The sequence below is a fragment of the Coturnix japonica genome, chromosome 33, assembly GCF_054131305.1.
Source record: "Coturnix japonica strain WE chromosome 33, WE-NBRP24, whole genome shotgun sequence".
NCBI lineage: Eukaryota > Metazoa > Chordata > Aves > Galliformes > Phasianidae > Coturnix > Coturnix japonica.
In genome coordinates this window covers 2,726,967-2,787,914 of record NC_140695.1, presented here as the reverse complement: position 1 = coordinate 2,787,914, position 60,948 = coordinate 2,726,967, and the positions used below count along the sequence as shown (strand labels likewise).

Genomic DNA, 60,948 nt, shown 5'->3' with positions numbered 1-60,948 from the left:
TGAAAAAATGAATGAAATTTGACTGTATGATAGGATGGAGTTAAATGCATTGACAGGATCTCAGGCATCCCAGTGTCCATCAGCTGGCTCTCGAGCTCCTAAAAGACAGGCGTTATGTAGAACGTTGTTGAATTTGTATTATACATGTGTGTTCTTGGAACTGCAGAACAAATGCATGCATAATCCAGACTTTGATTTTAGCAGCTCTGACTGCGCTGTCTCAACAGACCCAACTCAGTTGTGTGCGCTGTTTTGAAATGATATGTTAACAAGAAGTTGGAAAACAAACTCCATTACCCTGAGTAAAATAGGACCGTGGCCATAGGCTTAAACTTTTGGCTAAGAAAGTGGTGAGATTTTGAATCTTTGAAGTCAATTGTTCCACTGTGTGTTAATAGGGGCCAGTTTCATCATCTAACTTTTGCGCTCCAATTAATTTCCATAAAGGAATTCTGATTTTCTTTTCAGTCCTAAGTGATATCTCCATCTTTTAGGCTCATTTTGTTTGCCAGGGGGTTACAATGCAGTAATAGAACCCCCTCCATTGATTTCCTTCTAGTTTGCTTGTTCCAATTCTTTCCTCAGTTTTCCTATTTTAAACATTTTCTTGAAGCCTTGGGCTTCTTCCTTTGGCTCTGTCCCCTGTACAGTGTATGTCCTTCAACTTGTGGAGATAAGGTAATCTGGTACGTGGTTTATAAAAGCTGCCAATTTGCCAGCTTCTGAATTAGAATCCAGCAATTAGAACTGGGATTAAACGTGTACGTTTGGTTTTATGATAAATGAATGCCTCATGGTCAGCAATGTCCCTGCAGTTCTTTACCATCATACATATTTTGTGTTTCCATATTTTGTTTCAGCACTGGCAGACTTCATAAACAAAGAGACAACTGGAGGAGTTATCAGGGCCGTTGCTGGAAAACAAGCTGAATTTGTTTCTGAGACCTCTGAAGCCAGTGTCATGGTGAAGTTGTACAAAAATGGCAAAGAAATCACAACCAGTAAGAAATTCACAATGGAAGATAAAGGGAAAGTGCGTAAGCTTGTGGCTTCAGCTGTAACGAATGAAGACAAGGGAACATGCTTCTGCAAAATTGGAGATGACACTCTGATTTTTGATTGGAAAGTCTCAGTTAAGTTTGTGAGGCAAACATGGGATCGCAATCCATGCAAAGCACTTCAGACTTAATTCATTTTATATGTCCAACCCTGTGGTTTTCCAGTATTTAGGACAAAGATTGCATATCTCTATTGAAGCAATTCTGACCTTACTGTTGTCCCTGTGCAAATCCACAGTATGAGCAAATAATGTAACTGTGTTGTGATGAATTCAAGACAGCCTTATCTCCAGCTGGGGCTGGAGACATGACTTGAGCCCTGACATCTGGGCTTCATTCTTCTAGTTCATGAATTGCCTCAGCACTTACATCATCTTTAAACCTCTGACTGAAATGGTCCTAAGTTCTTAGCATGGGAATCCTGTCTCCTCTTTTGACAAATTAAACTCCAAATTTGGAGAGTTGAGTGTCTCCTGCTGTACCCGAAGGACGTTGTGATCTCTGAGGTGTCTCCCTGAGGTGCTGTAAGCACAGCCATTAGCTCATAGTGCAAGTAAAGCACTGTCAGGTCAAGCCTGGAGGAGTAATGCTTGTCACTGACCTGTTCCAGTTCAGGGTGGAGCTGGAGGGTAAAATAACACAAGAAATTGTCATTGAAATTCAATATCTGTGAAATTCAGCTGGCTGCATTCACAGAACCTGGCGTTAAGATCTGTTTTCTGGTTTCTATCTTGATCCTGTTATCCATAACCCAGTCCTCATTTATGAACTGAAGCTCTACTGAAACCTTTCACTGTGTATGTTCATGCTGCAGTGCAGTGCTTGTGACCTTTAACAGCACGTTCATGTTCCTCTAATCACAGGATCCTTAAGGTTGATTGAGAGCCTCAAGTCCGACTGCTCACCCATCACCACCATGATGCTCACCATCAGCTAGCTAAAAACTCAGCAGAGATGATAGATCAAGCCCAACACTGGATTTGGGATGGCTAGAGATTCCTAAGATATTGAAGGATTGCTTGCAGGTGGTGTTGGCTCAGGTATTCACCCTGCATTCCACCTCCCGTTCTGTTTGGTTGAGAATCATGCATTCTGCAATTTCACTTTGTAATTCAAAGACCCTGGCTTTATCTGTTGAAAAACTGATCTAAAACAAGCCAAGAAGACTCCGTTGGAACTGGTGGATGCAGAACAAAGGCATCCCCAAAGGACAAGTTGCACTGTTTGATGAACATTATTGGATGAGAGCTAAGCTAAGATTTAAAAAGTTCTGGGGCTGTCTCTGAGCATCAAATCCAGAGGAAGCCTGCATGATTCCCTGAGAATGGATACCTCCTACTTTGGTGTAGGGTTAAGGGAACACTAGCAGTAACTCCTATCACAAAATGTCACGTGGCTCAGACAAAAATGCCATCAAGAGGGCTTAATTAGGAGCACCAAATGTTCACAAGTTGGTCTTAAAGCAGGGAAGTAATCTACCTATGTGATACTGATTGATGCTATTAGTTCTAAACAGCTTGACTCTAGAGGGACCATTCTTCTTTGGTCACCTAGTTTTAAAAGAATAGATGGCTCCTGTCTATTACAATTTTTAACGAATTATTTGTTCACTGATGCCATAAATGTGCCTGGCATAGCAATTGCCGTTGGTATATTCAGTGACTGAAAGCAACAGTTGTTGCTCTAAGAAATGCAATACTAAGCTCTGTCTGCCTGTAGCTGACAGCCATCAGCTTGCTCCTCAGGCAGGTTGTGTCTGGATGGAATGAAGGGCATGAAATACTGATGTGCTCATCAAACGCTTCTTGTTAGCTTAGAGACAAGGTGTTGAATAGGTTTGTTCATGTATTGCAAACACGTTACTTAGCTGCCTTCATTTTAGCTTCAGAAGAACACGTGCAGAATACAGAATTGATTAAAAGAAATAAGAACTGTCTGCATAGAACTTACTCTTTCCTTACACAGGAGAATCAAGCAGACATTTGTATGTGAGTACCTCCAGAGGTGAAACTCCATCACCCAAATTTAATGAGCAGAGACATTACAATCAGTTCTAACTGTATCTTAATGCTGTACTGAAGAAGCCTGAGTCAGGATGTAAACCACTTTCTCTTTTTTTCTTCAGATGAAGCCATTGATTTTGTCAACAAGCCCAAAACGACTCCAGAAATATTAGTCAGTCCTTCTGAAGACCTGGAGCTGGTGTGTGAGGTGTCAGCTGCAAGCGGAGCTGTCGTAAGGAAGAAAGATCAAACAGAGGTGAAACAGGACCAGAGGACAAACATCATCTCCCAGGGGATGCACCGCAAGCTCATGGTCAAAAATGTGACCCTGAAAGACCAAGGGAGCTACAGCTGTGAAACAAAAGATGACAAAGCAACATTCCAAGTGAAAGTCAGAGGTGAGAAAATGCTTGGAATCCCAGAGAGAAAGGAACGCTTCATTTTGTGTGTCTTGCATTTGTAGGATCAACTTGCTGCCCCTCTGGTGCAAAACATTTTGGTCAACTAGTGTCATAGCAACACTTTTCTACATGTGCTTTTCCATCCAGGAATGAATTCCTGCAACAAACCATAGGCAAGGAGGGTAACTTGTGCAGCTCTTGTAGTCAGCTGGTGTCTGCAGGGTTACAGTGCAAGAGCACACCAGGCATGCAAGGAGTGAGAAAAGGGGAGGTGGTTGAAGAGATCTGGTTACAAAATTTGAATGACACAATGAGGTGGAAAATGCCAATAATCATACTCATAAATGGCCTGGGTTGCAAAGGCCCACGGTGCTCATCCAGTTCCAGCCCCCTTCTTCCTATGTGCAGGGTTGCCAAGCAGCAGCCCAGGCTGCCCAGAACCACATCCAGCCTGGCCTTGAATGCCTGCAGGGATGGAGCATCCACAGTCTCCTTGGGCAACCTGTTCTAGAGGGCCGTTCCCTTCTGATTTACTGGAAATGTAGAGAGACACGAGAAGAAAAAAAGAGAAGGGAGGAGGTTCAGCAGTGCATGCAGGTGTTCTAAATCTCATGTCCAAATCTGCTGTCAGACTGTAAAATCTTTAGCTTTGTGATATGATGTGAAATGATATGAAATTATATGATATGAGATGAAATGATATGAAATGATATGCCTATCATTTCCCAAGGCAAAATAGAGGGAAAAGTGTTTTCCTGTCATAATGAGGCATCACGATGCTCCCTGTGAAGGGCAAGTACAGTGAAAATGGGGAACTGGAGTAAGCTCTGCAGCAGACTACAGCAAAACGGTGTGACTGTTGTGATGTCCCTGCAGAGAAAGAAGACGTGTTTACAAACAAGGACAAGGTACAAGAGGAGGTGAAGGCTGTACTGACTCAAAATGCCACGCTGAGCTGCGAGGTGGCCCAGAAGAAGACGGAGGTGAAGTGGTACAAGGAGGGGAAACTGATCACCTGGAGCAAGATGTTCAAGGTGGAGTCAGAGGGCAAACAGCGTCGGCTGGTGGTGAGCCAGGTGGAGAAGAAAGATGCAGGGGAGTACAGCTGCGAGGCTGCTGGCCAGAAACTCACCTTCAAGATTCATGTCACAGGTAAGACAGGTGTTGTCTGAAATACAGCAGAGAACAGTAAAGTAAAATCTAGTTTCTATTATACAGTGATCCAGTTGCAGTAGTCTGTGCTGAGGATTTTTCCCTATACTTGATTGCCTGGGTTTGTAGAAAGTATTTGGTTTTAGTCTCGCACAAAGACCTGTTTCAGTCTGTCTGTAGAATAATAATTACTGATATATGTACAATGGAAGCAATATTCAAGATATTATTCAAATCTCTCCTGTGCCTGAGGTCCCAAACTGTAATTCCTGTTCACCGAAACATTTGACTAAGCTAAGTATGTGCAGTGAGGCTGGAGTGCATGTTGTGCGTGCAGCCTTTCATGGCAGGAGAAGCAGGAACTTCTCCTAGTAGTACACTGCCTTTTTACTATGCCTTTATGTTGGAGGCTGCATCTGGATAGGTGAGTCTGCTACTCCCAGTAAGAGACTTGGTAGAGCTGACTATTCCCAGAGCTCAAAGTAAAATAGATATCTGGAAATCACACACAAAGAACAAAGGACTGCGTTGGTGAGCATATTTCCTTTGTGCCTTTGACAGTCACAGTTGTGGCAATGGTAGAGGCCATGAGGAGTCTGTTCAGGAAGCCAGGAGTACTGTTCTGGGTCATGAAAAGGCAGCCAGTGGTTTGACTATCACATGTTTATGTGTTTTGATGTTTCACAGTGGGTCTGAAGTAAAAGGAACTCAGGTTTTGGTTGCCTGCAGGACAGATGTTCTTTTGGGTTCAATATGTTTGCATAGTGACTTGCAACCATGGGACTGGTGTTCAAGGACCCTCTTGGTTCCTTCAGTTCCTGGGTTCTTTCTTGCCTAGATTTGACACTTAGTTTCAACAGAAGAGCTGATATTCTCTAGTGAAGGCTATTAGTTTGGGCACAAGTGGTAACCTAAACCTGTTCCAACCTGTACATACAAACCTGCAAGATGGTCTCATTTCAGTCCCTCAGTCAATACTTTTTCTTTTCTTCCCTCAGAGCCAAAACCTGTGTTTATAAACCAGGAGAAGGTGCAGAAAGACGTGAGTGCTGCCCTGGCAGCAAGTGCTGCTGTGAAGTAGCACAGGATCCAAGCGAAGTAAAATGGTACAAGGATGGAAGACTGCTTGCCTCCTCCAGAAAGTTCAGAATGGAATCTGTGGGCAAAACACGGCATCTGGTTGTGGAGCAGCTGGAGAAGAAAGATGCTGGAGAATACATCTGCGAGGCTGCTGGCCAGAAGATGACCTTCAAGTTGGAATCAACTGGTGAGCATTCGCTTTGGGAGCACTAAGCAGCTTTGGTGGGATGTGGTTGGGGTGGAATGGGTGGTTTCATTGACATGAGAGAAGAGGCAGTGATGCTGTGAAACCAGATGGATGATGCTCAGCCTGGCCATGTGCCTCAGAGCTCTTTGCTCAAGGAAGCCAAGTGTAGTTGTGGGGTTGCTCTCAAGAGCACAGTTTGGTAGGGATGAGTTGGCGGTTGGACTAGATGACCTTAGTGGTCTTTTCCAGCCTTAGTGACTCTGTGGTTCTCTGCTTCAGGAAAGACCTGCTCTCTGACTTACACACGTGTCCAAGTCAAGGATGCAGCAGAAATCAAATCTGTATCAGAAAAGGCAGAATCTCGTGCCCATCTTACAGTTAAAGGTAATTATGCTTCTGATGACGATTTTGCTTAAATTATCTTATGTTATAAACCAGCTAACATCCTTTGCTTTAATGTCAAGGAAGTTAAACACCACCATGACCTTTCACAGAAATAAAAGCTCCAACCTACCTGCCTTTCTGCCCACAAAATATCCAGCTTGTCTTTTGGGATTTACTTTGCTAAGTAAAACAGGCGATTTTCTTAGGAAGTTGATTTTCTACCTTTAGACTTCAGATATGTGTTTGAACGTTGAGGGATAAAAACATAGCTTGACTTTTTCTTCATTTTTTCTGTCTGTTTGAAAAGAGCACAGGGTTCTTTTTTTAATATATACAATGTTAGGATATATATATGATGTTAAGTGCGATAAAGAAAAGGGAGACATTTGAGTTAGCACACTACTCAAGAGTTCAGTCCCCAGCTTTGCCACTGTTACAATTATAAGGGCAAAAACATTCTGGAAAATGAATTTCTCTTAAGTAGAGTCATTACGTTTGAGCTACAGAGACCTTTACTAGGAGAAAACTTGTTGTTCAGAGCTAAGTTGCTGTATTTAACCAAAGTAATTATCAATGTCCGTGTTTCATTGAACCTCTTTTCCATTTTGTAATGCGAGGAGTTTGATATCGGGATGGGAAGGTCATAGTTTGATTTGGATGTTGGAGTAAGAATCAAAAGATCTGAGCTCTCTTCAGGTTGTCAGTCTTATTGTCTGACTTCTTAACAACATTCCTTTCTTTCTATTATTTTTTAATGATGTTTTAAGGCATTTTGAGCTGATAGGTGTAGTGTTCATGTGCAGTAATGCTGACATGAGTAAGTAGGGTGATAATGTAAGGGTTTTTTACATTCCTTCTAAATCTCTGCTTTCTCTTATTCCATCTTTCTTAAAGAGCAATCCATTAATCTAGTAAAGGAGCTGTGTGATGAGGATGTGACTGAGCCTGAAGAAGCCAAATTTGAATGCGAGGTATCCATTCCTTCTGTGAAACCTCGCAGGTGGTATCTAAGTGGGAAGTCTTACAGGCTGGCGGAAACTTGATTATGCAGCAAGAAGGCACCATCCACCGGCTGACCATACTGAAAACCACCACTGATATGACAGGCACCATTCAGTTCTCAATTGGCAGATCCAAATCCACAGCCAATCTGCTTGTTAGAGGTAACATATCCTGGCTTGGTTTACATCATGAAGATGAAGAATTAATTAATGTCCAGTCTTCCTTCACTGGGGTCTTTGAAATATTGTGTGTGTGTCTGGAGGTTCTACTCCATTTCCAGTTCAAAGTCATTGGACACTAAATGAGACCGCTGCGTCTTAGTAAAAGATCTGTATGAATAGTTGTGATGTGCTTACTATTCAGATCTACAGAGCTGAGGTTTTGTCCTTGGCTATACCAAAGAAGTCAAATCAGGTGAAATTAATTGTATTTCTGAAGTAGACAAGTTTAAGTTTGGTAGCACCTAAATTTGATGCAGTTTGTCATTGATTTTATCTGAAAGAAATTTGGAGGCTTTTTATCTCCTGTTGTCCCCAGCGTAAGAGTCTCCATTCACATCCTAAAGTAATTATTATATTTTCAACTCACTCTTATTTGAATAAAAGCCTCAACTGGGAGCAATTTAATAAGCACAGAGCAAGAGCTGGAGCTTGCATTTGGTAGATACTATACAGTATTACTTTATAAAAATATAATCAATGGCCTTCCCTATAGACAATCATTTGTTTTATCTTTAGAGTTGTTCAAAGAACCATTGTGAACATGAAATTAATTGGAATGGAATAGTTGCAAGAGACTTTCCTCTTCTTCCAATTGTCCTCATCCTTTCTTCTCTTCCACCCCTGCTTTTCAGATTACCATATACAAATCACCAGGAAGTTGGAGGACAAGACAGCTTTGGAACATCATTCTGTCATCCTGTCCTGTGACTTCAGGCCTTCTCCAAAGGTTGTGAAATGGTTCAAGGGCCACACACCCATCGAGCCCTCCGAGAAGTACAAGATCAAGAGGGATAAGCATTCAGCAGAGCTCCAGATTCTGAAGCTGAAGCCCAATGATACTGGTGTGTACAAGTGCAAGGCGGGAATTGCAGAGACTGAGGCCACGCTGACAGCTGAAGGTATGAGCAGGGAGGGTGGCCTCTTCCATGTCCTATTTCACCTCAGATTTCTCTTCTTGAGGTTGATTTCTGCCGTTCTCTCCTGCTAACTTTGCAAATGTATAAACTTCACTGAGAAGATTACACAAAGATTATCTAGTCCAGCCATTCTACCACATCCCAGTATGCTTTATAGTAACAGTGGTAACAGTTCACCTTGTTTCCCTACAGCCCACGATGTAGAAGTGACGAAGCACCTGCAGGATGTGGAAATTGAAGAAGAGAGCTCTGCTGTCTTCTCCTGCGAGCTGTCCCATGATGATGAGGATGTGGAATGGTTTCTGAATGGCAACCTCCTTTACACCAACAATTACAATGACATCAAGAACGTTGGCAACTGCTGCACACTGACAGTGAAGCAGGTTAAGCCTGAGGATGCTGGCCCAGTGACAGTGAAGTCAGACAAGGTGTCAGAAAGCGCGCGCCTGAAGGTGAGAGGTGGGTCTGATCACAGCCCTCCTGGATGTAAGAGATGCTAAGGAGCTCCAGTTCATTCTATTGTGCAGCAATCCTGCTTCTAAAACTCACCTCTCTGGGTGACAAGTCATCAGGGGCTTTCTTCCAGTGGAAGGTTCCATTGCAGCAGATATCAACGAAAGAGGATGGTTTTGGTGTCCTGCCAAAGCATTCCATTGCTTTTTATCATCATTTTACTTAACACAAGGAGAGTTACAGGAGCAAATTTTTTTACTGCTTCAGTGCCATGCAGTGTCAATGCTGTTGTCCCAAGGATTTATGACTGCAGGAGAGATCATTCAGTGTGTGTTTTGCCTCTGGAATGACTAATGACCAGGCTGTGAGCAACCCGATCTAGCTGTGAATGTCCCTGTTTATTGCAGGGGAGCTGGGCTAGATGGCCTTTAAGGGTCTCTTCCAATTCTAAGGATACTGTGATTCTAATCTGCTCTCCCCAGTAATTAAGCTCTTTTACTCTACGCGCTCAGTGTTTGAAGGATTTCCTCTTTCTCCTTTCTTTTGCATTTGGTGGATCTTTTTTCCCCAGTGTAAACCTCTGATGTGTGAAATAGAAGATAGATAAAAGGAGTCAATAAAGAGGAAAATCAAAAGTGTTCAGCAGCTTATCCTCTTAATACTGTGGCCTGCTGTATGAGCTCTGCTCCACGTGAGGGCAATGCCAGCTCTCCAGCTTTAGAAGAGCTACATCCCAATTTTTTCATATGATATCAGTCCCACCCACAGCAATGCAGGCTGTCCCTCCTGTTCCCTGTATTCTCCTACTGATTAGTTCAGAATTCCTTAAAGTGTATTCAGTCAACAGACATGAAACCACTTTAGGTTCTATATTGGTGTCGTCAGTAATGGTAAAGATTTATTGATACCTCTTTAAAAATCTGAACACAACTGGAAATGTCTCAACTTCTGTATCACGTTGTTCTGTTTTGCCTGTTTAATTGCAGAGAAGCCTGCTGTCTTCATGAAGTGTTTGAATGATGCTTTTGTTGAGGAGTGGGGTGTGATTAAATTGGAATGCGAAGTCTCTAAAGAGAAGGTCAAACCAGTGTGGAAAAAGGACGGTGATGTGCTCACTTCTGGCAACAAGTTTGAGCTGCTACAGTCTGGGAAGACCCTATGTCTCCTTCTCCATGACCTCGAGAAGCCAGATGCAGGTTTATATACCTGTGATATTGGCACTGATGTTGCCAAGTCAAATGTCGTCGTTCAGGGTAAGTACTGTGGAAAGTGAAGGAGTGCTAAAAGCACATTCAGTGTGGTCACTATGTCTTACACCTATTCCCCCACGAGCCTTAATAGTTTCTACAATAGAACTGTATTTCTGCAATTTAGCGCAGTGATGTCTGGAAAATTCCCATTGCTTTTGATGTAAATGTATCTCCTTTTGCCATGAAAATCACAAAACACGTCAAGAATGTCCTGGAAATGTTTCCTTTCTAAACATCCCTAAAATGGAGAAATGGTTTGAACACCAGTAGGGGTAGGATGGTAACAAATTAGCTAATAGAAACATTTAATGTCTTGTCGTAGGCAAAACCCTTTTTCTCACGCAGCATCCTAGAGTTGTCCTCTCTGTTAGGTTTTTCCCTCTGTAGCTCATTGAATCTTCATTGTGCTCCATGGACTGAGCTGCTCTCCTTGTAGTTCTTCCAGAGCAAAGCCAAGAGATTCACGTCTCTTTTTTTTTTATAGCTTTCTGGTAATTCTGAGAGGAGAATGTCTTAGAGAATACATCAGTGAGGAACGCAGCCATGATCTGCAAATCCTGAGTTCAAACACCAGTACTGCTACTCACATTGGTCACGAATGCCTTTTCTCCATCTAAACCTCATACTAACCTATCTCTTATCTTCAAGAGCTGAATAGTGGCATTACCAAACGTCTGAAAAACAATGAAATCCAGGAGGTAGAAGATGGCACTTTTGAATGCATTCTGTCCCATGAAAGCATTGATGAGTTCAAGTGGACACTGAATGGAAGCAGAGTGGAAAGTGGTGGGCGATTTAAAGCTTCTAACGTGGGTTGGTAAGAGACTCTCCTTTTCAAAAGTGTGACTCCTACTGACTCTGGGGAAGTCGTTTTTATTGCCCGTGGTCTAACCTCCAAAGCCTCTCTGTCTGTGAAAGGTAATGAGATGGGAGAGATTCTGGGGTCTGATTCCTTCAACTGTCTTCTGATAAGATTGTCATGAGAGCTAACTCATAATATGGTTAAAGTGAATAGCAACCTTCTACTTGAACCTTGAAGCACTGAGAATTTCTCTTAAAAATAAGTAAAAGGAGGAACCATTTTACACAAATGTGAGAACTACCCAAAGCGCTGGGGTAGTGTTGGAAATGGGCATCTCACTACAGCTTGTTCCATTAACAGTAAATCAGGAATGATCTGTTGAGGGAACTGTGGGAGCAATATTCTCTAAGTATAAGCTGAAGGGATGGCCTTCACATCATCTAGCTGTACAACAAATTCCTATCTAGAACATGTGCATCTGAGAGCATCATCTGAGGCTCCCAGTGTGATCAGTGGAGAGAAGGAAGAGGCAGTTTTCAGACATGGTTCATCATCCTCAATGGGGTAGATTTAAGAGAGAATTAATGGTGCCTGGAATTCTATTGTCTTTACTTTACAGATTACTGCTGGCTGTAGGATGGCCTCTGTTGCAAGTGCCTCTCTAACTTATCTCCAGCATGTAGATGCGTGTATTTTGAGAGAGGCATCCTACCCTAAGTGTATGTTACTCAAAAGCATGTTTTCTTTCAGAAAAACCTACTGAGGTAACAAAACAGCTGGAGGATAAGACAGCAGCAGCAGGGCAGGACATCAGCCTGAGCCGTGAGCTGTCGAAACCAGATGTGAACATCAGGTGGTACAAGGATGGCAAAGCAATCAGAAAAAGCCAGAAGTACGACTTGCAGCAGGAGGGAACTGGGGCCATTCTGATCATCCATGACTCTACCGCCAAGGACAGCGGGGAGTACACCTGTGAGACAGAGGACTCTGAAACAAAAGCCAGGGTCACTGTGCAAGGTGAGTTGAAAAGCACACTGGGGATGGCATGTAGAGAAGTCGAGGTAAATATCTGCAGCCTGTGGGTAATGTTTTTCTCTTCTGTTTCCTTGAGCGGGATCAATTCTTAGTTTTCAGAAAATATGGTGGATTAAAATATTTTAGTTAAAATAATCTCTAAACTGAATGATAAATGGCATGAGAAAGCAAAGCTGAGAACTAAGCTCCAGAAGAGAAAACAAAGTCAAGTATGGCATATTTAGAGACAGGTGAAGAACCCTTGAGCGCACTGAGGAGTACTAACATACTCTGGAATGTCTCTTGGGCTCCCTACAGCACACATACTTGCTCTGGGGCATGTCTGGATGTCTATAGAGCTAATTGCAGGGCCCTGAGAAACCTCTGGGGCACATTAGGGGCACTGGTTTCCATGTGAGTGTTTCCAGGTTCCCAGAAGTCAACAGGGAAGCCTTTGGAGACCCCTTGGGAAGACTCAGTGGGGCCCTAGAGTGATGTAGCAGCTTGTGTTGGTTACATCTGCTTGGCAGGGAAGCGATTTCCCTGGTGGGAGCTGACTGACTGGGAGGTGATTCCCTTGGTTTAATTAATTTAATTACCTGGATTATAATTAAATAACACTGTTCAGCGTTCAATCAAGATTATATTTTTCCAAAGTACTGCAGTCGTGCATCTGTAGCAGCTTTCCTAAAATATATCGAGTTTATTCAAAATTCCAGTGATGCTCCTAAAGCACTTGAAGTGCATTTGAGGTGGCGAGTGACAAAACAGCTCTGAGAGAATCATCATCAAATCAGAACATTGGAACGTAACTAATAGCAGAGATTCTGATAAGAATATTTAAATTTTCAAATTACCTTTTTCTAAAGTTGTATTTCACCAAGTTTCATCAATATGCACACTGAAGAGCTGACTTGCTATGTTTCTTTTTATAAAAAATCGTGTGTTACAATTGAGAAAAGAAGGTATAGCATGTAACATCCTCCAAGTAAAGTGCAAAAAACATTTCTTCACAGTTCCAATTAATGTCTTATGTTTTGTTCAGACTCACTAAATGATGTATTTCAGGGTACATCACATGGGAATATAAGACTATTCAGAACAGGAGCTGCAGAGCAAGATGAACAGCATGTGAAGGTAAGGCCGGGAACCAAGGACACAGCTTTTGTGTCACTCAGCCACCTGTGGCAGAGGTCAGGATTTCAGCAGGGATTTCTGCAGACGTTCCTTGAACACCCCCAGGGTGGGTGACTCCACCACCTCCCTGGGCAGTCCATTCCAGTGCCTGGCCACCCTTTCTGAGAAGTAATATTTCCTAATGTCCAGCCTGAACCTCTCCTGCCGCAGCTTGAAAACATTCCCTCTAGTTCTATCAGTAATGACACGAGAGAAGAGGCCGACCCCCAGCTCACTGCAACCTCCCTTCAGGAAGTTATAGAGAGCAATGAGGTTTCCCCTGAGCCACCTCTTCTCCAGGCTGGACATTCCCATCTCCTGCAGCCTCTCCTCATATGGCCCCATTGTGCTCCAGACCCCTCACCAGCTTTGTTGCCCTTCTTTGAACACGTTCCAATGCCTCAGTGTCTTTTTTGCAGTGAGGGGCCAAAAACTGGACACAGAATTCGAGTTGTGGCCTCACCAGTGCTGAGTACAGGGGGACAGTCACCTCTCTGCTCCTGCTGGCGTCACTGTTTCTGATGCAAAATGTATGTAAGTGTCACATGTGTGACATCCTTTTTGATGGAGTTCTGTGACTGGAGTTCAATGGATTTGAGAGCTGACTTGAAGCCTGTGGGCATCACCCTGGAGTTGGGGTGAGAGGATGAGGTGTAGGAACAGGAACCTCTTTGGTCGTTATTAACTCCCAACTTTTTGGTCAGGAATCTCTGTGTGTTTCTTTATCATGTAAAGAACAGAGTCATTGTGCAGCTTGTGAATGAATTGATTCACGCCTGCTGATTGGTGCTGTTCTCTACAGGGAGCTGCAATGGAAATGGACACTTGTAGTCCACTGTCCAGCCCCCTCCCGTGTTGGATTTTCTGGGCTTTGAGACACGTCTTCCAGATGCACTTTGTGTTATTTCTGATGTGTTGACCTGTTGAGCTCCAGCCCCAAAGGAGGATTCAAGTACTACCATTGGGAATGTAGTATTTCTTGCTAAACAGAATTCGTGTGCACCCTTGTCTTTCGTCTGCACAAAGGATCTTGTAATCATCTCTGTCTGTGTTTCTTTTAGAGCCAGAGATGGAGCAGAGAGGAACACAGACTTGGGTGAATCTTCATTCAGGAGCAGGGACACGTCATGCTCATCTGAGGTGTCTGACTGACAACAAGAGCAGAGAGGTAAGTTTCATAGGGTCGCGTGCCCATTTTATTTTATTTTTCATTCATGATGCATAGAGGCGTTCCCCAGACAAAGTGAGCATTTCTCAACTGGACTTTCTAGAAATGAGCTAGGCAGTGAAAATGGGTTTGAAGCATTCCTAAGAGCCCCGCAAGAGAATGCTGAGAGTTAATCTGGCACCCTCCTTTGGAAACGTCCGTTGTCTGTCAGCTCTTCAGCTGTGCCCTAACACCTCCCATTGCGCTGCCACACCAGGATAGAATTCCAAGCCCACACTGAGTCCTGGAATGTTGTGGTGCCGTGTTGGAATCAGATGTGACCACGTGGTCTTGGCTCCCCGCCTTGTGGGGGGTCATGGTGGACCAGGCTGTTGGCCGTTGGTGATGTCATAAGCGGCTGGAATGAGGGGAGGAGCGGTGCGTTCTGTGTTCCTTTGTGGGTGAGCTAGTGGTCGGAGTGGTTGGTTGTCTTGTTGTTCTTGTGCCTTTTGTGCCGTTAGTTAGTTAGTTTTGTTAGTTAGTTAGTTTTGTTAGTTAGTTAGTGTTGTTAGTTAGCGTTGTTTGTTAGTTACTGTTGTTAGTTAGTGCCGTTAGTTAGTTAGTTCCGTTAGTTAGTTAGTGCCTTTAGTTAGTTAGTGCCGTTAGTTAGTTAGTGCCTTTAGTTAGTGGCTTTAGTTAGTATCTTTAGTGCTTTTTCTTCTCACCGTCGTGTGCAGCAGCTTGTAGGTAAGCTGAGCTGACGTGGGATGGATGGGTGGGCAGTGAGGTGTTGAGAACTGCTGGCTGTTTGAGCTCACAGCACCGTATTGCTTACTCTTGACCATCAGACGTAATTTTCCCCGGTACACACGTTCCAAAGGGGGTATCAGTAAAGTTGGCATCTGTCCCGTGCTTCTTCCATTGTCTTTGCTCAGTAGTGGAAGCATTGTAAAGTTGCTGGGCGGACAGGCATCACGTAGCCTGAGACTCAGCATGTCTTGCAGCAAGTGGGTGGGACAGTTGTGCTGTGTGTGTTATTCCATGACTGTCTTAGCCCTGCTCACTGACCTGCTCTTTCTCTCTCCTCTCCTCACCCTCCGCCCACTGCCTCGGTGCAGCTTTTGCTCTCATTTCATCCGAGCAAAGCGACAAGGAACTGCTGCAGATAGCTTGAGGTGATCTCACTGCCAGGTACGTGCCATGTTTTGTCCCCCCGCATGGTTTTGCCGCAGGGTATGCGCGGGTAGCTCTGAAGAAGTCTGTCCATACTGTGCTGTGTGAATAGAGAAAACAGAAGTGTGTTTCTGCTCTGTTCCAGCTGTTCACACTTGCTGTGATGGGTGCTGCGTGCAGTGGGATCAGCCGTGAGCCTGAGTTGGCGGCGACGGAGGTACAGTATGATGCTCTGGCCGGTCTTTTTTCCCTGTGTTGAGCCATTAGAAGGAGCTGCAGGTGTACTCTCCTGCAGGAAAGAATGGGCCAAAAAGGGCCTGGCCACCTGTCTGTGCCAGTGCCATTGCTGATTAGTCTGGGTAGAGAGAGATGCATCTTTGCATGGCCTGGCAATGCACGCCAGAAAGGGAAATAACTGTGATGAGACGTGCAGCTCCTTCTGAAGTGCTCCTGATAAGGACGGAGCGCATTTGCTGCAGCTTTCTTTGCAGATGTGCTCCTCACCTTGAAATCCTCCTGGTTTGTCCTCATCTCCTGACCACGGCCTGTGCTCTGTTTTGCAGGCTGATAACATGCGGGAGCCGCAGCTGGTGCGTGCTATGTCATCTTTAAACGTACCAGCAATTGCGGCAGCCCATGTTATTAGGAGCCACGTCGCCCAGGGGCCGGATGAGCTCTCTCTGGAGGTAAGCAGTTCCAGGCGTTCCTTGTTGTTGTGCACAGAATTAGTATAGAGTGTGAACGCCTTGGGAATACTCTCATATTTTGTGTCGTAGAAGAAGGCTTTTGTTTTAGCTGTGCTGAAGCTGGGATTGATGTTTCAATCTTTTGCAGGTTGGAGACACCGTGTGCATTGTTGATATGCCACCAAAGGAGATGAGGCCCTGGTGGAGAGGCAAGCGTGGCTTTGAGGTAGGCACACATTTTTGACTAGAGAGCACAGCTTCAGTAGTGTCTAGAATCTCCGGTTGGAGCTGCTCTGCCTGCACAGGATGGCTTCTGGATGCAAACAGTTGCCCTGTGTCGGTGTCAGAGGACCTTTCCTTTGGCTCTGGGCTTGGGCTAATGCCCACCTGTCTTTTTGTTCTTATTACAGGTTGGTTTTTTCCCTGGTGAGTGCGTGGAACTCATCAGGGGAAAACTGCCCGAGTCCATCCTACATTCATTGCCAAAGCCAGGTGCGTATTTTACATTTGACAATGCGGGTTAGTAAAATGGGGTCTGAACGTGGCTTTCAGGGGGTTCATTAATGCCCGAGTTGAGCAAGCTTAGAAAGAGAACTGCATTAAGCTCCTTGGGCACCTCCAGGGATGGGGAAAATCCGTTCTTGTGTGTCTTTGTTGGGAACATGCTTTCTGTTGTTACGTGTTCTGTTGAATGTGTTGCACTCGGCCTCGTCCAACCGAGCCAGGGCTGAAATGAACTTGTTTTTTTGTTTTGTTGCGCAGAGCCAAAGAAACGGGGCAAGTTCATCTCCTGCCTTCGTTCCCTGTTGAAGGCCTGCCCCAGGAGAGCGAAGCAGCCTGAGCCTCCAACATTCTCGGGATCCATGACCCTGCTTGACATCGTTGAGAGGTATTTAGCCAACAGGACTTGAGGGCTGAGCTGTAGGAATGGAAGCATCCTCTGCTGTTTGAAACAGAGGGCTTTTCTAAGCTGTGTTTCAGCAGAAACCAGGCATTGCCAGGAACAGGCAACTATTGGCAAGGGTTCGGTGCAGCTCTTCCCTCACCCTGCACCACGACTGACAGCATGCTCTGTTTTCTCTGCAGAATGAGTTCTCCCAGTAAGAGGGCAGAGTCAGCAGCTTGCAGTTGGCGTTCCTGCTTCTGCCTGGGCAAACCATCCCCTGTGGCCAAACGCCAACTGCAGAGCAGTGCCAGGGAGCCCTCTGAAGCTGAAGTCTTGGTCCTGGCAGGTAAGCATGCAAATCCAGCTTTCAAAACACTGCTTGTCAGCAACACAGGTAGAATTCATGCTTTCAGTGGGCTTGTACATCCTTCTGGCATTCAAGCCTGTGCCTGACATCTTCAGTTGACCCCTGTCTTTCCCAAATGAGTCTCTTGTCAACACAAGAGCTGGACCTGCACGAGGATCACTTTCAAGACAGTGACACTGTTGCTAGAAGCCTATTTGCTTCTGCCCACCATCACTGCATAGCCAAATGTCAAGAACCTGTTTCATGATTCATCTTGTGAAACTTTGACACTAACTGCTGTGCGTCTACTCCTTCCTAGGTGACCCGAGCCCTTGTATATCTCCAAGACGCCAGGCATGTTACGATGCAGCATCCTGTGATTCCATCAATGAAGAACTGTTACTAAGCACAGGATGCTGCAGTTCAGATGAAAGCCTTCCGTATAACATCAGTTATAAAGAGAAGAATGCCATCATCGTTGAAGCTCTCGTTCATCCCATACCTGTTGAAGCTGCTGACCTGAGCCTGCCAGACTCCTCAGGCACCAGCCTGAACCGAGTGCCTTTCGAGGACAGCCCAGCCCAAGCACAGCACGAGTGCCCCGACAGCAGCACAACCATGCAGGCTCAGGTCAGCATTACAGAGGAGAAGCCAAACATCTTGGAGGGGGAGGTAGAATCAGGCCAAGAGTCCAAGGCTCCGGGCAACAGCACGACTTCTGAGACACTCTCGTCAGACAACAGAGAATGAGTCCCATCTTTCCTCCAGACCTCACACCCCCTCCTTTTTCCTATTGAATAAAGGCACGCTCGTGCTCAATCAACGCCTTGACTGAATTCTGAGTTTTCATTCGCAGAGACTGGGATGAGTACAAGAAACAGCAAGACAGCTCAGCTTGCAACGCTCTGGCTGTGGGGTGCGTGCAGGGACACTGTAACCATACAGGGAAAGGCTTCCACTGCTTCCTCAAGCTGTAGTCCAGCCCTGCTACTGCTCTGTGGCACAAAGCCCTGAGGGATGTTCCATATTGTTAACCTAAGTGAAGCCAGCTTCATGCACTGTGTTTTGTTGTTGCTGGGTGAGAGGGGGATGCACGTTGGTGAGAAGATGAGCATTGCTGGATCTGCCACGAGTGTCCCTTCTGCCTCTAAGAATATGTCCTAAGTAGGATGTGAACACTGCTGGCACTTCCTCATTGCACGGGCTTGGAGGATCTTCAGTTCTTGCACATTCAGGATGTCTGTCAGTGACTACGAGGAAATTCTCAAGTACTAGGAATTCCATGAAACAGTTGGAACGGGTAAGTGTCATCTTTGTACAGAAACAGCACGCCTAACAGTCTGTCTCACCACTCTAGAATTAATGTGAGAATAGATTAACAGCTCTTGTCAGTTCTCTAAGTCAGGTTTCATTTGTATAAATTTGGAATTCGTTTTTTAAACCAGTTGGAAATTGTAATATTATATTAGAGAAGAATTCACACTCAACTTTAAGCATCTGTGTTTTGATTTGTAGGTGGTTTTGCCAAGGTAAAACTCGGGCGGCATCTTCTTACTGGTGAAAAAGTTGCACTAAAAATCATGGAGAAAGTTACTGTAGGGGTAAGCCAAAAGGCATTTAAATATGATAATATCTTCTGTTGGAGTTGTGGAGTTCTCAAGAACACGGGGGTAGGTGGGATGGTACATACGAATGCAGCCTACTGGTCCCATTGCCTTTTGAAAGATGCTGTAGAGCTGGAAAAAGTTTAACAGAGCACCACAAATCTTGTTGCTGGTTCTTCAGAGGGCAGTATTCTCTGGCTTTAAAATGGAGGAAGTTATTACATCATTACATTACATTACATTATTGTTACATTATTACAGCAACTTTACCAAAATGCCAATGAAAATGCTGAATGTTTTACTTTTCATTTTTCACAGCTCTGTTTCAGAATTTCTATGGGAGTGATGTCAGTCATTGCTGAGTTGATGTTGAATTGTGTACTGTCCCGTATGTGCTTGTTCTGTTCCACAGCAGTCAGATGTGGTACCTGGTATGTCACAGTAGTTAGCGATTTCATCGCTTGCTTTTATGGTCTCTTAAGGATGACTTGCCTCATGCTAAAACAGAAATTGATGCCATGAAGAACTGAAGTCATCAACATGTTTGCCCATTGGATCACGTAAGAGAGACATCAAAGAAATATTTATAGTCATAGAGGTACGAAATAGTTTCTGCTTTCTGTGCTGTCTTTCTTACTTATCTTTCTCTGATACTCTCTAAATGCATTTTCAGATAACCTTATCTTACAGGGAAGCTGTTTGATTGCATTGTTTCTAAGGACCGCCTTTTGGAAGAGGATGCTCCAGTCTTTTTTTGACAGACTGTTTCAGCAATTGCTTCTGTTCACAGTCAGGGTTATGCCCAGAGACCTCAAACCAGTGAGCCTGAACTGCAGTCAGTCTTCCATAAATAAAAATGAATGTGTTTTTATTTTTCTGTTGGCAGAGAGAGTTACAGTACTCCACTCCATTCCAGTGAATTGCAGGAGAGAACTGAAGGGGGGAGAAGTAACACAAAGTAGAACTCATGGGTTGAGATAGAATTATGTACTGAGATAGAGAAAAGGATAATAGTTATGATGAATGCAAAAGCAATTGCTCACCACCTACCAATCAGTGTCCAGTTAGCCTCCTAGTAGTGGAAGAGATTGACATGAAGTTCTACCCCCTTCAAAACTCCTTCCACAATATGTCATATAGTATGGAATATCCTTTGGCCAGTTTAAGTCAGCTGTCCTAGTTCTGTTCCTTCTCACTTCCTTGGGCTCTCAGCTGAGATTGACTGTGGCTCTGTACGACGCTGCCTGGCAGCAACTGTAAGCATCACTGCGCTATCTCCATTGTTTCTCTAGAATGAAAACGTAGTATTATATCAGACACTGAAGAAGATAATTCAGTCCCAGCTGAAACTCAGACAATAACTTGTGCTTAGGATTCTTTCCCTACAGGAAATGTTAGATATTTATTGCTATGTGGTACTGTGTTCTGTAGCTGAGCTGGATTTTGTTATCCTTGAAGAAGTATCTTCCTCTGAAAGGGGAGTAAAACATGATGCTCCTAATGAGCGGAGCAGAGACACAGATCTGATCTGAGTGTTGGTTTCACATTTTTGTGATGCTCTTTGCTGCAGTTTGTATCTAGAGAGAAGCCCTTGTGGTGTCAGTCTGTTGTGTAACCTGCTCTAGTTTTGTGCCTCAAGGAAGAGTGATCCTTTAAACAAATGGTGGCTGTACAGAGGGTATGGGGTGAGATGCATTCCTCTGGCCCCATCCAATGGATTTTCTGTCACAAAGATCATTCTCCCCAGCTTCTCTTCACTGAGTGGGAGCTTCAGCCCCCTGCACAGGCTGGAGATCATCCATAGAACTTGCTTCAGAGTTTGTTTCAGGTTGTTATCCTTCCTGGCCAAAAACCAGATACAGTATTGTAGATGTGGTGCAATGAGTGTTGAAGCAGGAATGACTTGTCCTGGTCTGGTTGTGCTGCTTTTTAATGCAGCTGATGATCTTGTTGTACTTCTTTTCTGTCAGAGCACACTGCTGGCTTGCATTCAGCCTGTGGTCTCTCACCACTTGTCCTCCTAGTCCCCAGGTCCTTTCCAACAGATACAAGCTAGTATTTCCCACCTGGGATATTGGAAGATGGGAACTTGCCAGCAGTCAGTGAAGATCTCTGAGACAGCGAGAGCGAGCGAGCTTTGAGTAGACTGGGAACCACTGTCCACAGCAGGAAAGAAGAGAAGAGAAAAGATGTTTCCTTGGGCATTTGGGTGGAAATCATTCCTGACTGCTTTCTCATCCACCGGGAAAATCTGCTGATTGACAATTTGAAGCTGATAGACTTTGGACTCTGTGCAAAGCCAGAGGTAAGAGGATGTGTTAAATCAAATACAATGTGCCCCCAAGTAATGCATGTTTGACCACCGTATGCAACAGGGGCTTGTCCAAACAAACTCCTTAAAATCAAGCTGTTTCTGTGGCTGACATGTCATTGCATCTTGTTTGGATTGGCCTGAACTGTATGAGAGTGGTTAACAGATTGCTCAGAAGCACAGGTAGATAATTTTCTCTAGCTAGACTCCCTGTTTTCATAGTCTAAGCTGTAGATAATCTTGTAGGTATATCACCTGTCTTATGCAAGGGTCTGTAATAGGAGCATGGGGTTGGTGTGCCTAAGGAACCCTCTAAGGAACTGCATGTAGGATGAGATTGTGGATAGAATAAAATGACTTTTGCAGGTGACGTACAAATCCTGTGATTGCATATGCTTGAACTGAATTGTTTCTTGATCTTCAAACTGATTTCCAGAATCCTTTATTAACATGTAAGATGGGTGCTGGTAAGAAAGAATGGGAAGACTGCCTTACTGATTCCAAGAGAATTACTTGTCCTCAAATGATTTTTCCTGGCCAAAGTTAGAGCCTCTCACAGGTAATCGAGACCAACAGGCTGTTGTTGCACAATCAACAGGCACAATCTAGATGATCAGCTGAGGAAAATAAAGCATCATGCCAAGGGTACTAGATAAGTGAGCAGCTTGAGATCTGCACATTTATGTGATACTCATGGTCTTAGACAATATTTGTTTAGTGAGGTCACATTGAATGAAAACAAAATCTAAGATTAATGAAAATATACAAAGGAGAAGAAGCCTCTGAGGCTTCTGAAGTGTTATGACCAGAAGACATAAACTCTGTTTTTGAAAGAGCAATTTGCTCTGTTAATTATCCATCATTTTTGTGCAGTCTGTTTTGTCAGACTTGTCTTTAGCTTCCAAGTTGTATGTGAAGACTTGTTTGCACTGTAATGCACAATGTACGAAAAATTGAGAGATGAAAATGTGAAGAGTTTTTCTATCTTTGATTTCATGTCTGGAATTTTGGAACCCACTACTTGCAGTTGTTAATCTGTCCAAACTGGTCTGGTTTGCAATGCCCTCATACTTCTTGAAAAGCTCTGCTGTTAAAGGCAGAACAATTCCTACAAGTGCCATGGCCCCACTGTTGTTCTAATTCTTGTTTCTTTGTTTTCCACACGCTGCTTTTCAAGCCTCCTTTTTCTTTACAGTCCAAGTGAGAATTGCACTGTGAGGTGTCTGAACCTTGTTGTGCCTCTACATAAAGAGAACAGCAGCAAAGCCTGACAGGTGACTGTGCTGACAGCTCTCGTAGCCAGTAACACGTAACTGTGCTAAATCCCTTGTGATGGCTTTGATTTAATTTTTGCCAGTGAAATCCTTGTAAAAGGAACTGCAGCAGTGTGATGAGCTAAGGTGAAGATGCTGGTTTTAGTAGTGCTCAAAGCTGAGTGGAAGGGCAATTGAATGAGGGTTATATGCTTTCTGTGGACAATAAGGTTGTGGTGCTGTTGGGGTTGGTCCAGAGGAGGGGCCACTGTGATGATCAGAGGGTTGGAGCAGCTCTCCTATGAGGAAATGCTGGATTGTGGCTCTGGGCAACCTGGTCTGGTGGTTGGCGACCCTGCACATAGCAGGGGGTTGGAACTGGATGATCTTTGAGATCCTTTTCAACCCAGGCCATTCTATGGCTGTACAGTTCCATACTGGAACAAATATAAAATGCTAACTATGTAAAACATGGAGTCAAACCTGTGTGATTTGTCCACACCAGGAGGTGATTAGAAAACAATTTTTTAAGCTACAAAGCTGCTTGCATGAAAGGAAAAGAAAATAAAACTACAAGAAAAAGGGAAAACGTTTCTTCCTGAAAATAGGAAGAATAATGGACCTGACATGAAATTTGGGTGAAGCTGCCTGATTTTATGAAGCTATTCCCATTATTTTCTTGGTGCTGTGTTTCCCAAATGAGTGGTTTCTGGCTGTGCTGCAGCACCAGTCTGCATGTGAACATCAACTCTATTCACCATCTGGGAAGATTAGGACTTCCCTTCTCCCACCAGCACCACTGAATTACAGTTACTCAGTGGTTAAACAAAGGAATCCTTAAAGAAGGGTTTACAGCTGTCGTGTTATCTGAAGTGCTTGGGGCATTCTGATGCTATTAAGCTCTATGTATTAACAAGTTAAAAAAGAAAAGGTAGGCATCTGATTGTTGTGCCAGTTTCTAAGTGATTTGGAAAGCTGTACCACCCAACCACTCCTTCTGTTTGATGGAGGTGACAAAGCTCAGTTTAATTTCTGACTGCTGTTTAAATCCTGAAGCTGGAGCTGGTTCCTGGAGCAGAAAAAGCTCGGAAGCTGTCCCTCCTACAAGCAGGCACCTCTGAGCAAAATATGACATCTCGATTTCTGATGGTAAGGTCAGGAGATCTGATTCCAGCGTCTAGCTTTCAGCTTCATGCTATGTTAGTGGGACCTTTGGCATCTAGCACTGACCAACAGCAACTGACAGGCTGGTAACAGTGCACCCCAAAACAGTTATGTGTCTATTTATGTTATGAGGGAAAATTGCATTGCATTGAGATTTCCTATTTTTACACTTTGCAGATCTAACTCGCTGCTGGAAGAATCCTGTACGCCATGTTCACACCATTTTCCATGAGCTGGATGAGTCTGTTGTTGGCATTTTAATACCATTGACCAGGCAGGCAATATGTATGGAGTATTTGGCTCTCTCTACAGTCATGAATGTTTGAGTATCTTCAACATGTGGCTCATTGCTTCCATTTCAGGCTGCCCAGAGAAGCTGTGGATGCCTGTCCTTGGTGTTGAAGGCGAGGCTGGATGGGTGATGGGCAGCCTGAGCTGGTTAGTGGGCAGCAAGCCCATGGCAGGGTGTTTAGAACTGGATGATCTTGAAGGTTTCTTCCAACCCAAGCCCTCCCGTGATCCTATGATTCTGTGATTTCATTCAGGTTTATTAAGATGAGATGAGTTCTCCTAAATGCGCTGTTCTCCATATGATTATAATTGGAGTCTAGATGGATGACTTAAACCAGACTCCAAACTTTTTGATGGCCAAAATGAAATGAAATCAATCCTTTACTGTGTCAGTAGTCTGTAACTAGAGCCCATCAGGTAATTCCCAGCCTCCTGCCTGTATCAGTGGCTGCACACAGTGAAAAAGTCTGATGGGATTTTAACCTCTAAAATGTTCCAAAGCAACCAGAGGGTGAATATATTCACTGTGCAAATACCTGCAGGAATAAGCTTGTCATGTATGTCCTCAGGTAGTACAGTAGTTAATGGTGGGACTCAGTAGGTCATGCTGAAAGTTGAGTCTGCTGATCTTGAAGGTCTTTTCCAGCCTACATGACCTTATGCTAATATTTCTGTATTTCTTTCTGTTCAGCTCCCAGAAAACCTCCCACCCAGCCCCCCGCTGACCCCGTGGTGAAAAATAAAACAGAAACCTCAGTGACGCTGGCATGGTCCCCTCCGAAGATGCAGCGCCCCATTCCAATAGATGGCTACATTGTGGAAGGCAATAAACTAACTGGCTTCACGTGGGTGAGGTGCCACGAGTCTCATGTCCCCGTCCCAGAGTTCACGGTGAGCAATCTGTCTGAAGAGGCTGATGATCAGTTCCGAGTGTCTGCAGTCAATGCGCATGGACAGAGCCCGTCTCTGGAATTCCCAGGGAGCGTGCACCTTGGTAAGCACAAAAACCCCAATGGAAATGGGTCAGTGTGAGCTGAGCAGCTGTGTTGGTTCCCTAAAGATGTTTCATTTGACTTTAAGGATAGTAGTGCAGTAACACACCAAAGGCTTTCCTTTATTACTAGTTCTCCTGTCAACCTCCAGCTACCACTAAAGTGATACAAGTTCTGTTTCTGTGAGAGAGACATGAATATTATTATCTTTTGATATCTCACATGTGCAAGAGGCAGAACTTTCTGTAACAGATCTTAAGCATAGAAGTGCTTCTTCCAGCACTCATGCAAAGGGAGAAGTAGAAATGTACCTATGATTTAATCTTCCATCTCTAAATGAGATACCAGACTTGCATCTAAAGAGCATTAAGACATCCATGTTGTTCTTCCTCAGAACCAGTCCTGGCTGTGAAATCCCCCCTAACAGCTGGTGAAGCTGTACCTGGAGGGGATGCCATGTTTACTACTGATCTTACAACAATGTGTTGCAGCACTTGGTACCTCAGTGGTAAAGTCTTACAGGAAAGCGAGACCTGCATCATCAAGAGAACCCAAACTACTCACAGCCTAATCATAAAGAACATCACCAAGAATGATGGTGGAGCAGAAGTGAAATTTGTTGCCGAAAATGTTGATGTCAGCACCAAGATGAGAGTGAGAGGTATTTGCTTTGATCCTTCTCCTTTCCTCTTCCAGTCAAGGCATAGTTGCTGTGATCTGATGATTAGAACTGGGGCTGCAGGCATTCACTGCCTGTACCAAATACCTGAAATTGCATCCCATGGACTGATGTGAGTCCTGGTAATGACCTAAACATGATAGCACTGAGTGTAGGGTAAGCCAGTCTACCCAGCTGCTTGGTATCTGAACCAGATTGCTTCATGCCAGCTGATGAATGTCTGCAGTTCACAGCTCTTGGCCAGTGCATTCAGTCAGCAGGTTTACCACTGCATCACCATAGAGCAGTACTTTCAGCTCCAGGTTCAGACAGCCTTTCTGATTGCACTGGAATAATTTAGAAGTAGGGGAGCAATCATTCCAATAATATCTGTATCAATCAGCTTTGCATGACAAAATAGAACAAATAAACATTCATGATGGGAGGACCTGTTTGTCATTGGGTGGAAACCTCTGCAGAAGCATGTTTAGAGCATTCTTAATCAGTAGAAGGAGATGTTTGGTTGATTTTTACTTAGTAAATCCGGCAAGAAGACCAAATGAAATATCTTGAATTGCTCAGCAGTGACACAATGATGAGTGCAGGAACAGAAGGTGATACTTTTTCAGAGATGTTGCAACAAACATTGACCACGTTAGCCTGATATCAATTGAACTAACGAGGCCTTTGCTCCTGACAGGTGCTGCAGTGAGATTTACCAATAAGAGCAAAGATGTAGAAAAGATCTCCGCTCGGCTGTGTGACGAAGCCAAACTGCAGGCTGAGCTTTCAGACACAGGTGCTACTGTGGAGTGGATGAAGGATGGGAAGGAGCTCAAGGCCAGTGAAAAATATGAACTGCACATTGTGGGGAAGAAACACACCCTGAAAATTCACAACGTCTCAATGGATGATGCTGTAAGTTGTCAGTGCATCTGTGAGGGGGATAAAATGCATGAGTTTGCATGATGAGACTCTTCATCATCTTCTGCTGTCTTGTCACCCTTGTTGATCCATGGAGAAACAAGAAAGGCCTAGAGTAGTGTATGCACTTTGGCATTGGAGAGCTTACTTAATTGCTTCTTCTCAAAGAACATACTCCAGAGAGTCATGGAGACATCTCCAAACAGAATTGAATAATGGGACTAAATTGATGGAGAGCAGAACTTCCTGCCACGGCTTGTCAGCTAGTCTTAATTTTGCTTTTCTTCTCTCTGTCATGTTAGCATAATATTTCATACTGGCAGGTCTCCCCAAAGAATTAAATGAATTAGCTGATGGACGTTTCCATGTGCTTTGCACTGTAATGTGACTATCAAATGAGCAATCAATGCTGTTATTTTAAAATCTGTGTTGGCAAGCTGTAAGACAAACAGCTGCTGTTGGTAGCTTGGTTACTGCAGAATCAGCTTTTGTGTATCTCATAGATAGGGAAGAGACCCTTAAGGGTCAGCTAGTTGGACTCCCTTGCAATGAACAGGGGCACCGCAGCTCCATCAGGTGCTCTGAGCCCTGTCCATCCTGACTTTGAACATCCTCAGGCTCACAAATCTTATACCTATGCCACACACTCGCAGTATTTCACCATTCAGCATCACCACTTGTATCTTCTCTTGCTGTAAATCAGAGCGAGCTGGTAAATCATCTGCTGTGCGGGTCAGCTGTGTCTCTCCCATGGGCATCACGTGGCTGCTGGGAGGCTCTGAAGAGCTGCAGCCAGAGGTGTGTCACCCGCTGGGCCTCGTGCCCAAAGGAGCCCACAGGAAAGTGTTGTTGCAGTTTGTCATGCACTGCACTGCCATGAGACTTGACGTGCCAGACATCCTCTGACATGTGAGCTCCTGCATCCAGGCAGGACATCTGAGACGTCTCCTTCAGCCTGACGTGGCTGCAGTTTCACACTGGTTTTACTAAGGAAGGAGAAGGCACGTGGATGAAACTCTTTTCCTGCTCTTCCTGGCATTAGCTCATAGTACAAGTAAAGCACTGTCAGGTCAAGCCTGGAGGAGTAATGCTTGTCACTGACATGTTCCTGTTCAGGGTGGAGCTGGAGGGTAAAATAACACAAGAAATTGTCATTGAAATTCAATATCTGTGAAATTCAGCTGGCTGCATTCACAGAACCTGGCGTTAAGATCTGTTTTCTGGTTTATTTCTTGAGCCTATTTTCCATAACCCAGTCCTCATTTATGAACCGAAGCTCTACTGAAAACCTTTCGCTGTGTATGCTCATGCTGCAGTGCAGCTCTTGTGACTTTTAACAACACATTCAAGTTCCTCTGATCACAGGATCCTTAAGGTTGATTAAGACCCTCTAGTCCGACTGCTCACCCATCTCCACCAAGATGCTCACCATCAGCTAGCTAAAAACTCAGCAGAGATGATAGATCAAGCCCAACACTGGATTTGGGATGGCTAGAGATTCCTAAGATATTGAAGGATTGCTTGCAGGTGGTGTTGGCTCAGGTATTCACCCTGCATCCCACCTCCCGTTCTGTTTGGTTGAGAATCATGCATTCTGCAATTTCACTTTGTAATTCAAAGACCCTTTCTTTATCTGTTAAAAAACTGATCTAAAACAAGCCGAGAAGACTCCGTTGGAACTGGTTGATGCAGAACAAAGGCATCCCCAAAGGACAAGTTGCACTGTTTGATGAACATTATTGGATGAGAGCTAAGCTAAGATTTAAAAGGTTCTGGGGCTGTCTCTGAGCATCAAATCCAGAGGAAGCCTGCATGATTCCCTGAGAATGGATACCTCCTACTTTGGTGTAGGGTGAAGGGAACACTAGCAGTAACTCCTATCACAAAATGTCACATGGCTCAGACAAAAAAGCCATCAAGAGGGCTTAATTAGGAGCACCAAATGGTCACAAGATGGTCTTAGGGCAGGGAAGTAATCTATCTACGTGACATTGATTGATGCTATTAGTTCTAAACAGCTTGACTCTAGAGGGACTGTTCTTCTTTGGTCACCTAGTTTTACAAGAATAGATGACTCCTGTCTATTACAATTTTTAACTCATTATTTGTTCACTGATGCCATAAATGTGCCTGGCATAGCAATTGGCCTTGGTATATTCAGTGACTGAAAGCAACAGTTGTTGCTCTAAGAAATGCAATGCTAAGCTAGGTCTGCCTGTAGCTGACAGCCATCAGCTTGCTCCTCAGGCAGGTTCTGTCTGGATGGAATGAAGCGCATGAAATACTGATGTGCTCTTCAAACGCTGCTTGTTAGCTTAGAGACAAAGTGTTGAATAGGTTTGTTCATGCATTGAAAACACGTTACTTAGCTGCCTTCATTTTAGCTACAGAAGAACACGTGCAGAATACAGAATTGATTAAAAGAAATAAGAACTGTCTGCATAGAACTTACTCTTTCCTTACACAGGAGAATCAAGCACACGTTTGTATGTGAGTACCTCCAGAGGTGAAACTCCATCACCCAAATTTAATGAGCAGAGACATTACAATCAGTTCTAACTGTATCTTAATGCTGTACTGAATAAGCCTGAGTCAGGATGTAAACCACTTTCTCTTTTTTTCTTCAGATGAAGCCATTGATTTTGTCAACAAGCCCAAAACGACTCCAGAAATATTAGTCAGTCCTTCTGAAGACCTGGAGCTGGTGTGTGAGGTGTCAGCTGCAAGCGGAGCTGTCGTATGGAAGAAAGATGAAACAGAGGTGAAGCAGGACCAGAGGACAACCATCATCTCCAAGGGGACGCACCGCAAGCTCATGGTCAAAAATGTGACCCTGAAAGACCAAGGGAGCTACAGCTGTGAAACAAAAGATGACAAAGCAACATTCCAAGTGAAAGTCAGAGGTGAGAAAATGCTTGGAATCCCAGAGATAAAGGAACGCTTCATTTTGTGTGTCTTGCATTTGGAGGATCAACTGACAGCCTCTCTGGTGCAAAACATTTTGGCTATAGGACTTTCTTGGTCATCTAGTATCATAGCAACACTTTTCTACATGTGATTTACATCCAGGAATGAATTACTGCAACAAAGGGGAGTACAGCTGCGAGGCTGCTGGCTAGAAACTCACCTTCAAGATTCATGTAACTGGTAGGAAACACGTTTTGGTTGATATTCTTTGATTATTCCCTAGTCTGGCTGTGGAAATGTCTGTGTGAACGTGTCCTCTTGATTCTGCCATGAAACTGTTTTGAGAAGGATGAAAAGAAATGCTTACAAACGTGCAGCTAAAATGATTATTTGTTTTTAACAATATTTCATCCAGCTCTTCCCCTACAATTACTTTTATCATCAGCTGTCCATGGATGTCCAACTGTGATTTGTACAATGTGCAACACTGCTCTACCAGTTGATATTTCAACAGTACTATTTACACAGACGTCCTTTTCTGCTCCAAATCCACACCAGCCATGGGAGAGGCTGTAGGTGAGCATCTTCCTCCATTAGCTTGATCTAAATCTGACAGCTTCATCCAATCCAGGGCTTCTCCAAGACCTTTGAAAATTCTGTTACTGTTGAGGAGACAGCAGGCTTCTGGGCTTAGGTTAGAATATGGTGCCCTGTTGATGGGTCCTGAGAGTGTCCAAGCCTTACTTGGAGAAAACCATCACTGCTCTTAAGATGTTTTGCAAGCAGGTGAAACTTGATTGAAGTGTGGCAGTGATGCTTTCTGAGATCTCTGGCCCCTAGTTTTTCTAGGCTTTTTATTTGCCTCTTAAGATACAGTGAGCTGCTCTTAATTGTGGCTGTGTCCTTTGCCACGAGCATACCTCTGAGCACACAGTTATTTTGAGCTCCTCTTCTTCCAGTGGCTCGGATGAGCAATTCTGAGAGATATGCAGAATGGGGATGGCTGTGCTGCTGCTTCCTTTTCTGTCTTAGCTGTGGTTTTCCCTTGCAGGGCACAGTTCTCTGCCTGGGCCCAAGTCTGTGTGGGTCTCTCCATCCACAAAGCTGCTCACCGTGCAGGCGGCACAGGCTGAGAGGAGAGGCCAGAGCAGCTCTCCTGTTGCAACACGGAGCAGCAAGATACAAGTGGAGGAAGGGCCTGCAGCTGTACTGAGGAACTTCAACACAATCATTGATTTTCCATCTGAAAGATAAAGAAAGAGGAATTCCCTTTCCAGCCCCTACCATCATTGTTCGGATGATTTTTATTGGTTTATTTTTTGTCCATTATATCTTTGAGGATTCAACTAACACACAGTTGCCCTATGGCCTCAGTGGAGCCACACAAGGTGCCTTTCCTTCCTGGTTGGGCAGGCAGTCACAAGATGCAGAAAGCCATGCTGGCGTCTATCCTGTTCTGTGCTGGCTGTACATGGAAATCTTGGGGTTTTCCAGATTTCAGGGCCATGTGCCTGAAACCAATTGTGCTTCTCCTGTAAGCAGAGCTGTTGGTCAGACTTGCTGGCACTAGAAATTAAAGGTGGCAGTGAGCTGAGGCCGAGGAGGTGTTAATGTAAGAGTCAGGGATGCTTTTGAACTTCCCTTATAACTGTACGGTTCCTCAGAAAGCAGTTACGCCTGCCAGCTCGTTTCCTGTCCGGCTGTGGAGCCTTTGCTCACATGCTCCGAATCTTGCTTGAAATCATTGAGAGGAATGTAGCCAGCAGGACTTGAGGGCTGAGCTGTAGGAATGGAAGCATCCTCTGCTGTTTGAAACAGAGGGTGTTTCTAGGCTGTGTTTCAGCAGAAAGCAGGCAGTGGCGGGAACAGGCAACTATTGGCAAGGGCTCGGTGCAGCTCTTCCCTCATCCTGCACCACGACTGACAGCATGCTCTGTTTTCTCTCCAGACTGAGTTCTCCCAGTAAGAGGGCAGAGTCACCAGCTGGCAGTTGGCGTTCCTGCTTCTGCCTGGGCAAACCATCCCCTGTGGCCAAACACCAACTGCAGAGCAGTGCCAGGGAGCCCTCTGAAGCAGAAGTCGTGGTCCTGGCAGGTAAGGGTGCAAATCCAGCTTTCAAAACACTGCTTGTCAGCAACACAGGTAGAATTCATGCTTTCAGTGGGCTTGTACCTCCTTCTGGCATTCAAGCCCGTGCCTGACATCTTTGGTTGACTCCTGTCTTTCCCAGATGAGTCTCACAAGCTGCTTGAAACCTGCTTGACAGGCAGCACCAAGCCTTTGCCTCCTTGGACAGTGAAAGTTTGACGCTAAACGCTGTGTATCTACTCTTTCCAGGTGAATCGATCCCTTGCCAATACAGGAACCCACCAGCAAGTTGCAATGATGCACGTTGTGCTTCCATCAATGGAGTGCAGTTAGGATGCATGAGTCACTGCAGTTCCAAGGACAGCCTTCCACGTGACAGCAGTGATGGAGAGAAGGATGTTTGACCTATTCAGTTTTGGGCCCCTCCCTGCAAGAAAACCTTGCGGTTCTGGAACGTCTTCAGCTACGAAGGTAGTGAGGGGTCTGGAGCACAAACCTTACGAGGAGCTGCTGAGGGAACTAGGATTGTTCAGCTTGGAAAAGAGCAGGCTCAGGGGAGACCTTATAACTCTCTATAACGTCCTGAAGGGAGGTTGTAGTGAGCTGGGGTTTGGCCTCTTCTCTCGTGTGATCAGTTATAGATCTAGAGGGAATGGTTTTAAGCTGTGCCAGGAAAGATTCAGGCTGGACATTAGGAAATATTACTTCCCCTAAAGGGTATTCAGGCATTGGATAGCACTGCCCAGGGAGGTGGTGGAGTCACCGACCATGGGAGTGCTCAAGAAACGTTTGGATGTTGTGTTGAGAGGTATGATTTATCCGGGAAGTATTGGTAATGGTTGGACCAGATGATTTTGTAGGTCTTCTCCAACCTTGATAATTCTGTGATTCTGAGCTGAGAAACTTTTCTTGCTCAAGTCCAGCTTCCAAACTTAACCACCTACAATGAAGTTGATGTCGTTTTTCTGGTAGCCCTCAAGACAGTGACCGCATTTACCCAAAATCAGGAGGTAACCAGCTGCAGTGAAGTGAGCAATTTCAGTGCCTATTTCTGATGGTGGCAATGAGTTCAGAGGTCACACTTAATTGACGGTGCCTGTTTCCATTCTGACAAAGGATGTAGTTGCAGCTGACTTCCCGAGGCTGCCATACGTGGTGGTGACGCAGCCTTGGGCTTCTGCGTTTGCATGATTCCCACCTTTCCTTTCTGTGTCTTGCAGGTCAGCTGGTGCTGGAAGCGGCCGGTATCTGAGTAGGAATGAAGGTGAGTGCAGGAGCAGCTGCTGAGGGGAGGAAGGAAGTCCATGCTAATGAGCTCTGAAGCATCTGCAGGTCCAGTACGAAAGGAGGCAGCAGTGATGCAGGGGATCTCCCCAGCAGGAAGCTGTCTGATCCAAATGCTTGCTGAGAGTTTGGAAGCCCAAGCCCTTATGGTCTCTGTAAGGGTGGCTAGTAAAAAGATGTTAACCAAGATGGTGGTAAATAGTCAAAGATTATTAGCAAAGGAAAACTCACCAATGTTGGTGCCTTGACCAGAAAGCTGAGGCAGTCTCAACTGGGGAGCAGTCTCCAAGAGATTCTGCCTTAGTGGTGGTCAGCCTTTAAATGAGGTGAGGTCTCAGAAGAGGTGCAGTCGAGGTCCACCCCTTCTGGGAGCACAGCTAGATTACTCTCACCTGTGCTCCCGCAGCTGGCCCAACACTTGCCTCAGCTGATTAATCAGAGGTTCAAGCTGTGATTTCCCATACAGTCTCTAAGCTGAAGGCAGCATCTCCTTGATCTGATGGTGGTGTGCCTGAGTGAGGGAGTGATCCAAGCTGGATGCAAAAGAGTCATCTTAATTTCTCTCCTATTTTACTTCAGATGACACCTATTGGGTGTTGGTTTCTTAAAATTTGGATCTAGGAGGTGGCCTCGCCCTTTGCTTCTGGTGAAAGCACAGATGTGCAGCAGGAGTAGAAGACAAAGAGGTTTTCTTGGTGACAGCAACACCAATTATTTGATTCAAATGTAGAACTGTGATGAAGATGGTGAAGAACAGATCCGCCTCAAAGACATGCTTGATCACATAAGGAATGAGCATGTGATCCAAGACAGTCAGCGTGGCTTTAGCAGGGGAAGGCCATGCCTAACCAATCTGGTGCTCTTCTATGATGGAGTGACGGCATTTGTGGACAAAAGGAAGGAAACTGATGTCATTGACCTGGACTTGAGCAAGATCTTTTACATGGCCCTCCACCACATCCTTATCTCTAAACTGGAGGGATGTGGATTTGACAGGTGGACCACCTGGTGGATAAGGGATTGGTTGAAAGGCCACAGACAGAGGGTGGTGATTCATGGTTCTGTGTCCAGGTGGAGGCCAATAACAAGTGGTGTCATCCAGGAGTCTGTCTTGGGACCAGTGCTTTTTTACATGGTTATCAGTGACACCAATGATGCAATGGAGTGCACCCTCTGCTGTTTGCTGAGTGGTGGGGCTGATGCAGTGGAAGGAAGGGATGCCATTCAGAGGGAGCTCAACCGAGAGGTTGGCCTAGGTGAATCTAATGAGGTTGAACACAGCAAAGTGCAAGGTTTTGCACTTGGGCTGGAGGAATCCCAGGCATCTGTACAGCCTGGGAGGAGCAGTCCTTAAGAGAAGCCCCGCAGAGAAGGACCTGGGGGTCCTGGTGGATGAAAAACAGAACGTGAGCCATCAGCGTGCTCTTGCAGCTCAGAGAGCAAATGGTCCCCTGGGCTCCATCAGAAGAGGGGATGGCCAGCAGGGACAGGGAGGCGATTGATCTTCATGATCCTTGAGGTCCCTTCCAGCCCGGGCCATTCTATGATTCTGTGATTACACTCGCTGTCAGAAATAACGGCAGCTGTACAGAAGCTTGTTTTTTCTTTCTTTTTCTGGCTTTGAAGGAGAAGGGGTGGAGCAAGGGGAGACCCACTGGTCATTTGTCACCTCATGAACAGGATGGATTCTGCATTGACTGTGAAAAACCTGGGCTAGTAGCATGGGCATGTTTCAGGCTGGAATCTTCTTTTGCTGCTTGGTTTCCTTTTGGCCACAGGGAGACAGCTGTCTAAAGGTGTGTTTTCAAACCCACTCTCCAAAACCGTGTTTCATTGTTGCAGGTGGTTCAGTGAGCTCTTGCAGTGCAGATGCTGTAGTTTGCTGTAGAATCTGAATGGTTTCTGTTCCTAGGGGAGGACTGGGAGGAGGTAGTGAGAAGAGAATTCAATGCCTAAGGGGAGGGGAGATCGGGGATTGGTGGGAGAGGAAGCCAATAGGAGGGAGAGAGGAGTTGGGCGCAGGCTGATGGTAACACCCCTTTGTGATGTCATAATGCCCCTTTGTGACGTCATAATGCTTCTTTGTGATGTCATAATGCCCTTTGTGATGTCATAATGCTCCTTTCTGACATCACGATGCCCCTTTCTGACGTCATGATGCCCCTTTGTGATGTCATAATGCCTCTTTGTGACGTCATAACAATCCTTTGTGACGTCATGCTGCCCCTTTGTGATGTCATAATGCTTATTTGTGATGTCATAATGCCCCTTTTTTACATTATAGTGCCCCCTTGTGACATCATAATGCTTATTTGTGACGTCATAATGCCCATTTGTGACATCATATCACCCCTTTGTGATGTCATACTGCCCCATATGAAGTCCAGGCAGAGTCAAAACTTATGGACCTGCACGAGGATCACTTTCAAGACAGTGGCTCTGTTGCTTCAAGCTTATTTGCTTCGTCCTGCCGCCACTCTATTACCAAGTATCAGCAACCTCTTGCATGATTCAACTTGCAAACGTTTGACACTAACCCTTGTGTTTCTGTGCCTTCCTAGATAATTCGAGCCCTTGTCAACCCCAAAGATCCAAACCAAGTAGTGATGTGCAGTGTGTTTCCATCAATGGAGAGTTCTTATTAAGCACAAATCGCTGCAATTCGGATGACAGCCTTCCACATGGTAACAGTGATGGACACAAGGGGCTCATCCACGTTCATGCTCTCATATCCCCTGGCTCTGCTGAAGCTCCTGACCTGAGCCTGCCAGACACCACAGTCACCTGCCTGGATTGTGACCCAGTGCCTTTGCAGTGCTGCCCATCCCAAGCACAGCCCGAGTGCCCCAACAGCAGCACCACCATGCAGGAGCAGGTCAGCATCAGTGAGGTGAAGCTGAGCATCGTAGATGGGGACTTAGAGTCAGGCTGCCAGTCCCAGGCACCAGGCAGCAGCACCAGCTCTGAGCCACTCTCATCTTGACAAGAGGAGTCCCATCTTCACCCTTGACCTCTCAAGCCCTCCTGTCTTTTATTGAATAAAGTCACTCTCATGCTCAATCATCGCCTTGGCTGCATTCCGAGTCTTCATTCACAGGGATTGGGATGAATGCAACAAACAGCAAGGCAGCTCAGCTTGCAATGCTATGGCTGTGGGGTTCGTGCAGGCAGAGCTCTGGGTTCCCATTTTGCATGGCTTTGGGATGTCAGCAGCAAGATCTCTACCATTTTGTATGGCAGCAAATAATCTCTAGCATCCAGGTTGCTGCTCATGATAATCCCAGTCTTCCTGGCTGTTGCTTTGTGATACCTTTTAAAGCCTTTTGATACTCTTTGATGCCTTGGCTGCTCCCTAACACCTCTGTCCTCCTGCCATGTTGACTCATGTCTCCCACTTTGAAGCTGGCTTTGCAGATCATCTCCAGCCCTGTCATCATCACGCTGCAGCAGGAGGTGCTCACCTGGCCCAGTGTCTGGCAGTGCTGCTTGTTCTGCAGATGAGCAGCTGCCTCCTCATCTCTTCAGCTACAGTAGTTTTTCTCAGGGCAGTTAGATGCAGTCGTGCTCCTCTGGATTTGGTGTGTTAAATCCATGCTGCATGGCAGCAGTCAGTGCAATACAAAGGTGTTCTGTGTGCCACAGCATTTCTCCAGGGGCTGCCAAAGGTAGAAGCACAACACAGCACCATCCTTCTGACAGTAATGTCTGTGAGTGTTAGACATGTGAGCACTGCATCATCCCCAGCATGTCAGTGCTTTTCCACACCAACCTGACTCTCACACTCTGCACTGAATGTAACTCTGCTCTTGTGGAGACAAATGCTTTCTGTCACATCCTCCATCCCTGCAACCATTTGCCGGTAGGCAGCTCTTGCAGAAGAATCAAGCAGCAGAACCTTGTGCTCACCCTACAGCATGCAAATGCTATGAAAGCAGAAATAACCTGGCGTGCTCTGGGTCTGCAAGGCTGCACAGATGGGAGAGGTAGATTGTGTTTTTGCAGTGGAGGTTTCCAGTATTTTCAGTACATAGTGTAGGCCCTACCTGAATGTATAACCCTTTTGTAAAACAGCTGTATAAGTAGTTTTTGCACCAAGAAAGTTTCTGAACATAGTTAAGTTCAGACTGGGGGCATTCTGACATGGGTAGAATTGAGGCAAGCACAAGATAAATACAGGGTGGGTAGAGCCCAGCACAGGACAGAATGAATGTACTGACTGTTGGAAACATCGCCCTTCTCTGTCCGCAGAAAAGTACAAGGCAGACCTAAAAACAAGAGGTTGGTAATTGACCTTCTATGGAAATGAATCCTAGCAACAGTCTCGAGGAGTCTGTGAGCCTGAGATGCTCAACCAATGAGAGCCATGAGAGCATCACCTGCATTGGGTTTAGGGCACAGAACAGAATTGATTTCACTGACTGGTGTGCAGTTTCTCCCTTGCCAACAGGGGATGTGCGCGCAGTATTGCAGTAATGAATAAGCACTGCTGCTATCGCTGCCATCTTTGCCTAACTAGAAATCTTTGACTTTGAGAGTTTCTCACACAAGGGGAGAGGGTAAGAAAGTAAAGAGGCACAGAAAACTAAGGGAAACTGCTCTTCTGTATCTTATCTATAAAAATTGATACAATTGATGCTGTCGTGCATTTATTTATTTATTTTTAATTTTTGGCCAATGTCAGTTAGATTGTTTTAAAATATCCACACACCAAAATCTGACTACCAAGGAAATGTAATGAAAATGAAATGAAGGTGAGTTAGTGGAAAGCACAAGGCCATATTATATTAGGCTCTAGCAAATTTACAGGCAGTCACTGCACGAAGAGGTAGATCTGAATTGCACATTATATGATTCCCACAAAGATTAAGGAAATCTGAAGCTTTCAATATATTTTTTTAATACTTTTTTCATTTCATTTTTTAAACACCTGACCCAGACCCCAACCCTCACAGGAGCTGTAAAGATAACAGCATTAACCCACAATGTAACTCTAATCCTAACCCTTACCCTGATTCTAAAATCATCTCTAACTCCAAATGTAACAACAAAAATGATGCTAGAAGTTTGTAGCAAAAGGAACCTTAACCCTGATCATAATCCAAAAAAAAAAATCATTATGGTAACAATAATCTTTACCTTAAGAGTAATATTAATCAGAGCCCAGATGATGCCTGCATCCAATCAGAAGCATGCTTTGTATTATTTAAGAGTTGTACTTTTTCCAATGAACTCTCTCTATTATCACGTTTATAAAGTAACAGAGTCTGTTCTTTAACTCCTGACACTGTGCCTTACTCCTGACATCCCCTGGAAATGACCCAGATAGGGCACCATCAAAGTAATGCTAATAGTAATGTCAATCCTAAGGGTATCTCTAGCCTCAGTGTTAATGGGACGCTAACAACAATCCCAACAGCCTTAAACATTCTGGTGGTGTGAAAGAGGTGCTGCCTTGCACATGCTGGGCAGTCCCATTGCCTGTTAAATGCAGGCGGCAGCGTAGAAACATGATGCCCGTGGTCAGAATGCCCTGTGGCAGATCCTGGCACCGGAGAACTGACCGGAGAACCATGAGAGAACTGACAACAAATCACTCGACATCAGAACCGACCCAGTGGTTATTTACAAGCCTTGGGTGACCCAGACAGGATCTCAGAGTGGTGAATGTAGGTACAGAAGTTGTTACTACTCTGTTTTCTTCTAAAAGCTGCTCAGCTGCTTTGCGTTTCAGACCATCCCTGGCTTCACTGTGTGCATCTGTCCAATTGATACCAGGTGGTTTTTTTTCATCTCAGAAGTTGGGGGGGGAGGGGGGGAGGGAAGGAACATCAATTCAATTACTCATTTATTTATTGACAGAGATTCACGTTTGCTACATTTGGAGAAGTTTTTATTTCTTTGCTGTGATTTGATTTTTTCTTTTTTTCTTTTTTTTTTCCCCCTTCCCACCTCTTCCATCTTTGTGTTCTTCCCCTATAATCAAAAGAGAACGGATCCCCAGGGTCTGTCCCGCAGACGTTCTTTCCGTGGTCTCTGCTGCCACCTGCTGGCCAATACTCGGAACTGCCACTGTTGGGCGTTTGGTGCCGCAGGAAGCACAACGCAGATCTGAGTTCTGACCGGTCTACACAGCAAATCCGCCAATCTTTATTGCGATAAGCCCTCCACATGGCATTGCGCATGCACTCGAACACGCAGCAGGCATAGATTTCTCCTAACTCCTTGAGGAGCAGGCAAGCAGAACAACTGAGCGCACCACTGCTTGTGATTGGGCCACCCCCATCATAGAGATGTGTGTTAGATCTTTTACCCACCCCTGGACTGGCCTTGTTGTTTAACGATAACCTCTGAAATCTGAGTTACTGGTTCTACCACCTGTAGTGTAGAATAGGCAGCCAATAAATGCTTTTCAACTGTGATGTATCTTTATTCTGCTCCATGCCAAACCTGTGACCAAAACCTCATAGGGGTTCACAAAGAACTCTGGCTCTGCCAGAGCCCCCATCCAGACCCTTCTTGAGTTACATTCACATCTAGTTTGGCTGAAAAGGTTGGACTGAAAATACTCAGTGCTTGGGCCTGTTTAACAGATATTTTTTCCTGATTATGCTGTCCATCGATCTTTTTAAACTGAACTCCTGCTCTAATCTGGTCTTTAAACATTTGTTGTCTCAAGACCCTAATGGATCCAGACTGGATTACCTTAGGGGCTGGACACCTAAGTCATGGCAGCAGATGGTTCTCTGACCTTTCCACCACCATTCAGAGCCTGCATCTGGCTGTAGGCACTCTTGTCTCCTCATCAATTGGGCAGCCTGTTGTATTACAGCACCTGAGGGCCACTGGGGGGTTCAGTATGGATAACATAGACCCATCCTGATGTAAAGGTGATGGCTGTAGGATGAGATCCCTCTTTCCTGATGAAACATTTATTGACTGGGCTCTCAAAATCATCTTCATAGATTGCCTCTTTCATGCCTAATTCTCTAATATAGTTTTGTTAGTCCTCCATAGAGGACCACAGGCTGATATTTAATGGTATGTCATTCTTATTTGGCCATGTTATATGACACACAGCCAAAAATCATTCACTGATCAAATGGCTATCCTCATTATGTTGGACAGAACATACAGTCTTTGCCTGAGGGCAGGGTGAGTAGTAATGGATGTCAGTTTTGAAATTTCCAGTCCATACACCACAGCGCTTTCTGCCTCCATGTCCCATAACAAGAGCAGCTATGCTGGCATGCTCTCTTGGTTTCTGTCTAAACCACTGTACTATATCCAACAGTTCAGCTGCTGTACTATGGGCAGCAGGGTTTGGGGAGTTGGACACTGGTCAGGGCACTCCCACCAACCTATCCTGCTTTTTTTTTTTTTCATTTTTGGGTTACAATCAGTCAGATCTCAAATAGATCTAGTCCAAATGGAACCTCAAAATCTGACCTTTTAGTGCCTTCATTTACAGAGTCCATTTTATACAGATTCCCTTGTACAGGGTCCCCATGGTCTTCCAGAGAGATGTTACTGATCTTCCATAGGAGAATGATTGAATTAGGTTTTTTCCCCATCAAAACTGCCACCTGTCTTTCCAGTTTTTCAACACTATCATTCAATAGCTGATTTGCATCAGCCTGAGCCTCTTCAGTTATGTTCAGACAGTTCAAGGCCATCAGCAGTGGTCATGCCACCACGAACACAGCTAACTGTCATTCTCAAGTTGTAAGTATGTCTTTGCTAAGACCATGGAAATACTCAGTCAAGTGGGCCAGGGACTCATGGACCCTCCCTCCGTCCCACACAGGGCCCCATTTTTCAGTGACAGAAGCAGTGCTGCATTTTGAGGATCCTAGGAATCCCAGGACATGCCCTGACAAAAGGTCATTCAAAGGGGTAGTCTTTCCCCATCCAAACCACCCCATGATATTCACAGAATCACAGAATTGTAGGGGTTGGAAGGGACCTCCAGAGACCTCTGAGTCCAGCCCCCCTGCCAAAGCAGGTTCCCTACACCACGTTGCACAGCTCGGCATCCAGGCAGGTCTTGAATATATCCAGAGAAGGAGATTCCACAACCACCCTGGGCAGCCTGTTCCAGTGCTCTGTCACTCTCACCATAAAGAAGTTATTGCACACATTAGTGCAGAACTTCCTATGGTCCAGTTTCTGTCTGTTTCCCCTTGTCCCGTCTCCACACCCTGCTGAAAAGAGTCTGGCCTCACCACTTTGCCCCCCACACCTCAAATATTTATAGACCCCTCAGGTCCCCTCTCAGCCTTCTTTTCTCAAGGCTAAACAGACCCAGTTTTCTCAGTCTCTCCTCATTGGGGAGATGCTCCAGGCCCTTCACCATCTTTGTGGCCCTCCGCTGGACTCTTTCTAAGAGATCCCTGTCTTTTTTGTACTGGGGAGCCCAGAACTGGACACAATATTCCAGATGAGGCCTCACCAGGGCAGAGTAGAGGGGGAGGATCACCTCCTTCGACCTGCTGGACATGCTGTTTTTAATGCACCCCAGTATGCCATTGGCTTTTTTGGCTACACGGGCACACTGCTGCCTCATGGCCAATGCGTCGTCCACCAGGACGCCCAGGTCCCTCTCAGTAGAGCTCCTCTCCAGCAGCTCTTCCCCCAGCCTGTACTGGTGCATGCAATTATTTCTACCCAGGTGCAAAACTCTACACTTGCTTTTCTTGAACCTCATCCGGTGTCTTACTGCCCAGCTCTCCAGCCTGTCCAGGTCTCGGTGAATGGCAGCACAGCCTTCAGGTGTGTCAGCCAATCCTCCCAACTTCGTGTCATCAGCAAACTTGCTGCGGGTGGTCATTGATGAAGATGTTGAACAAGACCGGACCCAGCACAGACCCCTGGGGGACGCCGCTAGTTACAGCCCTGCAGCCAGACACTGCACCGCCAACGACAACCCTCTGCACTCTGCCAGTCAGCCAACTCTCAACCCACTTCACTGTCCACTCACCTATCCCATACTTCCTCAACTTTGGTATAAGTATGTCATGGGAGACTGTATCAGTTATAGAGGTTATAGAGTTCAATTCCTGTAGTCAATTTGGCGGCCCAGGTGGGACCAGCTCTGTTCGCTGCAGGACCAGCTGAGAGGGAGACACTTTTGGCGCACCCTGAGATTTCTCTGAAGGACTCCCTTCCTCACCTGATCACTGCAGGGACAGACAAGGACCACCCATATTTGGACCAGGTATGTGTATGGTAAGAGGAGCCCATATGTCTTGAGGAGACATCCTACACAGTTTACAGCCATACGTGCTGCTCCCAGGGAGGTGAGCTCATGGCTTTGGTTGCCAGCTGGGGTAGGAAGACTCCTTGGGTGAGTTCCTATGAAAGGGAACTGTATGTCATATGAATGGAAACAAGAACAAATACTCTCTCCCAGGTGGTTGGCAATAGGAGGGACCTAGGTTGGTCTCTCCTATGGGTATGGGATATAGTGGATGGCCTGTCAAATGGTAGCCTGGGTTCTCCAAGTTGTAATCATGTGGCTTATAGGTTGTATGTTCAATATTATCATCTGCTTTAAGTGTTTGGTACCGTGTGTCAAGCCAACTCTGGGAAAAACATTGTTTGCAACTGGTTGACCAGAGTATGAGTGTTATTAAGATTCCATCTAGAAAACATTGTCAGCATTGTGTAGTATGAATAAACCATGGTTTTTGATCTAAATGTCAGAGTGAGTGTGGTGTGAGTGAGACCCAGAACAGCTGCAGGGTGAGTGCTGAGTCCCGATCCATGTTTCCTTCCTCCTGTGAGGGAAATGGCCAGACATGGACAAAGTGAAAGACTGTGTTGTCTGTCCACTCATAAGTACTTTCTGCTTGTATGTAAGAAGATGGGAGTTTGTACTCTGTAGATTAATAAGATGGTCCTGAGGAGAGGTGTACATTCCACCACCAATGAGTGCCAACCCATTTATGTAATACTATGTACTGCTTGTGAGGAAGTGTGTGAGGGAGGTGGTTCAAACAGTGCTGGTTCTGTGGCACAGTGTTTATAACTGAAGAATACAGACTGTATTAAGGAAGTTTATGTGAACTGAAGAACTGTACTGTTTGACAAAGTGTTTTGATGGTATAAGAAAGTGTAATTGTTAATGATATATGGAAGTGTACTTGAGGGAATGTGGAAGTGTATCTGAGCATAGAAATAGAGGAAGCATTTACAGAGGAAAAAGGATTAAAGTGAGTTTACCTGCACTGACATGAGAGCAACACCCTGCACCGCTGCCCTGTGAGCTGAGCAGAGCAGAGCAGAGACACAGTCCCCATGTATCAGGTAGTGTTATTCTGCTTACCAAATGAATGAGTTCACTACAGAAGAGGCAAATCTTCCCCTCTGCTCCATTTGTGGCATACTCTGGAGTTCAAGGCATTGCAAAGCTATGGCACATCTACTTTCTTTCAATGATGACACCTTAGTGTGATCTGGGCTCTCATTTCAATTGCATCTAAAGAAGTCTAGGGTCATGCCAGCTGACAGGAAGCTGGCAAATGTTGTCTCATTGTAAGGAAGAGCAAGAAAGATGACATGGGCAATTATGGACCAATTATGGACCAATTATGGATAATAGCAGGACTAGGGGAAATGGTTTTAAGTTGAAGGAGGGAAGATTTAGGTTGGATGTTAGGGGAAAGTTCTTTACTAGAAGAGTGGTTAGGTCGTGGAACAGGCTGCCCAGTGAGGTTGTGGATGCCCCGTCCTTGGAGGTGTTCAAGGCCAGGTTGGACGGGGCCCTGGGCAACCTGATCTAGTAAATGTGTATGTTTGGCGGCCCTGCTAAGCAGGGGGGTTGGAACTACATGATCCTTGAGGTCCCTTCCAACCTGGGTCATTCTGTGATTCTGTGATTCTGTGATTCTGTGATGGACCTGTCACTCCAGTGCCTGGTAAAATTATGGAGAAAATGATGGTGGGAGTTATGGAAAAACAGCTGAAGGACAATTCTGTCATTGGTCGCAGCCAACACAAGTTTGTGAGGCGAAGGTCCTGTTTAATTTAAGCTCATTTTGTGACACAGTTATCCGTTTAGTTGACCAAGGGAAGCCAGTTGATGTAATCCTTGAGGATTTCAGTGGAGATTTTGATACTGTTTCTCACAACAACCTTCTGGACAGAATGTTCTGCATATGGCTAGACAGAAACACAATGTGGTGGGTGAGCAGTTGGCCAGTAGGTCAGTCCCAAAGGATTATAGTCAGTGGGTTCCATCAGGCTGGTAGATGGTCACTGTCGGGGTCCCCAGGGTTCCATTTTGGGGCCACTTTCCTTTCATGTTTATGCAGATGACTTGAATGCAGGACTAGAAGATGTTCTGAGCAAGTTTGCTGATGAGACCAGATGAGGAGGTGCTGTTGCCTCCACTGAGGGTGGAGAGGACTTGCAGAGAGATGTGGACAAGTCAGAGAAGTGGGTACCAGTTGGTACTAAGCACCAAGTGCATAAAGTATAACAAGAACAAGTGCCTGATTGTGCACCTGGCTATGGGCAACCCTGGACATACACACTGACTGGATATGGGACACTGGAGAGAAGTCTGACTGGAAAGGGTTGGGGTGCTGGTCAGCATCACACTGAATGTGAGTCAGCAGTGTGCCAAGGCAGCCAGGAAAGACAACAGTCCCCTGGAGTGCATGAAGCAACTTATTGCCAGCTGGGTGAGGGAAAGGATCGTCCCTCTCTGCTCTGCATTGCTACTGCCTCACTAGCAGCACTGGGTGCACTTCTGGGCACCGCGTAACATAAAGGACATAAAACTATGGGAGAGTGTGCACTGGAGGGCATTGGAACTGAGAGATCTGAAGTTCAGAGTTTCACAGGGATTGACTGCTTGTTCAGACTGGGCCCTTCTCACATCCCACATCCTGCAATGAGACACAGGGCACATGTGGGATAGGAACTTAACAGCATCCTTGCACCACATGCAGAGCCTGGGATCTTCCGTTCCTATGTCTTTCACTTAACATCATATAGACTTCCAACTCACTGCCACAGGAAGTGCCCTGAGCCAACATGAGAGACAGGATCTCCCTACTTCTGGTCTTGCAATCAGGGCTTGACCTGTCTGCTTCGTAAGGCAAAGGAGATGTTTCTTAGCATGCCAGTGCCTTTGCCTGCCTGTAGTCATGGCTTCCAGTTATCTTCTCTAACTAGTCTGTTGGGAAGCTTACTTGGTAATGGCCCTCAGTGGGCCCATTAATATTCCAAGAAACTTCACTGTTACTTCTGACTTTGTCTTCTTGAGCACTTTGTGCAAACTTCTCTCTGCACTGGAGGTTGATGGACTCAGCACCAAATGATCACTGGGGCCCATTATAACCTAAAGAGCCTCTTGTGCCTTGTACCTTCCTGTTCTCTTCTTCAGGTTTTCAGAATGTGTTCAGCAAAATGGAGAGAGCTTAAAGAGCAAGAATCCAAAATGCATTTATTGTCTATTTATTTATAGTTTGTTTTATACAAGAAGTTAAAGAAGCACTTTGCAACTGATGTCAATCCAGGATGTCCCAATGAGTTCTGTACTGTTACTGTGTTGACAAAGTTCCTCCTCAACCTCCCCATCCCACTCCTACTCACACTGGCCCCATGGGACTTGCATCACTTTTCCTCACATCACTCTTCTCCTCTACCGTCACCCGCTCAGTGTTAAACCTCCTTTGTACCAACTCCCACTGGCTTTCCACAGAGAACCAGCTGCACACAGAAAAAGAAAGAATTCTCTTTATTTACGGCCAACAAACAGAAGGAAAGGTGATGCAATTGAATGAACAGTAAAACACAGTGATCAACTGCATGCCATGTCCAAGCAGCTTCTATTGAGGTTTATTTTTCATAGGGAATATTTGCACAAGAAATGAGTTAGAAACAGATAGGATGGGATAGATAGAATCACGGTGAAGGATTTGACAACAGACTTTTGAGGAATGGAGCAAATTTCAGTAATCTCCCTTGGATAGATCAGCCAGGGAGTTGGGAGTTATCAACTTAGAATTGAACAGGACTCGTGAGTATTTCACACACTGAGACGGGTTAACACTTTCTTCTTGATTTCTATCTTTGTCTTCAACTCTTTTTTTCACTTTTACTGACATTAATGAACATCTTTCAGAATTCATGCTTTCTTTAAAGCATGAAAAAATGAAAGAGAGAAAGAGAAAAAAAAAGAAATAGAAATAGAAAAATGAAAAAAAAAGGATATGGAAAGGGAAAAGGAAAAAGAAAAGGAAAAGGAAAAGGAAAAGGAAAAGGAAAAGGAAAAGGAAAAGGAAAAGGAAAAGGAAAAGGAAAAGGAAAAGAAAACGACATAGAAAAAGAAAAAGTAAGAGAAAAAGAAAAGATAGGAAGGGATAGATAGAATCACAGTGAAGGAGTTGACAACACAGTCCATCAGTCTTTGGCGAGATGGAGCAAATTTTAGTCATCCCCCTAAAAGTCACAAATCAGACAGATAATTGGGAGGTATCTGACTGAACAGTAAGAAAGGGATGGGGAAATCTGGCAGGCTGTGGCAGGAGCATGTGTCTAAATTGCCTGCTGAAAACATGCATTTAACCACGACCATTTATTTAGGACAGCTGGAGACACCTGAAGGATGAGGGACATCAAATAGGCAGCAGGGAAGAGCAGCGGTGGGTGCCGGGATTTAGTCACAGGGCAATGATGGCACTGGCATCGCTGTCTGTGTCTCTGTACCTGAAAGCATCTGAATTAAAGGAAAAAAAAAAAAAAAAAAAAAAAAAGACACAAAATCCCTACAAAGACTCATATTTACAACTAAAAATGGAACAAGACTCATGAGAATTTCTCATGTTGAAAAGGGCTAACACATTTTCATTGATTTCTATCTTTGTCTTCAATTATTTGTTTCAGTTTTATTGACATATATGTTCATCTTTTAAGCTTACAGCCTCAAAATAAATAAATAAATAAACAAATAAATAAATAAATTTAGATTCTTTTGTCATTTGCACGTGGCCTGATGCCCCTTTCACCTTCACAATTCCCACCAGACGTTCCATTCTGGAGAGTATGAGATCCAGCAGAGCACCTCTCCTCTTTGGTTCCTCCACTGCTTGGTCAAGAAGCTGCCATCTGTGCTCTCCAGGGATCTGCTGGATGCCACATGCCCTGCTGTGCTGTCCCTGCAGCACATACTGGAGTGAAAAAGGCTCCCAAAGGGGACAATGGCCAGACAACATCAGACTCCCATCTGTCTGCAGAGGGCACCTTCCACTTGCTCTCCCTGATCAGGAAGACAGGTACAGACACTGTTGGTCTCCTCTGTTTGCCATTTCCATTAGCTCTGACCTGGCTGCTCTGCCATCCCCAGGCAGAGCTCAGTGCACTCTCACAGAGGGCAGTCGCTCTTCCTTGTCTTCTCGCCCATCCATCCTAAAGTCTCTGTGTCCCCTTTGTGCTACAGTGCAGTTGTGGTAGCCATTCAACTGTGGTCCAAACAGGAGCTCAGGCCTGCAGCTCTACCAAGATTTCTAGCTTCTTGTGTGTTGGTGTTTGCATTAGTGCAAAAATACAGGAGTAAACATCCTCACTGGAAAGCATCAGTGGACTTAGCCGGACTGGAGAGCTCGTCTATGGTATCAGTGTGCAGAAGGTGGCACACAGGCATTAGACCTATCGTGGATCTTGGAGGTGACGTAGCAGCACGGACACACCATGGGCATGGCTTTGCTGAAGGCCCTGTGCTGCACTTGCAGCTGCATGTGAATTCACCAGACAGCCGGTGCTATCCCCTCTCTGGCCCTCAGCTCATGCCCAGGAAGGAGCTGTCTATCTCAGGGATTTCCCACACGGTTTATAAGCACTGGCACACGTCAGGAGCAGCCCAGCACAGTCTTGAGGAGTCTGTGAGCCTGAGATGCTCAACCAATGAGAGCCATGAGAGCATCACCTGCATTGGGTTTAGGGCATAGAAGAGAATTGATTTCACTGACTGGTGTGCAATTTCTCCCTGGCCAATAGGGGATGTGCGCGCAGTATTACAATAATGAATAAGCACTGCTGCTATCGCTGCCAGCTTTGCCTAACTAGAAATCTTTGACTTTGAGAGTTTCTCACACAAGGGGAGAGGGTAAGAAAGTAAAGAGGCACAGAAAACTAAGGGAACCTGCTCTTCTTTATCTTATCTATAAAAATTGATACAATTGATTCTGTCGTGATTTTTTTAAATTATTTTTAATTTTTACCCAATGTCGGTTAGATTGTTTTAAAATATTCACCCACCAAAATCTGACTACCAAGCAAATTTAATGAAAATGAAATGAAGGTGAGTTAGCAGAAAGCACAAGGCCATATTATATCAGGCTCTAGCAAATTTACAGACAGTCACTGCACGAAGAGGTAGATCTGAGTTGCACATTATATGATTTCCACAAAGACTAAGGAAATCTGAAGCTTTCAATATATTTTTTAATTCTTTTTTCATTTCATTTTTTAAACACCTGACCCAGACCCCAAGCCTCACAGGAGCTGTAGAGATAACAGCATTAACCTGCAATGTAACTCTAATCCTAACCCTTACCCTGATTCTAAAATCGTCTCTAACTCCAAATGTAACAACAAAAATGATGCTAGAAGTTTGTAGCAAAAGGAACCTTAACCCTGATCATAATCCAAAAACAATCATTAAGGCAACAATAATCTTTACCTTAAAAGTAATATTAATCAGAGCCCAGATGATACCTGCGTCCATTCAGAAGCATGCTTTGTATTATTTAAGAGTTGTATTTTTTCCAATGAACTCTCTCTATTATCACGTTTATAAAGTAACAGAGTCTGTTCTTTTTCTCCTGACACTGTGCCTTACTCCTGACATCCCCTGGAAATGACCCAGATAGGGCACCATCAAAGTAATGCTAATAGTAATGTCAATCCTAAGGGTATCTCTAGCCTCAGTGTTAATGGGACGCTAACAACAATCCCAACAGCCTTAAACATTCTGGTGGTGTGAAAGAGGTGCTGCCTTGCACATGCTGGGCAGTCCCATTGCCTGTTAAATGCAGGCGGCAGCGTAGAAACATGATGCCCGTGGTCAGAATGCCCTGTGGCAGATCCTGGCACCGGAGAACTGACCGGAGAACCATGAGAGAACTGACAACAAATCACTCGACATCAGAACCGACCCAGTGGTTATTTACAAGCCTTGGGTGACCCAGACAGGATCTCAGAGTGGTGAATGTAGGTACAGAAGTTGTTACTACTCTGTTTTCTTCAAAAAGCTGCTCAGCTGCTTTGCGTTTCAGACCATCCCTGGCTTCACTGTGTGCATCTGTCCAATTGATACCAGGTGGTTTTTTTTCATCTCAGAAGTTGGGGGGCGGGGAGGAGGGGAAACGGACATCAATTCAATTACTCATTTATTTATTGACAGACATTCATGTTTGCTACGTTTGGAGAAGTTTTATTTGTTTGCTGTGGTTTGATTTTTTCTTTTTTTCTTTTATTTTTTTCCCCCTTCCCTCCTCTTCCATCTTTGTGTTCTTCCCCTATAATCAAAAGAGAACAGATCCCCAGGGTCTGTCCCGCAGACATTCTTTCCGTGGTCTCTGCTGCCACCTGCTGGCCAATACACGGAACTGCCACTGTTGGGCGTTTGGTGCCACAGGAAGCACAACGCAGATCTGAGTTCTGACCGGTCTACGCAGCAAATCCGCCAATCTTTATTGCGATAAGCCCTCCACATGGCATTGCACATGCACTCGAACACGCAGCAGGCATAGATTTCTCCTAACTCCTTGAGGAGCAGGCAAGCAGAACAACTGAGCGCACCACTGCTTGTGATTGGGCCACCCCCATCATAGAGATGTGTGTTAGATCTTTTACCCACCCCTGGACTGGCCTTGTTGTTTAACGATAACCTCTGAAATCTGAGTTACTGGTTCTACCACCTGTAGTGTAGAATAGGCAGCCAATAAATGCTTTTCAACTGTGATGTATCTTTATTCTGCTCCATGCCAAACCTGTGACCAAAACCTCATAGGGGTTCACAAAGAACTCTGGCTCTGCCAGAGCCCCCATCCAGACCCTTCTTGAGTTACATTCACATCTAGTTTGGCTGAAAAGGTTGGACTATAAATACTCAGTGCTTGGGCCTGTTTAACAGATATTTTTTCCTGATTATGCTGTCCGTCGATCTTTTTAAACTGAACTCCTGCTCTAATCTGGTCTTTAAACATTTGCTGTCTCAAGACCCTAATGGGTCCAGACTGGATTACCTTAGGGGCTGGACGCCTAAGTCATGGCAGCAGATGGTTCTCTGACCTTTTCACCACCATTCAGAGCCTGCATCTGGCCGTAGGCACTCTTGTCTCCCCATCAATTGGGCAGCCTGTTGTATTACAGCACCTGAGGGCCACTGGGGGGTTCAGTATGGATAACATAGACCCATCCTGATGTAAAGGTGATGGCTGTAGGATGAGATCCCTCGTTCCTGATGAAAAATTTATTGACTGGGCTCTCAAAATCATCTTCATAGATTGCCTCTTTCATGCCTAATTCTCTAATATAATTTTGTTTGTCCTCCATAGAGGACCACAGGCTGATATTTAATGGTATGTCATTCTTATTTGGCCATGTTATATGACACACAGCCATAAATCATTCACTGATCAAATGGCTATCCTCATTATGTTGGACAGAGCATACAGTCTTTGCCTGAGGGCAGGGTGAGTAGTAATGGATGTCAGTTTTGAAATTTCCAGTCCCTTCACCACAGCGCTTTCTGCCTCCATGTCCCATAACCAGAGCAGCTATGCTGGCATGCTCTCTTGGTTTCTGTCTAAACCACTGTACTATATCCATCAGTTCAGCTGCTGTATTATGGGCAGCAGGGTTTGGGGGGTTGGACACTGGTCAGGGCACTCCCACCAGCCTATCCTGCATTTTTTTTTTTTTTCATTTTTGGGTTACAATCAGTCAGATCTCAAATAGATCTAGTCCAAATGGAACCTCAAAATCTGACCTTTTAGTGCCTTCATTTACAGAGTCCATTTTATACAGATTCCCTTGTACAGGGTCCCCATGGTCCTCCAGAGAGTTGTTACTGATCTTCCATAGGAGAATGATTGAATTAGGTTTTTTCCCCATCAAAACTGCCACCTGTCTTTCCAGTTTTTCAACACTGTCATTCAATAGCTGATTTGCATCAGCCTGAGCCTCTTCAGTTATGTTCAGACAGTTCAAGGCCATCAGCAGTGGCCATGCCACCATGAACGCAGCTAACTGTCATTCTCAAGTTGTAAGTATGTCTTTGCTAAGACCATGGAAATACTCAGTCAGGTGGGCCAGGGACTCATGGACCCTCCCTCCGTCCCACACAGGGCCCCATTTTTCAGTGACAGAAGCAGTGCTGCATTTTGAAGATCCTAGGAATCCCAGGACATGCCCTGACAAAAGGTCATTCAAAGGGGTAGTCTTTCCCCATCCAAACCACCCCATTGATATTCACAGAATCACAGAATTGTAGGGGTTGGAAGGGACGTCCAGAGACCACTGAGTCCAACCCCTCTGCTAAAGCAGGTTCCCTACACCATGTTGCACATCTCGGCATCCAGGCGGGTCTTGAATATCTCCAGAGAAGGAGATTCCACAACCACCCTGGGCAGCCTGTTCCAGTGCTCTGTCACCCTCACCATAAAGAAGTTATTGCACACATTAGTGCAGAACTTCCTATGGTCCAGTTTCTGTCTGTTTCCCCTTGTCCCTCCTCCACACACTGCTGAAAAGAGTCTGGCCTCACCTCTTTGCCCCCCACACCTCAAATATTTATAGACCTGGATCAGGTCCCCTCTCAGACTTCTTTTCTCAAGGCTAAACAGACCCAGTTCCCTCAGTCTCTCCTCATAGGGGAGATGCTCCAGGCCCTTCACCATCTTTGTGGCCCTCCGCTGGATTCTTTCCAAGAGATCCCTGTCTTTTTTGTACTGGGGAGCCCAGAACTGGACACAATATTCTAGATGAGGCCTCACCAGGGCAGAGTAGAGGGGGAGGATCACCTCCTTCGACCTGCTGGACACGCTCTTTTTAATGCACCCCAGGATGCCATTGGCTTTTTTGGCTACACGGGCACACTGCTGCCTCATGGCCAATGCGTCGTCCACCAGGACGCCCAGGTCCCTCTCAGCAGAGCTCCTCTCCAGCAGCTCTTCCCCCAGCCTGTACTGGTGCATGCAATTATTTCTACCCAGTTGCAAAACTCTACACTTGCTTTTGTTAAACCTCATCCGGTGTCTTACTGCCCAGCTCTCCAGCCTGTCCAGGTCTCGCTGAATGGCAGCACAGCCTTCAGGTGTGTCAGCCAATCCTCCCAACTTCGTGTCATCAGCAAACTTGCTGCGGGTGGTCATTGATGAAGATGTTGAACATGACCGGATCCAGCACAGACCCCTGGGGGACGCCGCTAGTAACAGCCCTGCAGCCAGACACTGCACCGCCAACGACAACCCTCTGCACTCTGCCAGTCAGCCAATTCTCAACCCACTTCACTGTCCACTCACCTATCCCATACTTCCTCAACTTTGGTATAAGTATGTCATGGGAGACTGTATCAGTTATAGAGGTTATAGAGTTCAATTCCTGTAGTCAATTTGGCGGCCCAGGTGGGACCAGCTCTGTTCGCTGCAGGACCAGCTGAGAGGGAGACACTTTTGGCGCACCCTGAGATTTCTCTGAAGGACTCCCTTCCTCACCTGATCACTGCAGGGACAGACAAGGACCACCCATAGGTGGACCAGGTATGTGTATGGTAAGTGGAGCCCATATGTCTTGAGGAGACATCCTACACAGTTTACAGCCATACGTGCTGCTCCCAGGGAGGTGAGCTCATGGCTTTGGTTGCCAGCTGGGGTAGGAAGACTCCTTGGGTGAGTTCCTATGAAAAGGAACTGTATGTCATATGAATGGAAACAAGAACAAATACTCTCTCCCAGGTGGTTGGCAATAGGAGGGACCTAGGTTGGTCTCTCCTATGGGTATGGGATATAGTGGATGGCCTGTCAAATGGTAGCCTGGCTTCTCCAAGTTGTAATCATGTGGCTTATAGGTTGTATGTTCAATATTATCATCTGCTTTAAGTGTTTGGTACCGTGTGTCAAGCCGACTCTGGGAAAAACATTGTTTGCAACTGGTTGACCAGAGTATGAGTGTTATTAAGATTCCATCTAGAAAACATTGTCAGCATTGTGTAGTATGAATAAACCATGGTTTTTGATCTAAATGTCAGAGTGAGTGTGGTGTGAGTGAGACACAGAACAGCTGCAGGGTGAGTGCCGAGTCCCGATCCATGTTTCCTTCCTCCTGTGAGGGAAATGGCCAGACACGGACAAAGTGAAAGACTGTGTTGTGTGTCCACTCATAAGTACTTTCTGCTTGTATGTAAGAAGACAGGAGTTTGTACTCTGTAGATTAGTAAGATTGTCCTGAGGAGAGGTATACATTCCACCCAACCAATGAATGTCAACCCATTTATGTAATACTATGTACTGCTTGCGAGGAAGTGTGTGAGGGAGGTGGTTCAATCAGTGCTGGTTCTGTGGCACAGTGTTTATAACTGAAGAATACAGACTGTATTAAGGGAGTTTATGTGAACTGAAGAACTGTACGTTTTGACAAACTGTTTTGATGGTATAAGAAAGTGTAATTGTTAATGATATATGGAAGTGTACTTGAGGGAATGTGGAAGTGTATCTGAGCATAGAAATAGAGGAAGCTTTTACAGAGGAAAAAGGATTAAAGTGAGTTTACCTGCACTGACATGAGAGCAACGCCCTGAACCTCTGCCCTGTGAGCTGAGCAGAGAAGAGTGGAGACACAGTCCCCGTGTATCAGGTAGTGTTATTCTGCTTACCAAATGAATGAGTTCACTACAGAAGAGGCAAATCTTCACCTCTGCTCCATTTGTGGCATACTCTGGAGTTCAAGGCATTGCAAAGCTATGGCACATCTACTTTCTTTCAATGATGAAAACTTAGTGTGCTCTGGGCTGTCATTTCAATTGCATCTAAAGAAGTCTAGGGTCATGCCAGCTGACAGGAAGCTGGCAAATGTTGACTCATTGTAAGGAAGAGCAAGAAAGATGACATGGGCAATTACGGACCTGTCAGTCCAGAGCCTGGTAAAATTATGGAGAAAATGATGGTGGGAGTTATGGAAAAACAGCTGAAGGACAATTCTGTCATTGGTCGCAGCCAACACAAGTTTGTGAGGCGAAGGTCCTGTTTAATTTAAGCTCATTTTGTGACACAGTTATCCGTTTAGTTGACCAAGGGAAGCCAGTTGATGTAATCCTTGAGGATTTCAGTGGAGATTTTGACACCATTTCTCACAACAACCTTCTGGACAGAATGTTCTGCATATGGCTAGACAGAAACACAACATGGTGGGTGAGCAGTTGGCCAGTAGGTCAGTCCAAAAGGATTATAGTCAGTGGGTTCCATCAGGCTGGTAGATGGTCACTGTCGGGGTCCCCAGGGTTCCATTTTGGGGCCACTTTCCTTTCATGTTTATGCAGATGACTTGAATGCAGGACTAGAAGACGTTCTGAGCAAGTTTGCTGATAAGACCAGATGAGGAGGTGCTGTTGCCTTGACTGAGGGTGGAGAGGACTTGCAGAGAGATGTGGACAAGTCAGAGAACTGGGTACCAGTTGGTACTAAGCAGCAAGTGCATAAAGTATAACAAGAACAAGTGCCTGATTGTGCACCTGTGTAGGGGCAATGCTGGACATACACACTGACTGGATATGGGACACTGGAGAGGAGTCTGACTGAAAAGGGTTGGGGTGCTGGTCAGCATCACACTGAATGTGAGTCAGCAGTGTGCCAAGGCAGCCAGGAAAGCCAACGGTCCCCTGGAGTGCATGAAGCAACTTATTGCCAGCTGGGTGAGGGAAAGAATCATCCCTCTGCTCTGCATTGCTACTGCCTCACTATGTTCTGGGCACCACAGAGCATAAAGGACTTCAAACTCTGGGAGAATGTGCAAAGGAGGGCACTGGAACTGAGAGATATAAAGTTCAGTTTCACAGGGATTGACTGCTTGTTCAGACTGGGCCCTTCTCACATCCCACATCCTGTGATGAAACATAGGTCTCATATGGGACATGAACCTCACAGCGTCCTTGCACCACATGCACAGCCTGGGATCTTCTGTCCCCATGTCTATCATTTAACATCATACAAAATTCCAACCCATTGCCCCAGGAAATGCCAGGAGCCAACATGAGAGACAGGATCTCTCTACCACTGGTCTTGTAATCAGGGCTAGACCTGTCTGCTTCGCAAGGCAAAGGAGAGGTTTCTTAGCATGCCAGTGCCTTTGCCTGCCTGTAGTCATGGCTTCCAGTTATCTTCTCTAACAAGTCCCTTGGGAAGCTTGCTTGTTAATGGCCCTCACTGGGCCCATTAATACTTTAAGAAACTTCACTGTTACTTCTGACTTTGTGTTGTTGAGCACTTTGTGCAAACTTCTCTCTGCACTGGAGGTTGATCGACTCAGCATCAAATGTGCCCTGGGGCCCATTATAACCTAAAGAATCTCCTGTGCCTTATGCCATCTTGTTATCTTCTTCAGGTTATCAGAACTTGTTCAGCAAAAAGGAGGGATATCTGGAGAGAGATTAAAGAGAAATAATCCATTAAAAATTTATTGTCTCTTTATTTATAGCTGGGTTTAAAGCAGCACTGTGCAACTGATACCAATCCAGGATGTCCCAATGAGTTCTGTACTGTTACTGCGTTGACAAAGATCCTTCTCAACCTCCCCACACAATTTCTGCTCACAATGGACCTATGGGACTTGCATCACTTTTCTTCACATCACTCTTCTCCTCTGCATTCATCCGCTCAGTGTTAAAACTGCTTTGCACCAACTCCCACTGGCTTTTCTCAGAGAACCAGCTACACATGGAAAAGAAAGATTTCTCTTTTTTATCTGGCCAGCAAATGGAAGGAAAGCTGATGCAATTGAATGAACAGTAAAACACAGTGATCAACTGCATGCCATGTTCAAGCGGCATCTATTGAAGTTTGTCTTTCATATGGAATACTTTTAAAATAAATGATTTATACTGAGGTAGGATAGGATAGATTGAATCACAGTGAAGGAGTTGACAACAGAGGCCATCAGACTCTGGGAGATGGAGCAAATTCCAGTAATCTTCCTGGGATAGATCAGCCAGGTAGTTGAGAGGTATCAACTTAAAATTGATCAGGACTTGTGAGTATTTCACACATTGAGATGGGTTAACACATTCTCATTGATTTCTATCTTTGTCTCCAACTCTGTTTTTCACTTTTACTGACATTAATGAACATCTTTCAGACTTCGTGCCTTAATAAAAAAGAGACAGTGATTGAGAAAAAGAAAAAGTATAAGAAGAAAAAGAAAAAGAATATATAGGAAGGGATAGATCAAATCACAGTGAAGGAGTTGACAACACATTCCATCAGACTTTGGGGAGATGGAACAAATTCCAGTAATCCCCCTGAAAGTCAGAAATCAGACAGATAATTGGGAGGTATCTGACTGAACAAAGAGCAAGGGATGGAGAAATCTGGAGGGCAGTGGGAGTAGTGTGTGCCCAAATGGCCTGCTGAAAACATGCCCTTAACCATGGCCATTTCTTTAGGAGAGCTGAAAAAACTTGGAGGATGAGGCACATCAAATAGGCAGCAGGGAAGAGTAGTGCTGGGCACCGGGCTATAGTCACAGGGCATTGGCACTGGCACCACTGTCTGTGTCTCTGAATCTGAAGGCATTTGTGTCCAGCGAACACAGTTCTGGAAAACATTGTAGTTTCAGTAAAAGAAAAAAAAAGACATCAAATCACCTCAAAGATTCATACATACAACTTAAAATGGAACAAGACTCATGAGAATTTTTCATGTTGAGAAGGGTTAACACATTTTCATTGATTTCCATCTTTGTCTTCAATTATTTGTTTCAGTTTTATTGACATTTATGATCAACTATTAAGCTTACATCCTCAAAATAAATTAAAAGAGATACATTTGCATCTTGCACATGGCCTGATGCCCCTTTGACCTTCACAGTTCCCACAAGTCCTTCAATGCCGGTGAGTATGAGATCCAGCAGAGCACCTCTCCTCTTTGGTTCCTCTATGGCTTGGTCAAGAAGCTGCCATCTGTGCTCTCCATGGATCTGCTGGATGCCACATGCCCTGCTGTGCTGTCCCTGCAGCAGATAATGGAGTGACAAAGGCCACCAAATAGGACAAGGGACAGACAACATCAGACTCCCATCTGTCTGCAGAGGGCACCTTCCATTGACTGTCCCTGATCAGGAAGACAGGAAAAGACACTGATGGTCTCCTCTGTTGGCCATTTCCATTAGTTCTGACCTGTCTGCTCTTCCATCCCCAGGCAGAGCTCAGTGTACTCTCACAGAGGGCATTCACCCTTCTTTGTCTCCTCGCCCATCCATCCTAAAGACTCGGTATCCCCCTTGTGCTACAGTGCAGTTGTGGAAGCCATTAAACTGTGTCCCCATGGTCCAAACAGGAGCTCAGGCCAGCAGCTCTACCAAGATTTCTAGCTTCTTGTGTGTTGGTGTTTGCATTAGTGCAAAACCACAGAAGTAAACATCCTAATTGAAAAGCATCACTATACATAGCCGGACTGGATAGCTCATCTATGGTATCAGTGTGCAGAAGGTGGCACACAAACATTAGACCGATTGTGGGTCTTGGAGGTGACGTAGCAGCATGGACACACCATGGGCATGGCTTTGCTGAAGGCCCTGTGCTGCACTTGCAGCTGCGTGTGAATTCACCGGACAGCCGGTGCTATCCCCTCTCTGGCCCTCAGCTGATGCCCAGGAAGGAGGTGTCTGTCTCAGGGACTTACCACACGGTTTACAAGCACTGGCACACATCAGGAGCAGCCCAGGCACCTTGGGCATCACCCAGTGTCAGTGTGTGAGCAGCTATGTCCCTGCTGAAGGGCCGAGGACTCAGAGCAGGAGCTCACATGCAGGCAACTCCTTGTGCACTTCTGAACGGAATCAGAGGAATCCCAGCTCCTGTGGTTCTGTGGGGAGCTGAATCTCATTTCAGCTCCAGGATTTCTGTCAAGGGATGAGACTCCTGCACTGCCTCAGCTGGATCACTGCCCTGCACAGGGAAAGTCCAAACCTCGCCTTCCTCGTCTGGTTGCCCTTTGTGCTTCATCAAACAAACTATATTAGTACTCGCTATATGTCTCCAATCAGTCACTGACCACTGGACATGTGGTGGTTAATTGAGCAGATTTCAAAGCACAGTCATGATGCTGTTGTCTTTCAGGAGCTGTTGGCCATGAGGACCCAGGGACATGTCAGGGGAGATGAGTGGGAAGGATAAAAATGACATCATCTGTTGCTGAGCTGGGCCAGGCTCCTGGGACACAGGGAGCTCATAAATGAGGCCAGAGCTGCAGAGAGACAGCTGTGCCCAGGAGCAGATCTCGTGCACAGCACAGCCTGCAGGTGACAGAAAAAGAAGAGAGAAAGTGAAGAGAGCTTGCAGGGTGTGTGCGGTGTGAGCGGGCTGTGAGCTCTCTGCAGGAGCATTGCTCACAGACCATGACAAAGTAAGTCTCACTGCAGACCATGAGCTGCTTTTCATAGAGGGTTAACTTAATTTGGGATATCCCATAGCAGATCTGGATGCAGGCACTGCATGTTTCTTTACTGTGGAAAAAGCCTTCTGCTCCAGCTGAGGGCTTCCATACTGCAGAGTCAGAGCACAGCCCTGAGGGCTGCGTGTCCCAGCACGGCTGCAGGCTGTGCAGCCGGGGCTGCAGGCGGGTGCCCAGGGCTGTCCTGCAGAGCAGGGTCCCTGCTGTGCCCCAGGGGCTGTGTGCCGGGTATGGGACTCTGCCGCCTGCCAGGCTCAGCACTCAGCCTGCCCGGGGAGCTGCCCAGGGCGCTGCAGGGAGACGTGTGGGGGGAAGGAGCCCCCCGGCAGGGCTTGTGCTGCCACAGCTGCTGCCTGGGGCAGGGGGATCACAGCTCCACTGCACAACTGAATGTTTCTGAGGGTTCTCTGCAAGAGCAGAGTGAAGGCAGAGATTTTCCATGCCCTGCTCCTAGGAAAGGAAAAAGGATTGGAGGCAGGAATCTAATAAGGGCTGTAAAATTTAAAACACAGTTCTGAGACTCCCCGGTATTTCTTCAATCCATCACTTGTTTTGTGAACAGTCACACAAGTTGTGCTTTCAGCCTTTCTTTCCGAAAGGATACAGTCACTTTCAGTTCTTGTGTTTTTCTGCAGACATTAATAGTTCGCTTATATTGCAAAAAGGCTGATTTCTCTATGAGAAGTTGTAGTGCACAGAGATAGGGGCTGGAGTCTTGAAAAGCAGTTGTGCTAAACAGGAAAATATCCAGGAGGCTTTGATATGATTAGGAAATGAGAAGCAAGTAAGAGCTTCCTCATCTTCTGCTCCTTAAGGGATGGTGTAGCTCATGAAAATAACTTCAAATTCTGGAGTTAAATGAACATTTTGCAAAGGGAAAGAAAATCTTTTACAATACAGCAGAAAGCAGAAAGGAGAACATCTATAGTATAGCAGAAGGAGTGTCTCTGAGAATGGTCTGGACTTGTCATTATCTTCTGCATTCTGAACAGGACTCCAAGCCCAACAGCAGATGCCCAACAGCAGCTCCATCAGCGAGTTCCTCCTGCTGCCGTTGGCAGACACGCGGCAGCTGCAGCTCCTGCACTTCTGGCTCTTCCTGGGCATCTACCTGGCTGCCCTCCTGGGCAACGGCCTCATCAGCACAGCCGTAGCCTGCGACCGCCGCCTGCACACCCCCATGTACTTCTTCCTCCTCAACCTGGCCCTCCTCGACGTGGGCTGCATCTCCACCACTCTCCCCAAAGCCATGGCCAACGCCCTCTGGGACACCAGGGCCATCTCCTACACAGGATGTGCTGCACAGCTCTTTTTCTTCCTCCTGTTCATGTCAGCAGAGTATTACCTTCTCACCATCATGTCCTATGACCGCTACGTTGCCATCTGCAAGCCCCTGCACTACGGGACCTTGATGGACAGCAGAGCTTGTGCTACCATGGCAGCAGCTGCCTGGGGCACTGGGGTTCTCTATTCCCTGCTGCACACTGCCAGTACATTTTCACTGCCTCTCTGCCAAGGGAATGTTGTCAACCAGTTTTTCTGTGAAATCCCCCAGATCCTCAAGCTCTCCTGCTCAGAATCAAATCTCAGGGAAGATGTGTTTCTCATTTTTAGTGTCAGTTTAGCCTTTGGGTTCTTTGTTTTCATAGTGGTGTCTTATGTGCAGATCTTCCTTGCTGTGCTGAGGATGCCCTCTGAGCAGGGACGGCACAAAGCCTTCTCCACGTGTCTCCCTCACCTTTCCGTGTTCTCCCTATTTATCAGCACTGTCATTTATGCCTACATGAAGCCACCCTCCTTTTCCTCCCCACTCCTGGATCTGACAGTGGCAGTTCTGTATTCAGTGGTTCCTCCAACACTGAACCCTATTATCTACAGCATGAGGAACAGGGAGATCAAGCAGGCTCTCAGGAACATGTTGCAATACGCACTATTTCAGCTTACATAAATTGCACATCTTCATCACACAATTCACTGTGATGTTTCTTTATGTTTTATTCTTGTTTGTATTTTTTATTTTGTTTAATACTCTAATCTGCAAATACGTTGCAATTTATTTCACTACTTCTTTCCTACCTACTTTCCACTTTCTTACTCCCAGAGCTTGTGTAAACATTGAACCAGAATGCCTGAATAGGTTAAGAAATAAATAAAAAGCTTTAAAAATAGACTTTTCCTTAGCTCTTCTCTCTTCCTACCTTGTCTGGGTCTGGGGTAGGTACAGACATGGACAGCAGCACAATGTGCTCTTTTCATTCTGGCATCATTTACACAGCCACAGTGCTCTCAGGTCCTCGCATCCGTGCAGGCCTGAAGGTCTTGTGTGTCTGACAACAGTCCTGTTGCCTCTACAGCAGCACTCCAAGACAGCAGTCAGTAGCCAGCAATATGAATGGCTGTGTCAGGGCTGGTTTCCTTGCTAGCACTGTCATGGATTTATCTAGGTCAGTCTATGTCCATG

General features: G+C 45.4%; 2 protein-coding genes, 1 long non-coding RNA gene and 1 pseudogene across 3 annotated transcripts; all 4 read left to right on the top strand.

Annotated features, from left to right (window-relative positions):
- The first annotated feature begins 5,585 nt into the window (after positions 1–5,585).
- On the top strand, positions 5,586–7,481 carry LOC146755372 (myosin-binding protein C, fast-type-like). Its single transcript, XM_085525648.1, has 3 exons — positions 5,586–5,881; positions 6,161–6,265; positions 7,160–7,481. The coding sequence occupies exons 1-3, from the start codon at positions 5,764–5,766 to the stop codon at positions 7,306–7,308; spliced, it is 372 nt and encodes a 123-aa protein (XP_085381774.1). The 5' UTR covers positions 5,586–5,763; the 3' UTR covers positions 7,309–7,481.
- A 9,394-nt stretch (positions 7,482–16,875) lies between these two features.
- Positions 16,876–18,633, top strand: LOC146755371 (rho GTPase-activating protein 32-like). Its single transcript, XM_085525710.1, has 3 exons — positions 16,876–16,995; positions 17,193–17,338; positions 17,658–18,633. The coding sequence occupies exons 1-3, from the start codon at positions 16,970–16,972 to the stop codon at positions 18,086–18,088; spliced, it is 603 nt and encodes a 200-aa protein (XP_085381836.1). The 5' UTR covers positions 16,876–16,969; the 3' UTR covers positions 18,089–18,633.
- Positions 18,634–31,236: 12,603 nt separating this feature from the next.
- On the top strand, positions 31,237–32,827 carry LOC146755370 (uncharacterized). The gene is made up of 3 exons (XR_014938154.1): positions 31,237–31,536; positions 31,780–32,001; positions 32,751–32,827. It is a non-coding gene; the product is annotated as an uncharacterized LOC146755370 (long non-coding RNA).
- Positions 32,828–59,499: 26,672 nt separating this feature from the next.
- Positions 59,500–60,948, top strand: part of LOC146755369 (olfactory receptor 14J1-like) — a 4,605-nt pseudogene continuing 3,156 nt past the window's right edge.

Bases quoted from the DNA above. Each gene is read 5' to 3' on its own strand.
- LOC146755371 (XM_085525710.1), top strand. From the start codon at position 16,970: ATGACCCTGCTTGACATCGTTGAGAG. The intron at 16,996-17,192 runs GTATTTAGCCAA...TTTTCTCTGCAG, and splicing joins CTGCTTGACATCGTTGAGAG to AATGAGTTCTCCCAGTAAGA. The intron at 17,339-17,657 runs GTAAGCATGCAA...ACTCCTTCCTAG, and splicing joins TGAAGTCTTGGTCCTGGCAG to GTGACCCGAGCCCTTGTATA.
- LOC146755372 (XM_085525648.1), top strand. From the start codon at position 5,764: ATGGAATCTGTGGGCAAAACACGGCATCTGGTTGTGGAGCAGCTGGAG. The intron at 5,882-6,160 runs GTGAGCATTCGC...TCTCTGCTTCAG, and splicing joins CTTCAAGTTGGAATCAACTG to GAAAGACCTGCTCTCTGACT. The intron at 6,266-7,159 runs GTAATTATGCTT...TCTTTCTTAAAG, and splicing joins TGCCCATCTTACAGTTAAAG to AGCAATCCATTAATCTAGTA.